Source organism: Schistocerca gregaria, chromosome 3 (assembly GCF_023897955.1).
Source record: "Schistocerca gregaria isolate iqSchGreg1 chromosome 3, iqSchGreg1.2, whole genome shotgun sequence".
Lineage (NCBI taxonomy): Eukaryota > Metazoa > Arthropoda > Insecta > Orthoptera > Acrididae > Schistocerca > Schistocerca gregaria.
The window spans coordinates 642,599,993-642,672,081 of record NC_064922.1 but is presented as its reverse complement, the minus strand read 5'-3'; the positions used below and the strand labels follow the sequence as shown (position 1 = coordinate 642,672,081).

Sequence of the window (72,089 nt, the reverse complement as noted above, 5' to 3'; positions counted from 1 at the left end):
CGAACTCGACAGGCAACCACCATCTCCAAACCGACAAATGGAAAGCCGTCGAATTAAAGGTAAAATATTGTCTCTTACGAGGAAACTTTTGGAGGGAGTCGTACTGCGATCGCGACGTCAAGACCGAGCGGAAGGAGAAACCCCGTCTATGCATCACGTCGTGCTCGACAGCCGCCGACGCCGACAGCAGCTGATCACAGACCTCGTATTGCCAGGTGGTAGGGTCGTAATGACTCAGGCGGCGGTTACAGAGGCCTTTGCAGATCACTATCACCGGTTTTACGACGAGGTGAATGCAGAGGACGAGGAAGCGGACGATCACGACATACTGATGCACTTGTCGCACACCCTCGACAATGCAGCAGCGGCGACACTGTTAGGTGGAATTACACGGGACGACATCGAGGACGCGCTTAACAAGGGAGCACTCAACAAATCTCCCGGGCCAGACGGACTGCCGCTCGAGTTTTATCGGACTTTCCGCGATCTAATGATGCCCCGATGGATCATCATGTACCAAGAATTGATGACCCCCGGTTCCCACGTTCCACCTACATTCGTGGAAGGTCTCCTTTTACCGATTCACAAGCCTTCCAGAGGTCGGACGGTCAAGGACTACAGGCCAATTACAATGCTCAACTCGGACTATAAAATCTTCGCCCGACTACTCGCCAGCCGCATAAAGAAGGTTCTGCTCCTACTCCTCTCAATGGAGCAAACGACACAGGGCGGAGTGACCAACATGCAAACGGCAACCAGCGAATGCAGGGATTTAATAGCCATAGCCACATCCTGTCGCCTTAGAGCTGCTCTGATCTCCATTGATTTCGACCACGTCTTCGACAGAGTTCAACACAAGTTCCTTCTGTCCGTTATGGCCCGCATGGGCTTCCCGCCTGACTTCCTCGACATCTTTCAGCGCGTTTTCCGTGGAGCAGCATCCCGTGTACTGGTGAATGGACGGATTGCGGGTCCCTTTCCGATCCGACGGTCAGTCCGCCAAGGATGTCCACTCTCCATGATCCTTTACTCGATCGCACTCGAACCACTTGTCGGAGGGTTGAAAAACTGGCTCTCGGGCATGTCATTGAGGGATCACACCTTTCACTGCAGGATATATGCAGATGACCTTCTATTACTTGTCCGATCTGGTGACGAGGTACGCTCGGTGATACAATGGATCAATCGCTATGGATTGGCAGCGGGCAGCCTCATGAATGTGGCCAAGTCGGCAGCGATGCCCATTGGGAGAGGTCTACAGGAGAGCGCTTTAGCTCCACTCCCACTAGTTAACAAGATCCGGTTCTTGGGCATAACATTTACACAGGATGTGCGCCGCATGGCTGCCATGAACTATGCACGATTACTACAGGCAATACGCACAGAAGTTTGCCGGAACTTACTTCAACGGATGGACCTCCTACAGCGTGTGGAATACCTCAACCTTCACGTGGCGACTAAGATGATCCACATGGCCCAGGTCCTACCGACATCGACAGCGATGGCACACAGACTGCAAGCAGCATTTGGATATTACCTTACCGCCGGACACCTATTCAAAGTCCGCTACGAAACACTCACCCTCCCTCCGCGTGATGGCGGACTGGGACTTATAAATGTACGAGCGAGAGCTACAGCGCTATACTTGTGCACAATGATGAAATTGTGGACCCACAAAGATGCTTCCCTTACGGGACGTCTATTAGAGGAATTGCTGCCGGCGTCTCTTCTGCCACCTGTCAGGTTTGCGCACATTACACCCTCACTCTCGCACCTCTTGGCATTTATTCTTGAGTATAGTTACGTGCACCCAGACCTTCCCAACACTCGCACTCCCAAGGCGAGAGACGTTTACAGACTGCTGCTAAGGTCCATCCCTCGCGATGTGATTGAGAGGAAGAGCCCTACGACCCTGTGGCTCGCAGTGTGGAGAGCGGTCCAGAAGCCGTTCCTCCACACGTGGGTACGAGCCGCGTGGTACCAGGTGGTGAACGGGAAGTTTGTAACACGACAAAGACTGCACGCTATTGGGATGACGCGTTGCCACCTCGTGGATACTGACGAACACCGTTTAACATGTGGATCGGCGTTAGAGGTATGGCTGCTAGTGCAGAGGATCCTCGCCCGCTACCTACGAATCGCGCCTCGCACAATTGAGCAACGGCTCCTCCTTTGTCCAGAGGATACTTATTTCCCACCTGCGAAGACTCACGCTCTCACATGGTTTAAAGGCATGCCCATATACTACCTCTTTCGAGATGATGAGAAGATGGTGCTTGATTACTGGCAATTTCTCCAGGACAGTCATAGCACACTTGAGTGTACACCCCGACAACTATTTGCGAACTATTTGTGTAGTGTCTTCGATAACCCCCCCTCACAGTTGGGGAGTCCCGGGCAGAGGATGACCGCCTTAATGGGGCTCCACACGCTGCGAAATGTTGTACCAATTGTGAACATGGAATCTGTACGCAGATGGGCCATGCACATGGAATGGCGTGCGGGATTTGGTTACATTTTTCTTTCTTCATTATCTATCATCACTCTTGTTCTGTTGTCGCTACGGATGTAAATTCAAATTTTGTTTGTCGTAACTGAAGGCCGCCTTTTTCCATAAAAAAACAAAAACGAAAAGGATGGCAGAGAAATTAATTTACAATTTAAAAAAAGTTGGTAGAAAAAATAATAAAAAAAAGTGTTTCTATGCGCAAAAAAAAGTGGTCAGCGTGACGGAATGTCAATCCAAAGGGCCCGGGTTCGATTCCCGGCTGGGTCGGAGATTTTCTCCGTTCAGGGACTGGGTGTTGCGTTGTCCCAATCATCATCATTTCATCCCCATCGACGCGCAAATCGCCGAAGTGGCGTCAAATCGAAAGACTTGCACCAGGCGTACGGTCTACCCGACGGAAGGCCCTCGTCACACGACATTTCCATTTCCATTTCGGCCCTCATATCCATATCCGCAAAACCTTCAAACTGCCTAAGAGCACTTCTATTTTTACGGCGGAGACAGTGGCAGTTTTGGAAGCACTTAAGTTTGTCTCTAGCACTTCCTTCCCCAAGATATTGGTAGTATCTGGGCTCGCAAAGCGTTCTTAAAAACATTCAGTACAGTCGATGGAACAAAACAACCAACAGTTATGTCTTGGATGTGATATCTGAATATATTCGCAGCACACGCACGGGCCGGACGATCCATTTGTTGCGGATACCATCCCACTCTGGTATCCTCTATAACGATGAAGTTGATGCATTAGCCAAACAAGCGGCAACCTTAGGCACCGTCCTGGATCTGCACCTTCCTTAAACAGACTACTTACGTGAAGTCAAGGATCAAGCAAGAAAACAATGGCAGAAAATGTGGAACGTTTCTCAACAGACAAAAGGCGGTTATTACGCAGTGCTACAACTTCGGATTCCTCCACAGCCGAGGTTCATGAGGACACATCTGGACCGATCCACGATTTCTACCATCATAAGACTCCTCTTCAATCATGCCTCTTTCCCACATCTCCATCGGATCAACGTTTATAGTTCACCAGCATGTGAGTGTGATCCTGAGTCGGAAGCTGATGTCAACCACGTCCTATTTATGTGGCCCAAATTTGACCGAAAACGGTTGGTCTTTCTGAAGACATTGCTGAATATGGGCTACCATCTTCCTCAATCAGCTTCTTCTCTTTTGTGTACTAAAGACGTTCGTCTATATAAAGTGATAGAAAACTGTAACAGTTGATCTTTTTATTCTTGTAAATATGCATTTCTGTATTTGTTTATTCAATTATGTGTACATTGTCACTATGTGTTGCCGATGGCTAAATTGAGTACACACTCAAAGGCCAAATAAACAAACAAAACAAAAAAGAGTGCTGCGCTAGTATATCACTTCAAATTTAACGCGTTTGTTGCGTCGATGGACGCTGGCACAGGCTGATTGTTAGTGCCGAATCGCAACTCGAGCCACTCACTAGCCTCCACGCGGTATTTTAGGTTTTCCGCGCACGGTTCAGTGAACACGTTGCGTCGATGATGTTGTGGTATTTTGTGGTTTGCTGAGCTGGTGCGGAGGGACGAGGATTACCAGGGACAAAGACTCCATTGAAACCATCCCTTCCACCACATTTTCCAGCCGATTTTGAAGTTTTTAAGTTAGGCTAGCGCTCGCACTTTGCAAAGCAGCCAACACACTCGGTTTCCGATGCACTGCACGTAATCACATCACCGCCTTCGCTCACGCAACCGGACTATCACTGCACGTTTAACACTTTTTATCTTCATCGTGAATGAAATTACCACTTACTTATAACAACTACCCATTGCTTCGTGTATGTGGCAGACTTTCAAAGCATTTTAAGCCTTCACTTATAGACTACTATGTACACAATTTTTTTACAGTTTATAATCAAATAGATTGTCTCACTTTGTAGCTTGCTAATTGAGAGATTCGATTATCATGTCCATTTCAATTTCTGTTGCTTTGTTGGTAACTACCTAACATTTCGCTTTACATTGTTCATCATCTTTCTCTAAGACTAATTATGCTTTTAGTTCACGGTCACAATACATTAGTTTCTCCGATCTGTTAGCAATTATTATTATTATTAATTCATTCGAATCCTTCTTTCTATTCATTAGATTTATTAAAGTTATCGCTGTCATTTCAACAAAAATTTCCTTTTTACTAGATGTGGGGATCCGTCAGTCACATTTGATCGCCCTCTCACATGAGAACAGAACACCATTCAAGAAAATATTCAAATTCCTTATCGCGATCTCGGTTTGCGTCTCGGATTGACTTTAAAAGGAAACATAAAGACATTTCAAAACTAGCTTTTCCAGATTTCGTCACACGTTTCCTCTAGAAAATCGTATGCCAAACCAGCCTTCCACGTCAACCGCATTCCTCAATCTGTGACGTCGAGTCTACGGGACGGGTTTAGGAGGGTTAGAATATTTATACAAATTCAGAAGAAAGGCCTAGATATAATAGTACATAGAAGAAGAAATCTACCAAACAACTCCTTGTTCCTTATGACTTAGAAATTAAGTTTCCTTTGCGCCGTACGTCTGCGTACGCGCTGCAATTAAGAACTAGCTGCTTTGTTTTGCCGCCGGTTTCATTGTCATTTTATTTTCGCCTTGACGCCTGCTTGCGCTACACTGTATTGACCTCTATATATGACCTTAAGTCATCATTGCTTTGTCCTTGTCACTTATGCTCTTATACTTGGGCGCTTTCGTGGTCATGTTGGTACTTATAAGTAACCCACATGCTTCGTAAACATTACGTTATTTTAATGCAGAGATGAACCTGTTCCAGATTTCTATGTACATTAGAACTTAATCTAGACATATCTGACTTAGAAACTAGTTACTTGTTTTCCTTTTTAGTGGGATCAGGAACCAATAATTGTCAAGCGACCCTTGTCCTTGACGAAAATAAATTTCGTTTCTCGATCATTGCTCCTTGAACTTAAAAAAAATTAATACATACTATGTTTTATTTTCACTTCTTTACAATTTCATATCGCAGAAGCCGGCTTGTTAGGCACATCCTAAGCTTCATATTTCATTTTTCTCTCTTACATATGATCCCTTAAAACTAAATCTTAAAACTAGAGTTCTTGGAGTTGATCACTTTCTTTGTTAAACAAGATTTTTTTTTATTTATCAGCTTGTCCGTACTTAATTTATGGCTCAAGATAACATGTTTTAAATTCTCTGTTGTATAGCAAGATAGACTCACTGTCGTGTAATTTGTTCCAAGCATTTCTTTTTTAACGAACTCAGATCAGTTGTCACTTAGTCACTAGCGGCTAACCTTCTCTTGCAATTACAAAGCTTTCCTTTTGACTTATTCTGTATGGTTAGCACACTGGACTCGCATTCGGGAGGACGACGGTTCAATCCCGTCTCCAGCCATCCTGATTTAGGTTTTCCGTAATTTCCCTAAAATCGCTCCAGGCAAATGCCGGGATGGTTCCTTTGAAAGGGCACGGCCGATTTCCTTCCCCATCCTTCCCTAACCCGAGCTTGTGCTCCGTCTCTAATGACCTCGTTGTCGCCGGGACGTTAAAAAACACTAACCTAACCTAACCTAACTTATTCTGTAGCATGATACTTTTTAAGAACAGAGTGATGGTATAACTCTTTTATTTTGCCATTTGCGGGGTCAGAAATTAGATAAGAGCCTGGGTGCGGTAAACGAAGGATCTCGTAAGGTCCCTCAAAAGCACTTTACCATTTTCGATTTTTGCATAAGAGCAACGATGGTTTAAAGTGTGTTTTCAGCAAGACCTTTTCGCCTACTTAGAATTTAACACCTGATTAATATGTTTGTCATACGCTTTCTTGGGTAAATTGGCTTGGGTGTTCAACGTTGTTAGAGTTTGTCTTATTCTGGCGTCTAAACGAGCGCTTATGTTGTTACACTTAGGAATTGAATTGACCCATCCATTTTTCTCTTGGTCAGAAGACATCAACTCACTCAGAGTGAAACCAGTAGATAGGTGTGGTAGATTATTCACAATTTCCTCCAAAGGTGACACAAAGTCAACCCAGCGAGACTACTGATTTGGTATATACGTACGAATAAAACGATTAAACTCCTTGATCACCTGCTCAGTCTGGTTCGACTGCGGTCTAAACTTGGAGATAAGGATTTGCCTAATTTGATGACTAGCAAGGAAAAGTCTCCATCTTTTGCAGACAAAGTTAGACCCATTGTCTGAGAGAATTGATTCAGGTATTCTGAATCTAGGAAAGTAGTCACGCTCTAAACAGTTGATGATTACGTGAGTGTTTGCAGATCTCATAGCGTACAAACTCAAATGTTTGGTACCAGCTACAAGTACTTTAGTCTTCCGCGACCTCGTGGGAGGGGTCCTGCCAAATCTATGCCTAGGATTTGTCTAGGTTTCTCTGTGATAATAAGATTCAAAGGCAGTATATTCGAAAGATTAAAGAGTTTTGCCTTTTGATAAATGATACAGTGTTTCAAGAGTTTGTGAATTCTGCTATGAAGGTTAGGGATGTAGCAGTACTTTGCTATTTTACGTTTTCTGGACCAAAGTGTCCCCACGAAATATGTGTATACCAGAGCAAGTGCTCTACATATGCCTGCGGAATGCACACTAGCCAATTTCCTGATGACAATGATGTTCGCTGGAAAACAACTTGATTATGCAATTTGTAATATTTGCACATGCGATGGGTAGGATTAGTTTCGAGGATCTGTTTCACACCTCTCCATTTTGGATCAGTTTTCTGCATTGGGACAACCTGGTTACACAGATCAAGAAAATATTTCCGATGTATTGGATCTTTCATCAAAAGAATTCTGTAATTTGACATTTGTTCCAAAAGTTCAGTACTGTCCGAAGAGCCTACAGGCATGCGAGGTAGAGCAACCGCAATAATGTTATCTTTGCCTTTTATATAGATTATTTCGAAGTCACATTCCTGTAAGAAAAGACACCACTTCGTTAAGCGAGGATGTAGAGTTTACACGTCAGAAGAAAACTAAGAGCCTGGTGATCAGAATAGACTTTGATTTTCTTGCCATCCCTTGAAAGCCCAAACTACTGCAAGAGCTTCCAATTCAGCAACAGAATCGGATCGTTCAGTTTCTGTGAGAACCCTACTAGCGAAACTAATTACTCTGATGTCTGGTTTTAAATTGGCTCCATGGATCTGGAAGAGACGTGTGCCTAACCCCTGAAAACTTGCGTCAGATGACACACAAAATTCCTTTTCCATATCTGGATGATAAAGAATGTTGCTATTTTACGAGCCTTCTTTGATATCGAGGAATGCCTTTTGACAGTCGTCAGTCCAATTCTACTGAGTATTTTTCTTTAACAATTTCAATAAATCAGGGTCGTTCATTACTTGCTCTGGTAAAAATTTTCTGAAGAATGAAGCGAGTCCAAGATAACTTTTAAGTTGTCGTTTTGAAGATGGGATAGGAAAAATTTTAATTGCTCTTAGCTTAGCCAGATCAGGACGGATTCCATCAGATGAAATGACGTGTACTAAGAATTTGATTTGGGCTCGGCCGAAGTGTGACTTTCGCAAGCTGGCAGTGATTCCGTATTCCAGAAATCGCTGAAACACTTTCTGTATTAGTTCAACGTGGCCATCCCAGGTTTTAGTGGCAATTAAAAGATCATCAACGTAGGGAGTGCCTTCATCAATAAGATCTGGCCAGAGATGAATACTCCAGAACTAACATTCAATCCAAAAGGCATGACCTGAAATTGATAGGATCTGCCGGCGAAGATAAATGCCGTATACTTTCGTGAGCTAGGATTTGGTCTCACTTGCCAAAATGACACTTACAAATCTATGCTACTCAAATATTTAATTTCATAAAATCTCGTTCGTACTGGCACAACAATTTTATTTATGTTTCGTGAGTCAAGTAAGAGTCGTACGGTGTTATCCTCTTTCAAAATCGTCAACAAGGGGCTACTACACTCCTGGAAATTGAAATAAGAACACCGTGAATTCATTGTCCCAGGAAGGGGAAACTTTATTGACACATTCCTGGGGTCAGATACATCACATGATCACACTGACAGAACCACAGGCACATAGACACAGGCAACAGAGCATGCACAATGTCGGCACTAGTACAGTGTATATCCACCTTTCGCAGCAATGCAGGCTGCTATTCTCCCATGGAGACGATCGTAGAGATGCTGGATGTAGTGCTGTGGAACGGCTTGCCATGCCATTTCCACCTGGCGCCTCAGTTGGACCAGCGTTCGTGCTGGACGTGCAGACCGCGCGAGACGACGCTTCATCCAGTACCAAACATGATCAATGGGGAACAGATCCCGAGATCTTGCTGGCCAGGGTAGTTGACTTACACCTTCTAGAGCACGTTGGGTGGCACGGGATACATGCGGACGTGGATTGTCCTGTTGGAACAGTAAGTTCCCTTGCCGGTCTAGGAATGGTAGAACGTTGGGTTCGATGACGGTTTGGATGTACCGTGCACTATTCAGTGTCCCCTCGACGATCACCAGAGGTGTACGGCCAGTGTAGGAGATTGCTCCCCACACCATGATGCCGGGTGTTGGCCCTGTGTGCCTTGGTCGTATGCAGTCCTGATTGTGGCGCTCACCTGCACGGCGCCAAACACGCATACGACCATCATTGGCACCAAGGCAGAAGCGACTCTCATCGCTGAAGACGACACGTCTCCATTCGTCCCTCCATTCACGCCTGTCGCGACACCACTGTAGGCGGGCTGCACGATGTTGGGGCGTGAGCGGAAGACGGCCTAACGGTGTGCGGGACCGTAGCCCAGCTTCATGGTTGCGAATGGTCCTCGCCGTTACCCCAGGAGCAACAGTGTCCCTAATTTGCTGGGAAGTGGCGGTGTGGTCCCCTACGGCACTGCGTAGGATCCTAAGGTCTTGGCGTGCATCCGTGCGTCGCTGCGGTCCGGTCCCAGGTCGACGGGCACGTGCACCTTCCGCCGACCACTGGCGACAACATCGATGTACTGTGGAGACCTCACGCCCCACGTGTTGAGCCATTCGGCGGTACGTCCACCCGGCCTCCCGCATGCACACTATACGCCCTCGCTCAAAGTAAGTCAACTGCACATACCGTTCACGTCCACGCTGTCGCGGCATGCTACCAGTGTTAAAGACTGCGATGGAGCTCCGTATGCCACGGCAAACTGGCTGACACTGACGGCGGCGGTGCACAAATGCTGCGCAGCTAGTGCCATTCGACGACCAACACCGCGGTTCGTGGTGTGTCCGCTGTGCCGTGCGTGTGATCATTGCTTGTACAGCCCTCTCGCAGTGTCCGGAGCAAGTATGGTGGGTCTGACACACCGGTGTCAATGTGTTCTTTTTTCCATTTCCAGGAGTGTATATGGCGAATCAGCATACTCTACGACTTTCCAGTTCAGCATTTTCTTAATTTCATTACGAACTGCTTCCCTTTTTGTATACGGTATGGGATATGTCGTGCGACAGAAATTTTGGTGCGGCACCACTACCATAGTATATTCATAGTCTTTTATAATACCATGTCGTTTTGAAAACACGTTGATATAGTGTGACAACAAATTGAATCATTCGTGTCGTTGAGGTTCTGATAACTCTGTTGTATCTGCAGTCTTATTGGTTATTTCCTGCTGAGAGGGTAAGTCACTGTCTGTTATTGTATCAGTAAATGTATCACAGTTACCATGGAACAAATTGAAATGATCACGACAAGGAGGTTTTCTGCTTATCCTTTGTAATCTAATGCTATTACAAATGCCAAAGTTTTTTACTCTTTCTTTCAGTAACTCCAGTGCAACTTCTGTCTGCTGTATTAACAGTGTGCAAATGCCAGTATAAAGATCTATTCGGGCTCCATATTGTCGTAGAAACTCCATTTCCAAGAGACATGGCACTGTCAAATTCTTGACAATTAGGAAAATACATTTGATGAATATTGATTGAATCTCCAGTGGTACCCAAGCTTGCATACTGACCTTTTGTGTCTGGGAGCCGATGGCTCCCTTTATTGAACACCCTTGGACGGGTAATGTTGGAATTTTAATTAATGTACTAATTTGCTTATAGAAACATAAGTACAAAGCATTGATATTTGCACCTGTATCTAGGATTACAGTCGTCAAAATTCTGGCTGTAGGAAGTTTTGTCATAGCTTTCACTTGGTCATCTATCGGTTCATCACCGTCAGTCGTCTCTTTCTCTTGTAATAATTCTTCTCTCAAGTCAATCCCGTCATTGTATCTCAGTACAAGTGTGTCATGATTAGTCTCTCCGTTGAAGTGGTCGCACCCATTCTGTCTCCCAGCATCACTTAGGGCTCTTTCAGATGCTGTACTTAGTTTTCCTATTTGTGTGGTTTTGATTGGCCTTCATCATTAGAAAGTTCGACCAATCTGACATTATGAGAACACTGAGGAACAAAATTACTGTTATGCACAAACCTTGTGTCAAAATGTTGTTGCGTTTGTTCTGGTGTCCAATGCGTGTTACTGTCTTCCGTGTTTGCGAAAAATACAGGGGCATTGTACCGCCTTCGCGGGGTCTGGTGATTTTTATTACTATTATGATTTCCGGAATTGGTACGGTGAAATCCACCTTCATACTGTGGCTTGCCGTTAAACTGTGTGTTTCTGCACATTCCCTGCGCTTGATTTTTACTAGGCGCGGAGTTGTGTTGGTATGAGTGGACGTTATCAGCTGTTTGTTGCTGCCTGGAATCTGTTTTGCCCGCGCGAGTACGGTATATTCCATGGCGATTCGCTCTGCTGTTGCCAACCTTTTTGACTGAAATCATTTACGAACTTCCGCTTGTACGGTTGATTGCCGTACTGGTTACCAGTCGTGTTATACACGGGATTGAATCGGTTGTGTTGATTATGTCTATTCCTTTTGTAGGGATACCCACTGCCTTTATTTCCCTTTTGCCAACCCTTTTTGTAACCGTTCTCTGGGCTTTTCATAGCCGTTACTCTCGTAATGTTGTGGCCAAGAACTGTGCGGAGTATTCCGCGGTTTGTTAGCTCTGATGTCCTCATAGACCAGGCCTAGGGAATCTAATATCGACATAAAGGTATCTGGATCATCATCTGGTATGGCTATCAACTTTTCACGAAGCAATATGGGTAATTTAGATTTGAGAATCATAATTACATTTTTATTATTTATAGGGGTATCCCAATACCTGATTTTGCCAAGATATTTTTCGAAGTACTTTCTCACGCTACTATTCCTGGGGTCAAATTGTTCTGCATTATAGACTTCTTTACAAAGGCGCTTCTGAACACTTTCGCTCCAAAATTTGCTGAGGAAACAGTGCTCAAACTCCTCATACGTTCGACACTTATCAACCATTTCGGTTCTCCATATTGCCGATTCGCCACCTGTATATCCGATACCAAGTTGGATACGCTGTCTATCAGTCCACAAATTTGGAAAAATGACAGAGAATCCACGAAGAAAAACAGTTGGGTGGGTATTTCGTTTTTCCGGATTAAAGGTTTGAAAAACTCGATGCCCTATCATGCTTTCTTCCTTCATCATTTGTACTACTGAGTCAGATTCTTGGTTTCGGTGACTAACTGGAATATGTGGTGGTGAAGTGTGTTCATTAGATACAACAGGTATTCGGAATTGCCGAAATAATTCATCTTCTTCCTCTGAGGCTATAGAATTAGAATAAATCGGTCTCTATATTCGGTAACTACTACTCACTTGTGCCTTCAGGTTATTTAGTTGTTCCGTTACCTCTTGCTTCCAATTTGGTAATTCTTGCCTTTGGGTACGTCTAATACTACCGAGTTCAGACATTACGGTATCTCCGGAGCTTCCAGGAGCTAACAAGATACCAAGAGTGGTTGCTTTCACAGTCTCTACTAGGTCTTTGTTAATTTTATTTTCGATAAATTTGTCTTTCCCAGTAATCCAGTTCTCATACTTTTCTCTAAATTCTCTCTCATAACTATCTAGCCTCTCCTTTACTTTCGTTTCAGATTCCAGAGTCAAGTTTGACATTACCTCTGTTAGTTTTTCTACCTGCGTAGTTACTCTGTCTACTCTGTGATTAACCGTGGTTACGGTGGAGTCAAGATTCTTGTTTGCGTTTCGGATGTCAGCTGTCTCGCTTTGCTTGGTAGCTTAAGTGTCACTCAGTTCGAAAATTATTCCACTTCCCATTTGAGAAACAGCATCCTTAACTTGCTTTGCTACTTCTTTGGCTACGTTTTCTCTAACGGTTTTTATTTCTTCGCTTACTGTAGAAAGTTTATTTTCGTCTTTCAAATCATTTTTAATGGGATTCACCATTTGGCGATTTCCGTCATGCATCATTTGACTTATTTGAGTCAGTAGCTGTTTGAATACATCGTCTGTCACTACCCCTGAATTGCTTTCACCTGCCTCCCTTGTAACCGATATATGGCTACGAGTACTAGTGGCAGAAACTATGTTGGCATTGTCTAGTTCAGTACCGGTAACATTATGGTGTGAGGCACCAAAGTCCATAAGATTTTCCACTTAACTTTCTATAATTGTTTCGATTGGTGTCTCAGCCCTCCTAATTATCCTGCGGGACCGTAAGCGACGCGACACTTCACTCGTTTCATTCTGTTCATTTGAATCTAGAGATTACATTTTATCGTCTGGCATAGCTCACTTATTTACCAACAGTAAGTCCATGAAGTTCGTCAGCTGTCGGCAGAGATGTAATTTATCGGTTGCGAGTCGGTTGTCACTGCTACGTCACAAGATCAGAATGTCGGGAGTTGCACGTCACGAGAACAAGAGACATTTCTGGACCGTAAAGAAGTATGGCTGCACACTGGTCAAAATAAGTGAAAACTAAGGCTGGTCAGCTCCGTGAACAGGCAACAATGGAATTTAAACAATACTCAAAGAAATTACCAATCTACTAAATGCAATATACTGAATTCAAAGCAAATTTTTACTTCAACTACTAAAGATCGTCACAAAATGATTAATGTCGGCTGAAATTAAGGGAGCTTGGCTCCGGCTAACGAAATATTAACTTACATTGCTGATGACTGCCCTGGGCGTTGCAACTAGATTTTCGCACAAATTTGGTTCCAAAAAAAAATCTCTCTTCCGTAATTTTCTCTGAATATCTCGTTTCTTTCGCGCAATGGAAATTTTATTGGATGGTGTTTGATGTCATGTAACAAATAAAAAGTACAATATTAGCTACAATTCTTTATGAATGTTTCCACATTGCTCATCTTATATAAATTTTTATTCCTGTAAGTTTTTTCTTTTTTTCTTTTCTTTTTTTTTTATTTATTCGCGTCCCTGTTCGGGCCCCAATTATAACGATGTGTTTACGTAATGTGTATACATACACATACAGTTATAAATGTCCCCGTTCGTAATCGCTAATTATAACAATATGTTTACTTTTGTGCTGTAACATATAGCTACAATCAGCGGTGGAATTATATTTGCGAACGCCGACCGTGTGCGGCTGTCTCTTGTTGAATCGTCTGATCAGTCGGAAGTTGCGTTGCAGAGGAGAGTAAACGTCTATTCAAAATATAATTGTTTTTGGATAGGTCAACATGAATTTCCTAAGGGACCGTAGTTTATCACGCATTTACCAGTAGAATATGGTGCGGAGAAAATATTTCGCCGCATGCAACTTCCGTTCAATCTCGAGGAAAGAATTCGTGACTGCGAACTCTCTATTTGGCAGAAACATAAAGGAAATTAAATAACTTCATGAAAGAGTGAGACATAGATTCTATAATAAATAAATAGTCCATACACCAGTTCCATTTAACTCTGAATTTATGGCAATTAATAGATGAACTTACACTGCAATGAAGGATTTAACATGGATGCCCTTTTGAATGGCACTTCTCTTCTCGTAATGAAAATAATTCCTTTGACGTTTCACATACACGTTCGCACAATAAATCTACTGCTATGCAGAATTGCACTTTTAGTATTGCACTTTTACTTTACACTAAAATACTATTATTTTTAACAATAATAATACGGCCGCAAAAATGCGCGTCCGACACAAGTTGCAAGAGACAAGAGAAAATGAGTCAGAGTAACTGTTCATCAAGAATATCTCGTACATCAAAAGAATGTGTAAAAGTGTTCTTCTTCTGTCAGTTTCTCGCACCGCGGTTTTCAAAGTCAGCAGCTCAGTGCATGTCTGACGGCGCTTTGACAATAAACACGTTACGTCACAGGTCGTTCACCTTGTACATTCTCACAACATTATTTGCTAACTGTAGCTGTTGCCGAGCGACTGCTCGATTAGTGAATGCTTTAAAATGATAAGGCAATCACATAATGTTACAGGGCTCAAAGTCAATGTTGTAATATGTAATGAATAACGTGTTTCACTGAATGGTACACTGTGATACATTTTTGAATAGATCTTTAGGAGAGAAAATAAATTACCGAAAAAGTAGTAATGCCATTTAAAAAAAAAATCATACTGCTGTTCATATCTTTGTAAAAAATAAAGGTACAACGAAAGTAATCGTGCTGATTGCTGTCCCCCTTACGGCTAAGGAACATTTTCTTGAAACATTTTGTAATTTGCATCTGGACAAACCTTTATTCAGGGTGGTCAAGATAAATGGGAGACCTCGTATACTGCAACAAGCTGCTCTATGAACGTATACCTTTGTATCGGGACAGTTGATACTTCTGCACAGTGGATAATCACGGTGATGTGATATATGTTAGCTAAAAAAAGTAGTGAAGGAAGCTGTCAGGATATGAACTCAGGATGAAGTAGTGCACTTAATTGATTTGTATGAGGAAGGGCCAGCTTTATGGAATGTGTAGTTACTGGACTACAGGAAACGAGGTAAGAAGCAAAATTTGTTAGCTGGATTGATCACAGTTTTTAATATACCCACAGAAGTAATTTACCACAATGTCCACAATTTAAAGAATAAGGCAAAGTAGCTTTATAATATGCATTAATTAACACAGAGAAACAAGAGAAGTTGTGTTCGAAAGGAATCCTTTTCGAACTCGGAAAATTACCATTTAACTTCAAGTAATACATCTTAAGCCGTTGTGCATTCCATACTGGGGCTGCTCTATTACAACGATAGCAGTCATTCACGGCGAATATCTATGACCGGTCGGTTGCTGGGTAACTAAAGGAAGTGTTCCCGCCAGGGGCATGGAGGAGGCGGAGCCAAGCTGTAGTTAATGGACGTGTACGGCATTCTAGGGAAGTCTTGTCTTGTCGGCAGAAGGGTCCATTGACGCCGGAAACATGTGGACAGTTCTGTGGGGTAAGGATGTGTGTTGCTGGCACCGAGAACCGACAGGAATTCCAGATGTTAGCCACTCAATTATTTCAAGGAAGTAAACTTGACTTGGGCAATCTGTCTCACTTCAGAAATGCGTCTGACCTCATGGCTGTGGACTTTATGTCTCCCTGCCTCCATTCTCTCCCCAGAGTCCTTTTCATTCCCCTCCTGTACCTTTTCCCACTCCCTCTCGCGTCTGCCCTGCCCCCGCGCCCCCAAATGAGTCATCTCCTTCCATCGGTACCCCCCCCCCCCCACTTCGTTTTTCCTTTCCTCCCCTCCTTTTTCCCCTCATCTGTCCAGCTCCCCCCCCCCCCTCCCCATCTCCTCTTGGCTGTGGTATATCATCTTCATGCCAACTTTTTAGTGCAGTGTTTCAAGTGAGTGTTAGGTGTTGTGCGTCTTTTCCGAAGTGTTGCGAACGGAAATCATGCTGTCGCTGGGCGTGATTTTTACATCTCATGCGAACAGAAACCAGACTGTCGCCGTGTTTTTTTAAATTGTCTGTCTACTATTTTACCTGTCTGCTTCCTGTGTGTTTTATTAGCATCGCTAATCCTTTGTTTTATGTTTTAACTTCCAGAATTTTTCGCCGTTTTACAGATTAAGTCACCGTTTTTACCGCCTGCTTTTATTGTTTATTCTCTTCTTCTTATGTTTCAAAAATTCTGTAGGCTGAAGAGCAGCGTACTAAGCTGCTGCTAGCCCGCCCCCTTCGGGGGGAATCGAAACTCAATAAAGGGAAAAAATGTTGAGCGCCCATTTCCACCTTCAGACAGCAATTTTTAACCTAATAAACAAGTGTTGTGGCCCTGGGCTTGCTGGTTACGTTTCTAATTTGGGAGTGATTTTCCTCCGGCTGGCCTGATATGCTGTGGGAAAATATGTGTTCGTTTGATTTTGTACTGGGTTACCTCCATCTGCTTTGAGGCGAACATAGCACTCCGTCTTCAGGCTACGAGTGGCCTACAGGGACCATCAGACCACTGTGTCATCCTCAGTGGAGGATGCGGATAGGAGGGGCGTGGGGTCAGCAAACCGCTCTCCCGGTCGTTATGATGGTATTCTTGACCGAAGCCGCTACTATTCGGTCGAGTAGCTTCTCAATTGGCATCACGAGGCTGAGTGCACGCCGAAAAATGGTCACCCACCCAAGTGCCGACCACGCCCGACAGTGCTTAATTTCGGTGATCTCACGGGAACCGGTATATCCACTGCGACAAGGCCGTTGCCAGGCGAGCATAGGATAATCATTAAATTTATTGTTGCTAGTTTTGGAAATCTGTTGTCATTCTGCTGAGTAGTGTGGCTTGGTAGTGTCTGTGCAAGCTCTGCGTTTTTATGTTCTCTGGGGAGCTGGACCTCGAGTAGTTGCTCTAAAATTTCCTTGGAGTTTGTATGTCTTGTGTTCACCAATCCCGCACCATTTATTTATACAAGTGTTTCCTTGTTTTAGGCTTTCTAGGGTTAATGCAGTTTCTATATTGCAGGGGAACTAATTGTCATTTCATAATTATTATTGTGATGAATTCAATACGGACCCCAGCAATGGGCCTTGCTGTATTGTCCTGTTTGCCTCCGAATGGATCTAAGTTCACAGCTGTAAAACAAAATAAAAAACCTAGAGGTATCTTTTGTCTTTTTGGTGAGATAATTTCATGTATGCGCTTTACTATAAACTGTTCACTATTCTACTGCTTTCGAGTGTGTTCTCCCGCCACGCTACCATCGCGTTGCATGTTTGTCTCCTCCGTGTTGCCCCAGTGGGATTAAGCAGATGTATTTGATGTTTGTATTACTGGCTATAGACAGCTGTTAACGGTTTTAACCGTTAATTCCTCCATTTGAACATTTAACTTAATTTAGTTGCCTTAAGGTGGTTCTGCTTTAATTTCACTCTCGTACCTACAGGTGATCGTTGTTGTATTGTCTAGTAGTGCTCATGGTTAATTTTATAATTTTTTAATAATTTGAATGACTCATACTATGATACGTGCGTTGATGACAAATCCTTTTGCTAAAGCTTTTTGTGAAAATCTTTGATAGTATCATCGGGAAGTGGTTTTTAGTATGTTACTGCATTGCATTACGTCAGAGTATTCAGTGCTCACTCTATGTTTAACGTTTTGAGAAGTTTCACTTCTTGCAAACATTCTGTTTGAAAAAAAATTGCAGCCTGTCCGCTCTTCCACCTTAACTGTTTTTCTTTGCTGTTAACAGAAGTTTTGCTTAAGAGATAATAACTTGTTATTTCGGAACAACGATTCAGTTTTCCGAGCACCTTACTACTCCCAGACCGGCTGCCTACCGATTCACAGCTTCTCAGCCAGCTGCTTCCCTCGCTTCTGTGTAGTAATTACGTAAAAAAATAATTCTATAAATATATGTTAGGCTTACTGAAAATTTAATGTATTAATAAGCCGTTTCTTTTTCTACGCAGTTCTGTCAAAGTTAGTTTGTTTTGGTGACTGTTAAATAGCTTTCTTTGACCTGTAACACCTTCTAAACTTCTACGCTAACTAAGGCTTCTAAAGCATGGTCTTTTCCGAAAGTGCTTCCGACCAAAATGCGATTTTGGTAACTGGAGTACCAGGTTTTTACCGATCACGCCTTTTGCGTTCTTGTGGTGATATTTTCTTGGAAACTTTTACTCCCTAACATAGATTTCTTTATATCTAATGGAGAAGTGAAAGACCAATTTTCATGGACTTACTTTTTTTAATGTAACAAAATATTATCTTAAGAAATTTCATACCCTGTTTCAGCCATTGGGGGTTAAATTTCCAAAAACAATGAAACTCGTATTATTTTATTTCTACCAAAGATAATAAATTTTCACAGATATAGCTTTGAAAATGCTTTCGCAACGAATAATTTCATAAAATTTTCGTTCCCTACTTCACTCCTTTGGCGGTTTAAATTTCCAAAGACACTAAAAGACTAATTATTTTTAAATTTATAACCGAGAGAGCAAATAAGTGAAATACCAGTTTTCATAGACGTGGTTTTAAAAAGGCTTAAATAGTATTTTTAATAATGATTTAGTTTAAAAATATTCACATAATATTTTGCCCTCATAATAGTTGAATCTCCAAAACTGTTGGAGCAGGTATTTTTTTGTTTGACGTATGAACCAAATACCGATATATTTAAAAAACGACTTTCGTCCACGTATTTCGCTCCGTTAAGTTTGGAATTCCGAACAATCCCTTCTTAAGCGATGCCTGTAGTATAAGAGCAACAGTTTCTTCAAATTTCAAATTTTTATCCTTAGCTGTATACTAGTATGATTACTTAGTGAGTCAGTGTGGCCCTGTTCCACCCCCTTCGGAACTGAATTTAAAAAAAGTGAAACAACTATTTTTTCATTTCCAGCCGAGAAACCAAGTACCAATTTCAAACGATTTAACTTTAAAAATACTCTCACAACGAAACTTTTTCATAAAACATTTCAGCTACTAATCCCGCCATCAAGAGGTGAAATTCATAAAATCACTGAAATGCATTTTTTTATTTCTAACAAAGAAGCAAGACATTTTTAATTCACGTAGCTTCAAAAAAGCTTACATAATTAAATATTTCCATAAAAACTGTCAGCCCTCTATTTCACCGCCATGGCGGCTGAATTTCCATAAACAGTGAACCGCTTATTTACTTATTTCTAATTCAGAAGCCAAACTCAAATTTTAATAGATTTAACTTTAAAAATGCTTTCATAATGAAATATTTTAATAAAACGTTTCATTCCTTATTTCACCCTATTAGGGGTTGAATTTCCGAAAACACTGAAACAAGTGTTTTTCTGTTTCTAACCGAGAAGTCAAATACCAGTATTCATGGATGAATACTTCAGTAGTTGAACAAGAATTTATTTTTACAAAATTCACTCACTATTTCACCCTCACGGGGGTTAAATTTCTGAAATTGCTGAAACACGTATTTCTTTATCTCTGACCGAAAAAACAAATAACAATTTTCGTAGGTCTAGCTTCAAAATTGTTTCAGTAGCGGCATATTTTCAAAGAACATCCATCCGTATTTCACCCTATTAGGGGTCGAATTTCAAAATACCCCATCTTAAACGACGCCCACAGTATAACATCAACACAATCTGCAAATTCAAGTTTATGTCCTTATTGGTTTGTGCTGGGCGGTGATGAGTCGGTGAGTCAGTTGGAACATTGCCTTTTATGTATAGATATTGGGTGTAGAACAGACCTTCTGGAATTTACGAATGGTTCCATTAGTCAATACAAGTAAGAATGTTCGAAAAAATGTATATCCGGAAATGCTTCATTTGTGAAACATGATCCCTCTTTGGGTATCAAGATGAAATGTGTTGTAATGTTTTTTCATATTAACTGTTATTTTACCTAACATTAAAGAGAATAACAAGTAAATGATGCTAGAAATCTTAGTGTGACAAGCAAGCTATCTTTAACGATGATGGATTTTCACATATTAGTGTTTTGATTTACACTTTTGGATCCAGTTATAAGGAGCATTTCTTCCATTTCGGTCGCTGTCATTCTCGTAAAATTTCGATATTGTTGTCTTCCTTCACAAGCTTTGCAACGAGATCCTTGCATGCTGAAACATGATTACACCACCTAATCAATTTCCTTATCCACCATTAATGTGGTAGTTTATGTTTTTATTTTGCAAGTAGAAGTATTAAAGGTACTGCTGCAGTTTGATGCTCTTCTAACATAAACTATTCCTTTACGCACGGAACTACGAGTGAAAATTATCGTCGAGAGTGATATCTCAGTTCTCACAGATACTATGACGCTTCCGGCAACTTGTTTCGGAAAACTCTGACACTTACAGAAAGTACACGCAATAAAAATCGGACAGCGACTGTCAGCGAATATTCGCCCTAATGTAAGCAATTCTTCTAGTAATACCAAAGTTCGAGATATCAAAAAGCTCTCGCAAGTATCCCACTCCAATGTTTATACGCTTCCGGCTATACTCCATTAAGGCGCAATCAATTGCAAACGCGACGGATGAAAAAAATTAGGAAACTGTTTATTATTTCAAAACTAATCACCATACTTGTTACTACATTTACCCCATTGTGAGGCAAGACGATCAGTGCCTACGTGAAAAAAAAAATGTTTGTGGTGGCCCACGGTACATTGTTTGTTCCAAAGCGTGCACCGTATCAAGTGAAGCAAATCGACAGTCACGTTTGGACTTGATGGCGCGCTTCAGATTTAACAAAGTGTTCACGCACCGTGTTCCAGAAAATCAACGAGGAACGGGCTGTTGTATTCAAAGGCAAAGGTCATCATGACTTTCCCGGAGGTGCTGGCGTGCCTGTTGTTTCGACTATGGTGTGGAAGTCTCACAGAGAAGCCGTTAAACATCCTCCGTGCAGTCCCCATCTCTCCTCAAATGATTTTCATATGTTTGGAGCCCTCAATAAGAAAGTTCGTGGCTGTTGATTTCACCTAGGTACAAGCACGGTTTCCTGAAAACCACAAACATTTTCCCACGAAGGCACTGACCGTCTATATCACTCCATTCTCCACTCCTAAGAGGGGAGCTGGCTGATCGAGATCCACCCTATTGAAAAGACGAAGACAAGCTGGTAGTGGGGCAGATGAGGGATTCCAATTGGGAATAATAAGAGTTCCAGTTCCACCATTCGCCTACATTCAAGTGACACATCCCTAAGACTTTGGCGGGAACCGGGAGATTGGTAACGTACTCGACGGTGAGAACGGTGTCCCAGTCAAATATTGATGGGTGTGTATGAACAATCTATTTATATTGTATGTGTATTTTCAATGACTCAGCCAAACATTAACTGATGTATGTGGGCAGTGTGTATGTGTTGTAGAGATGTGTGTACACTGTACAATGTGAAGTGTTGCATCTGTATAATTTTCATTTGATTGTTCTTTATATAATGGCAGAATTTTGTGTGTGTAAGGGTAAGGGTGTGTGACGGTGCGTGAGGGTGTGTGAGAGGGGGTGGGGTGGGGGAAGAGAAAGTTCTTTTATTGCAAATGTGTAACTGATGTACTACGGAATACTGTTAATTATTTTCTGAAGGAAATGCTAACCTTGTTATTCCGTATCTGTTCACTTCGCTTGGCGCGAATTCTGTTTTGCACACGATGCGACAATAAAGATGGAGGATGGGCAATAAAGTAGAGCTAATTTAGCTTACCCGTTGATGCACTGCAGTCGAGAAAGCCTTTGTTGTCATAACGATGCTGCTGTTTCTTGGAGACCACTGGACCACACAAAAATAGCTGTGAGTGTCACGTAAAGTAGCAAGTAAATTACAAAATTCAAATAATCTGCAAGTGGTTGTTCCAGGATGGCATTACGTGGCTAAAAACACTGCAGAAACTTGAAATGTTTCCAAATAGGATGCAGGAGGGATATTTCGGGTTAGTAAATATAGTAAATAAAGATATTACAGTTTCAACGATGATGTCTATACGATCATTTTCCAAATAGCAGATCGTCCGTTTATTAGCTCAGACAAAATGATCAAAATCTTAGGCCCTCACACTGTTTAGTCTTTCAAGACAGTTCATATTTCAGTGCACTGAATAATATCGGCCGTCCTCAACTGGTAATCAGTCAGCTACAAGACAACACTTGGGAGAGGAGCGTCGCTCCATGGACGACGGGCCCTCTGGTGCTGGCTTCGTGCCGGAGTGGATGCATCCCGAGTTGTCGGAGACATCGTCTGATCCTGGAGTGCACGTCTGGAAACGCGAATCACGGTCAGCAAGCTGACAATACAGGCGAGCGGCCTCGTGTGAACGGAGCGTGGGCCGGCCAGTGCAGTGTGGCGGTCCGACAGCTGGTCGGGCAGCAGCGGAGCTGACAAGGGATGTCTCCCGGCTCCAACGGGAATTTGTATTTCAGCACGTACCCACGTTACTCATACCCACAGACCCATATCACATTTCTAACCACACCTGCCATGGTGTGTGACTGTGTTGTACGCAACAGCGCTTGCAGTCGCGGTAGAGGGAGGGGGGGAGGGGAGGGGAGAACAGAAAGGGTTAACACATTAGTCAACCAGTTACCTCAGCATGTAGTTTGTCTGTTTAGTATACGCGTTTCATAGAGTCATACATGTATAGCAAAAATGACCAAATCCTCAATGTTAGGAACGTTTTAAATATTGTAACATCCACGTTAAGAAGGCTTGCGGAAGATGGTGTAGGACAGGATAATGACACTTACGAAATGTTTTTGATGGATCTGATTATTCAGATACGTAAATATTCATTTCAGTGCTCAAGTGAAGTTACAGTGGATAGATAGTGGATAAAGAAACGACTTTGTTGACGATAACGCGATTAGCAGCTTTTCAGATTGTAGTACTAGTGGCAATGACAAAAACAGTACACCTCAAAGAGGTGATGACTGTGAACTTTCAGCAGGAAAGAAATCTAATATTGTTAGTATGTTAACAAAATTTTCGTAGGAACGTCTTGAAAGTATTTAAGATGATTATCATGCATCTCCATGTAAGGTTTTGACCCACAGCTCGTTAATGAAGAGATATGCATCTATAAAAAGCATTCGAACATCAAAGCAATATTTGCGTGAAGAGAAAAAGACCTAAAGCACATGCATTTCAAGGAATCAAGGCAATCAAAGAACTATAGATAAAACAACATATTCTGTCCCAGTTAGACACAGTAAGGAATGAAAGAAAATGTGTTTCTGGCACCGGAAGTTACGCCCAACGCAAAAACCAAGAGAAATTGGGCACACAAAGTTTAAATGTTCTACAGCTTTCGCAGAACGTCTCAAGAAAGAATGCGCAATGCGCCATATTCTCACCACAGCTTTCAGATGTGTACTTGAAGACCAATATCTCCGTCAGTTTGGTGTCCATTTTCTCCAAGAAATAAAGCAGAAAACTGCAAGTTTCCTGATACAATTACTCTACAGAACACTGATCAAAGTGGATTTAATTACGAACTAGCGTTTGGTGTGACACTATCCAAAAAGCGGGAAAACTCAAGAGTTGGCTTGGTCCACTCTGCACACGATACAACTCAAAACTCATATAATAAATGTTTGGCTTTCAATGAATGGACAACTACCAAAAAACTATATTTCTCTTCAAGAAAAACGTTCGACACGAAAGCTAAAAAAGCTATTGAAGACAGTCTGTCATCAAACATGCATTTGGAGACTAGCACAAGTGGGAAAATGTCAAAAGACCATTTCAAATTTTTTTCGTGCATGTTGTTGATGATGTTTTATACTACTTTGTGATTCGCAGAGTCCACACAAGGGCACGACAATAGTAAATTATTGATTTGCCGTTAAAGGCATTTAATTCATGATCATTCCGGCAATATAAAATACGGGGCGTTTCAAAATGAATGCATGGGTTCTAAGCCTTTGTAGCATTTATTACACTCAACTTACAGTTATAAATAATACATCAAATGAAAGAGCAGCTGAAATAGTTTTTCTTGAAAGTGTTCACTCAGGTGAAATGTCAACTCATTGCCGAAGACGACGCGATCCAGAATATCTTCATCTCCGCCAGTAACGTTTCCTTTACAAAGCTGACACACAAACCGTACGCTGTAGGCTTTTTACAGCTTATAATAACTGCAGACGATGAGGACGTAGTTGTAAGCGCCTCCTGAGACATCACTGGAAATTCTAAAACACGACTATCCATCCTAACTGATTTCTTGGTGCTACACGTGAAAGGCTCTCACCTGTTCAGCACGTTCTTCAGTCACTCTTTGTCGTTCTAGTCTCTTCACTTTGCGTATAGGTATACAAACGAAACTGTTTGAGTTGCTCTTTTCATTTGATGTATTATTTATATTAGTGAGGTGAACGTAATAAATGCTACAAAGCTTTAAAACCCGTTTATTCATTTATAAACACCCTATACATGCAGGAAGGATGACGGAGTGTATAAGGACTCTCTCCAGTGACTCCGACACTAAATTAGGAAGCAGAGTTTTCATTATTAATATATGTTCTGTTATTCATAAGAAGCTGTCTGCTTCAATGTGTCAGTCTATGGCTGAATATTCCTGGCAAGCGGCTGGGTACAATACTCCCTCACATGTTGCAGAATTCAAGGATGTGATTTAAGTAGAATTTGATTGAAGAATGTGCTTCTGAGGATTCTTCAGATACAGCTTTCGCCTAATATGCCAATTGCGAGTCTACGCGTTGTTTCATGGATTTTATTGAGGAACCTTAAAGTGTAATAGTGGAGAAACTGAGAGTGACGCAACGGAATGCTTTCACCACCCTAATCACAGTGGTACAAACTTCTAAATACGAGTGGAACATTGAACGCCTGTTCGAGTCTAGAGACCTACCTTGTGAGAAGTGTAGCAGGGTGTGTGTCTGGGGACACGAGTGGCGGTTGGCTGCGGCCCCTTACTATGGAGGATGGGGAGGTGGCTGGAAGAGAGTCAGTCTGTTGAGGGATAATGTGAAAGGACTCTATAAGGCAGCAACCGAGACGGCAGTGTGAGCACTACGGGTGTACCTGGCCAGGAGTGGGGCAGTCAGGTGCCAAGTCAGGGCCACAGCTGGCAGACAGTGGCAATTTGTTATCAACACGCAGGCACAGCTCCAGGTCCGACTGGGCAGTCGGTATCTGGCGTCTCCACTGTAGACTGTACTGGTTGCAAACTGGTGAGTACTGCCCGTGGCGGTGTTCGAGAAGAGTGTCGTGGTGTTGGCGCTCGAGGAGAATATCGGTTGAGCAATCACGTGTGCTCTGACTGTGATTCACATTTAAGTTCTGCTAGCAGTTGTAGAGTTCAGTGTTTTCTTGGGCACTGCAAAGCGAAGTGGCTTTTGCCTCTAACAAGTTGTAGTCATGTAAGGCGCTATGTTGAATTAGATCTTGGTGGCGTGCTCTTATGTTATTGTTAGGCTATATTTAAATTGTTTAACTTTCCTCATAATTAGTCTGTGGCCTAATATTTCTGACTTCAGTGAAGTAGTCTACGTTTCCCCATATTTCAGTACAGTGTGGACGTTCTTTATGTGTTGTTTAGACTATTTCTTGCTACGTTTAGTTTTGGTTTGCAAAATTAGCCTCAGCTTTTGGATACTTTCTTTTGTTATTTGTGTTTATTTAGGTAACAGTGTCTTGAGCTTGTGCCCAGTTGTCTTCTTTTATTATTATTATTTCGCAACCGTTAGAGATTAGCTGTGTTTTGTTATTAATAAATAATGTTGGAGAGATGTCTACGGCCCCACAACACACAGCCAATCACCACCATCGATTCCTGCGCCACACCTTCAAGTCTCCCACTCCTAAATTAGCAGATACAGTAGAAGACGTACTCACAATGACGCCACGTTGAATACTGGCAGCTGAAGCACGCAACAGGCACCTAGCGGCGGAAGTTCGTACCGCTGATCGGGCACAACATTCACATTCTCTGAAATTTTAAGTAGCACCTCGTTCTTTGTAGTTAGGCTATACTGCCGGGAGTCCGGTGCAGATCTGTACTTGAAATGACGTTCAACAGCGCAAGAGAAGTATACTTTGAACGGAAGTAAGTAATAACGTGTTAATGGTTAGTGGCAGGACATTTTTCAACTCAGCCTCCCAGCTGCCCACCATTGTAGTAACATCAGAGCCTGTTTACTGCCCAAGAGTCAGACGATTCAGCCAATTAGCAGTGCAGAGTCTTCGGTTGGAGGTTTGGCTCGCGGGATCCAGTAGCGATACGCGAGCCCTTGACCACCCGTCCCGTTGCCGCTGGCTCTGCGGACAGCCTGTGGCGCTCCCGCGCGGCGCCTGCGGTGCTCGTGTGCGCGCTGTTCCGTGTTCCAGACCCGCCAACCGCCGCCGCCCGCGTGCGGCGACCACTCTTGAGGGTGGTAACTGCTGGCGCGCAGTGCGTACTCTTCGCTCCAGCCATGTCCCGGGTGCGCCTCGCCGCCGTAGTTGTCATGCTCCACGGCGTGCGGTGAGTGGTCGCTGACCCAGGACTCTGTGCAAGGAAACGAGCACTGAACTCCAGCATTTGGACAATGAAAGAAGTAAATTTATGGTTAAAACCTAGGTTTAAAAGTAGTAAGGAGCAAAAGCTTGTTTGAAATTCTACAAAAGCTACAATGCTGTTTTAAAAGGCGAAGGACTTGACAGGGAAGCGCAGGTTGACAAGAAACTGAAACGGGATTGTAGAATATCCCGAATGTCGTTCAGTCTGTACATTAAGTAAACAAGAAAGGAAACCAAAATTGGGAAACAGAGTTTCAGGGAGGAGAAATTAGAAGTCTGAGGTCTGTCGACGACATCGTAATTCAGACAGTGACGCCAAAGGACTCAGAAGACAGTGCCTTAAAAAGAGATAAGAAATGAACATCAACAAGGGGGTTATGAGCACTATGGGACTTAACATCTGATGTCATCAGTCCCCTAGAACTTAGAACTACTTAAAGCTAACTAACCGAAGGGCATTACACATCCATGCCCGGGGCAGGATTCGAACCTGCGACCGTAGAGCTCGCGCGCTTCCACAGTGAAGCACCTAGAACTGCTCGGCCACTCTGGCCGGGTGAACATCAACAAAAGCAAAACGAGTGTAAGTGTATTTAGTCGAATGAGGGAATCAGTCATTACAAGTAGTACATGAGTATTTGAGGAGCAAAATAATGCCCCAAGGAGAGAGGGTATAAAATGTGGACTGGCTGCGGCAGTACACCATTTCTTAAAAGGAGGAAATTGTTAGTACCTAAGACGCATGTAAGTGTCAGGAGTACATTTCTTAAAGTTTTTGTCTGGAGTGTAGCATGGCACGAAAATGAAACATAGGAGATAAGCACTTCGCAATATAAAAGAATGAAATCTTTTGAAATGTTGTGTTAAAGAAGGGTACTGAGGATGTGCAGATAGAATAACTAACGAAAGGGTATTGAGCTGATTTGTGAAACAAAAAATTGTGGGATAACTTGACTAAAATACGGGGTGCCTGAGAGGAGAAATCCCGAGACAGCAAGAAATACTCGGTTTGGTAGTGAAGGGATGTGTGGTGGGTGAAAGCTGTAGAGGGAGACTTAGGAATGAATAGAGTATGCAGATTTAAGGGGATGTACAGGCTGGTTATTATTCAACATTCGCTACTTGAGCCAATGTAAACGGTAAACTATTTATCGTATGGGAGGCTACTTTGTAGGAATGACGTTCGGACTGTCTGCTGGAAGTTTTGCGTAGTTAGTACTCTTAGTGTCATCAGTTGAGAGTTAGGCACAGCTACCTGTATCGCGACGTAGGGTTGAAACACAAGCACTAGTGTGGGTTAGATGGTTCAAATGGCTCTGAGCACTATGGAATTTAACTTCTGAGGTCATCAGTCCCCTAGAACCTAGAACTGCTTAAACCTAACTAACCTAAGGACATCACACACATCCATGCCCGAGGCAGGATTCGAACCTGCGACCGTAGCGGCCTCGAGGTTCCAGACTGTAGCGCCTACAACCGCTCGGCCACCCCGGCCGGCCCAGTGTGGGTTAGAGTTGAAAATAGTGAACCTGGTTCTGGACACGGTAAGCAGGGCTTTGTTCATAAAGATGTTTTATCAAAACTACAGCAAGAGTGTTGCTTCTCTTCGCGAGTATCGACGCATGAAGAAATACGGAGAGGTCTTCTTTCCATACCGGGGTTGAAAAACATGATTCGTAAGTTAGAATTAAGGGCCGATGTGGCAACTGCTCCTGGGAGAGACTGACGACTAAACGCACCATAAACTGTCGAAGAAGTTACTGTTTCTATGCCTGAGAATGCTGGCCGCGATGTGCGACCTTCAAGCAGTGCACGAGCTGACCATTCCCTGGTCCACTGTTCGAAAAGTGCTGCGAACAGGTGTGAAATGGTATTTCTAATGTGGTTCCAGGCTGTCTTGGATGCAGATGGTCGTCGTATTGAGCAACGTTTGTATCCTGGAACGTAAACACAGTTCGCGGTTAACTAATATTATTCTCGCACCTGGAAATTAAGATGTATTCGTTATTTCTCTTCCGTGTGTACTTAGAAATGTTTCTACAAAGTTTCCTTGTCCTATGATCACTCGTTTTTCATGGGGGCCTTCTTGAGTAGGGAAATTTTAATTGTAACTATCCTGTTGGTTGCACTATTTAAGCAGAGATGAAAGTACACAGGATAGACAAACGTGGAGAGCTGCATCAAACCTGTCTTAAGACTGAAGACACAACACCTACGTTTGAAAAGGTTATCGACATCTATTGAGTGCTTTTCGTTGTGGAAGGAAGATGGATAAGGTTTTAATTATTGCCTCGAGAAATTAAAATTAGGTAATTACTTTGTTTGCAGGTACAAGTGCAAAATATTGGTACACAAAAAGTCCTGCCGTCACAGTACCGTATGACGCCCCCACATCGGCCAAAACATAATGACACAGCCCATTAGAAGTGCGGAGAACTGTGCAGTACATATGTGTGTGAAATCTTATGGGACTTAACTGCTAAGGTTATCAGTCCCTAAGCTTACACACTACTTATCCTAAATTATCCTAAGGACAAACACACACACACACCCATGCCCGAGAGAGAACTCGAATCTCCGATGGGATCAGCCGCACAATCCATGAATGCAGCGCCTCAGACCGCTCGGCTAACTGTGCAGTGATTCAGTTTCTACACATAAGTAAGAACAGCGCTGCAACAGTGGGTGCTATGTTGGCGGGATGAGCCATCATAAGAAGAAAGGCTTAGGTGGTCACGAGCTTTCAGGGTGATCAAACAAGTCTCAATAACGAAGTGGAGATCTCCTTCCTGTAAAGAACCAGGAATCTCAAGAGAAGAGCAGTCCCTCAGACCAAAGTACCACACTCGACAGAGAGGAAAGTGAAAAATCAATCATGGATCTGCTTTTAACACTAGGACGCCCAACCTTACCGTGCCATCTCTAATATCCAGATGGGCCATTCTGACCCAGTGTTCTGAATTATCATTTCAAAATTGTGGACAGCTATTATATTTTAATGTTTTTATGTGATTTGTATGCAATTTAAGTTACAAAATTGTAAATAAAATGCAACAAATAACATCAGTTATTAAAAATATACCAAATTCACTGAAACTCGTAAGACCCAAACAATAGGAAGCAAGCGAGGAGGTTTAGTTAGTTTTAATGCATCAAAATGGAATTATTCTTTTTTTACAGCAATTTTAGCTAGACCATACTTCTACGCAATTGACAGTTTTGTAGTTTTTTGTTTATTTTCCATAAATCATCTACTTACGACCAGTGCACTTCGAAGTAGTTTTAGTATGCTTCCAGATTTTAAGGACTTGACATTTAAGACGTGCCTGTATTATTTCGTCTTCATTTATATTTACATCTTTTACTTAATTATCAGTGGTCTTATGAAGTTAGAGCCTCTTCAAATACCCAGGGTGTAATTCCTCTGCAAATCGGTGAACGACATGTTTTCTTTTGATCTTCTGCCAGCAACAGACCCGAATACTACACATGTATTAATTCCTGCTAAGTCAAGAGTATTGAAGTAGAAATGTATTTGCCATCTTGTTGTGGGGGCCTTGACTGAATACTGCCTGGCTGTTTTGTCTACTATGTTACAGTTTCTGGAGTTTTTTCCTCGTTTTTATTTATGGTTACATTAGGATGAAGGGGCTAATACATTTTTTACTATCTTTCCTTGATAAACTGTTAAGGAAATACAATCAGTTCACAATTTTTGAGCAGGATGTATTTCTATTCTTCTGTCAGCTTGCTGGCAAGGTTGAGGGAAGTAAATTAATAATTATAATGACGCTTCTGCCTTTGGATAGAAATGGTTACATAAGACGCATCACTGCATGATCAGAAACCTTTTCGTCTTGGGATCATGCGTTATCCTTAGCAACATAAGGGAAACCATTGAGAGTGTTCTTAATATCAACAACCACAGCTAATCAGAATTGTTTTAAACTTGTTGGGCTTCGAAGCCACGAAGTGTGTGAACGGAGACCTAGTCTTACTTGGGAGGAGTTGTTGGCCTGACGTTATGTCAGATCCAGGTTGTTAGTTTATATTGTAACAATATGATTAAAACTTAATTGTTATACCGTAAAATAAAATGGATTCAATAACGAATTGCATGAAAGAAACTGACTTTTGCAAGAGAATGAGAAACAAAGGTAAATTAATTGAGTCCATTGTTGTTCATTCATACCACAACAATACCAAAAAAGTTAACTATTCCATCACAAACGAAAATAGTTGAAGCTTGGGAGTGCATGAAATTAATGTAAGGCATTACGTCAAGACGAAATTTATTACGTTCTATTTTAATGAAAACATTCGGTCGTGATCGCAAATGACGTCTTATTGCTTTCAAAAATTATTAAACTGATCATTTACATTACGGTGGTGGTTTCAGTTGACACCATCTGGTAAAACTTGAATTTACACCGGATAGTAGTACAGACTGGTTGTCCTCGAAAGTGACAAATGTTCAAATTGAAGTTCTTCTCGCTAACGATTCATCAATGGATGAAAGGATATTTCACTTTGTAGATATGTGACGAAGCGTAGAATGCACGTGTCACTCTGCAGCGAATTTGGAATTTCCTGGCAGGTTGTGCGCCGGGCCGGGACTCGAACCTGGAATTTTGCCCTTGCTGTCTAAGCTACCAAGACGCGACTCGCGTTTTACCTGTAGCAGTACAATCCATTGGAAACAAGCACCTGGATCGAGGCTAAATTGCTTCCCGCAACATCCTTTCTTCTAGGAATGTTAGTCTTGCGTGGTAGTCAGGTGAAGGTTGAAAAATTGAAGATAATGACTGGTACAAGTAAAACTGCGAGCGTGGGGCGGGAGGGAGGGGGCACGGAAAGGGGGAGGGGAGGGAAGAAGTAGGTTGTCTTGAATGGCACGTGCCTAGTTTAGTCGGTAATAGCATTCCCATGGAAGGCAAGATTACAAAGAAATTTGCATGCTTGATGATGAAAAAAAATGATTCAAAGTGTGACAGAAAATAGTTTTGAGCGGCGTATTTAAGCCTTGTTGCCTGCAGGATGGCGGCTGCCCTCACCGTGGTGGTCCTTTGGGAGCTGCAGCACTACGACTTGCTTGTGGGTCGCCTCCGATCCTCTGCCTACGTCCCCTCCGCCGCTGCTGTGCCGGCCGCCTCTCCGACCCTCGGAATTTCTTTCCAGCAATTTCTGCGCCATCTCCAGCACTTTCATCGCCAGAGAAAGTAATGACTGAAGAAGTTCAGAAGCAGACTTCAGTAACATCATTGGCATCAGCATGACCATCTTCCCCATCACCAACGTGCCCATCATCATCATCAGGGCGTTGTGTACTCCCTTCTCACTCGCGCCGCTGTCTCCGTCTTTCTCGCTGCTCCCATGACTGGAGAGCAAATTGCTTAGGTGGCCGCCTCCTGAAACACATAGCACATCGTTCGTTGAGTTTCCACGAGTACATTGGTGAACTGAGGTGAACATTGCGGAGTGTATGAAGACATGGTTGCTTAAATGGCAACGAAGATGGGTATATAAGAGTATATACAGGGTGAGTCAGCGGCCGCTATCTATAGGTTTTATGCAATCCGCAACATCCTCTAATACCACAAGCAAGATTTTCATATGCTCTCAGTCACTATGCGCAAATTATTAAACCTATAGAAAAAAAATCAACATAGCCATTGGCAGGAAATTTAATGTAGTTTAATTTTGTACTGAGATACATCTTCGCTAGAGGCCGTATTTTTCGAATTATTCAAGGAAAACGCACAAAAGTGTCCTTCAAACGCTTTTCCTAGAATAACTCGAAAAGTGTGGCTGCAGCAAAAATGCATCCCAGTACCCTGTTCATCTTTTCTGTTGGACTGATAGTTCGCATGTAGCGACAAAGAGAATATGAAAATCTCTCATGTGGTGTTTGAAGACGTTGCTGGTAGCATAAAAGCCTTAGGTAAGGGGGCCGGATTACCCTTTTTACCAGGCGTCCCTCCTAAGGGTCGTCAGGTGTACTTTCTCCGATGTCTCGGCAGATATTAGCAATTTTCGTCTGGCAGTGGGTAGCTGGAGTCAGGCCAAACAAATACTGCCCTTCACGTCTTTCATGCGACGCCCAGCGTCGATAAAAAGAGTCAATTTGTATCATATTACAATCAAAGTAATTTTTAAGACGGAATTTTACGTGCTCGTTCCATAGAGTGGTCTAAAATTAGTCTAGTGCGATGCTTGTGTTCTCTGTATGTATCAACAGGAAGAGTAAAACACGAAAAATTACAATTCCTACAACGACCGCTGCCGCCATGCTGCAGCGCTGTTTAATTGCTCTTCGAGTGTACATCGTTCCTCGTGTTTTATCGTCTCTGTTAATACATACAGAGAAAACAAATATTGCTGTAGACTAATATGGTAATTTTTCTTTGTCTAGGGTGACAGCCTTGTAAAATTTTCGAAATGATATTTCCGCCTTATGATTTGACTATATAAACCGTATTTTACGGACTATAAGACACTCTTCTTTTTTTTCGAAAATTTTTCTTCGAAACTGAGGTGAGTCTTACATTCGAAATTAATATAAAAATGTCCTGCGTTTGATTTAAAATTCGCTCCAACCTTAAAAATGGCCATATATTCGACGCTGCGGGCAACATATCTCTATCTGGGAACACTGGATTCAACTTGCAGCAGCAGTGCACCGATGCGACGAATGTGAGTAGCGGGGATTCACAAGCTTGTTAACAATGTCTCCCTCCCGCCTTGCCATCACGAAGGCAGAGCACTGTGTAGCCTGTGATGTATCAGTGCAGTGTAGGGTGCTGGTGACCTTGAATGGAAAGCGATTTGTGCTTTCAGTAACAGTAAATTATTTTTGTTGGTAGCTAGTTATGATGCGGGTTATAAATTTAAAGTAATAGCATTTGCAGAAGAACGTGGACAGAGAGCAACTGAGCTGTATTTGGGCCCTATACCAACAGAAAAAAACCATTCGCAATTGGCAGGGTAGTAAAGAAGAACTGAAAAAGATGAAGACTAAATACAGGACTGAATGCAAAATGACCAAAATTAGAAGCTGATGTATTGAAATGGATTTGAGGACACCGTCAAAATGGCATTGGATTGAATACCAAAATGATTCAAATAGGTGCTCGTGCGGTAGCACTACAATGGAACTTACCACACTAAGCGTCATGGACTTAGCAAGCGAACGAAAACCAAAATGTCTCAGAAAATACCAAAAGAGTATGAAGAGAAAATATATCTTTCCATCGCTTTATTATTCAACATCAAAAGAAAGCCAGTGTAGAACTAAGCCGAACAGCGAATGTCGACGAAACACCTCTGACATTTGATGTTCCCAGTAGCCGAACTGTTGCCATGAAAGATAGTAAAAATGTAACTATAAAAACAAGTGAACCCGAAAAAATGCTCTCCACTGTTGTTCTTTCTTTTTGTGCTGATGATATTAAACTTAATCCAGTGATCATTGTCAAGAGCGTAACACTTTCAAAACCTTCTGAAATACCGTCAGTTGTTGTTCACGCACAGGAGAAGTGCTGGATCGAGGACGCTGCTATGGAATTATGGGTAAACAGAGGGGGGGGGGGGGGGAAGAAAAGAAACAGTTTTCTTCTTGTGCTAGATCAGTTTAGTAGTCATTTGAAAAATTCCGTGAAAGAGAAACTGAGAAGTGAATTACGAAGCTTTCTGTTATTCCGGGAGGACTTGCTTCACAACTGCAACCTCTTTATGTCTAGATAAATATATCATTTAAAATGTATATGAGGGAGGAATGGAACTGATGGGTGATGGGTCAAACCCAACACGAATTCACAGCGTAGGATCATTAAAAAGACCCACAGTCAAAAAAGTGTGTCAATGGATAACGAAGTAATGGTCTGGAATGAGAGAAGACGTTATCGTTAAACCTTTCAACAAGTGGATATGATTAACGCTCTCGATGACAGTGAAGACCATATTATACAGGGTGTTACAAAAAGGTACGGCCAAACTTTCAAGAAACATTCCTCACACACAAATAAAGAAAAGATGTTATGTGGACATGTGTCCGGAAACGCTTAATTTCCATGTTAGAGCTCATTTTGGTTTCTTCAGTATGTAATGAACTTCCTCGATTCACCGCAGTTGGCCCAATTGAAAGAAGGTAATTTTGACTTCGGTGCTTGTGTTGACATGCGACTCATTGCTCTACAGTACTAGCATCAAGCACATCAGCACGTAGTATCAACAGGTTAGTGTTCATCACGAACGTGGTTTTGCAGTCAGTGCAATGTTTACAAATGCAGAGTTGGCAGATGCCCATTTGATGTAGGGATTGGCACGGGGCAATAGCCGTGGTGCGGTACGTTTGTATCGAGACAGATTTCCAGAACGAAGGTGGCCCGACAGGAAGACGTTCGAAGCAACTGATCGGCGTCTTAGGGAGCACGGAACATTCCACCCTATGACTCGCGACTGGGATATACCTAGAACGAAGAGGACACCTGCAATGGACGAGGCAATTCTTCCTGCAGTTGACGATAACCCTAATGTCAGCGTTAGAGAAGTTGCTGCTGTAGAAGGTAACGTTGACCACGTCACTGTATGGAGAGTGCTACGGGAGAACCAGTTGTTTCCGCACCATGTACAGCATGTGCAGGCACTATCAGCAGCTGTTTGCCCAACACAGATACACTCTGCCAATGGTTCATCCAACAATGTGTCAATCCTCATTTCAGTGCAAATGTTGTTACGGATGAGGCTTCATTCCAACGTGATCAAACAGTAAATTTTCACAATCAACGTGTGTGGGCTGACGAAAATCCGCACGCAACTGTGCAATCACGTCATCAACACAGATTTTCTGTGAACGTTTGAGCAGGCATTGTTGGTGATGTTTTGTCAGTATGTACTGTACTTCCTCGATTCACTTCCATGATTTCGTACGGCATACCTGTGCTGCTAGAACATGTGCCTTTACAAGTATGACACAACATGTTGTTCATGCACGATGGAGCTCCTGCACATTTCAGTCGAAGTGTTCGTACGCTTCTCAACAACAGATTCGGTGACCGATAGATTGGTAGAGACGGACCAATTCCATGGCCTCCACGCTCTCCTGACCTCAACCCTGACGGCTGTGATACAATACGCCATTCTCCAGGGCTGCATCAGCAGATCAGGGATTCCATGCGACGGAGGGTGGATGCATGTATCCTCGCAAACGGAGGACATTTTGAACGCTTCCTGTAACAAAGTGTTTGAAGTCACGCTGGTACGTTCTGTTGCTGTGTGTTTCTATGCCATGATTAATGTGATTTGAAGAGAAGTAATAAAATGAGCTCTAACATGGAAAGTAAGCGTTTCCGGACACATGTCCACATAACATATTTTCTTTCTTTGTGTGTGAGGAATGTTTCCTGAAAGTTTGGCCGTACCTTTTTGTAACATCCTGCTAATAAAGAGGACAACGATGGCGTCCAAGAGCAAGAAGAAGAAGGAAGTTTAGATGACTATTTTTAGGTATCCAGAATGAGATTTTCACTCTGCAGCGGAGTGTGCGCTGATATGAAACTTCCTAGCAGATTAAAACTGTGTGCCCGACAGAGACTCGAACTCGGGACCTTTGCCTTTCGCGAGCAAGTGCTCTGCCATCTGAGCTACCGAAGCACGGCTCACGCTCGGTCCTCACAGCTTTACTTCTGGAGTATCTTGTCTCCTACCTTCCAAACATTACAGAAGCCCTCCTGCGAACAGGTACTTTAAAGGCCGATGCAGTTTTATAAAGTAAGAATTTTTTTTAGTCTGGCTTTGCAATCTAACAATAAAAATAGCAAAAATATTTTTTTTAAATTGTTTGAAAATAAAGATGCGTCTTACCGTCTGTACAGTCTTATAGTTCGTAAAATACGTGTATTTATTTGACCATGTACATTTCGGCAATAGCCTATTTTCAACTGTTACAGCGTCAGAAATCGACCAACTTGCGTAAAATACATTTTTCGTCGGTGACTTGTGCTCCACATAAGTCGGACGATTTTTGACGCAGTAGCACTTGAGATGGCCTGAGGACGAAATCTAGATGGTGAAATAAACACATTGTATACAGTCAAGTGACGGAAATATGTTTTCGAATACTAATTTGGGACCGCTCTACAGAATGGGAACATAAAGATCCGCTTTAAAAGTAATTTTGTTTATAATGGGAAACAAACGAATGTTTTTCGTCGACGCTGGACGTCGCATGAAAGATGTGATACGCCTATTTGTTTTGGATGGCTCCAGCTACACAATGTAAAACGAAATTGCAAACATCTGCCAAAACACAAGGCAAAATGCTCCCGATGACTCTTAGGGGGACATTCTATAGTAGACCTAATGGATCTTGATGATACAGACTGTCTGATGAAAAGTCTCCTGACACCCGTATTTGGATCACTTAGATGTCACGGGAGGTGGGCCCGTCAGTACGACAGCAAACAGGAGGAAGTGTAGAGAAGCAGTTTCAGCGGGAGGGATCGGCCAGGAGGGCTTAGTGACTTCGCATCTGGACTAGTTATTGGATGTCTGCTGAATACAAAATACAACAGGAACGTTTCAACCCTTCAAAAGGTGAGCAAGTTGACTATTGGTAAAGTGTCTATGTTGTGGAAACGCGAATGAACTGGTTCCGCAAGTACTAGACACATCAAAAGAAATTTGCATCTCCCTGGTTCCCAGAACTCATGTAGATAGGCGTTGATTGAGGTTATTGTGTAACAGACACAATCCCTTTGACTACTCAGAGATCTCACTAAACCCGCCCAAAGATGTAAACAACCATACATGAGCAGCGCCTATTAAACGGAGGGGATCCGACAGCCGATCGGTTCCAGTCATTCCACCAGGAGGGAGTACATGGCTCGTGTTGTCTGTAGTCCAACTATGCCTAGACAGTCAGTACCGCGGTTCGATCGCGTCCGCGTTGTTACTTTGTGACAGAAAGGGCTCTCAACGAGAGAAGTGGCCAGGTATCTCAAATGTTTCAAATGGCTCTGAGCACTATGGGACTTAACTTCTGAGGTCATCAGTACCCTAGAACTTAGAACTACTTAAACCTAACTAACCTAAGGACATCACACATGTCCATGCCCGAGGCAGGATTCAGACCTGCGACCGTAACGGTCGCACGGTTACAGACTGTAGCGTCTAGCGCCGGCGGCTCAGTCTAGACATCATGTGAGCAGTGAAATGAAATGAAAAATATTTCTGGCCAGACAGCAGCAGAAAACAGTATAACTGGAGAAGGATGTGTCATGAATAGGAAGGTAGGACAGAGTGTGTGTTGCTGCGAACACTCCAGTGATTTTTGCCCTCATGAGATTCGACAGCAAACCAACGCCGACAAATATAGTTCAGTTATACATGCCCACATCGAACCAGAAGATGAAGTGGTAGAGAAACTAAAAGTATGTGAGGATACTGAACGGGTAATTCAGTAAGCAAAGGGAGGTGAAAATCTAATAATTTTGGGAATCGGAACGCAGTTGTAGGGGAAAGACTAGAAGAAAAATTACCGGAGGGAAAAGGCTAGACACTAGGAATGAGAGAAAAGGAAGACTTAAAAGAGTTTCTGCAATAAATTTCAGATGTTACAGCGAATGCTCTGTCCAAGAATCACAAGAGGTGGAAGTATAACTGTAAAAGACTCGGAAACGCGGGAAGATTCCAACTGGATTACGTCATGGGCGGACAGAGATTCTGGAATCAGATATTGTATTGTAAGACATACCAGGAGCAGATATAGACTCAGATCACAGTATATAAATGATGAAGAACACAGCAAATTTTTAGAGAATCATAAGAAGGAAACACTGTAGAAGTGGGTGGGATACTGTAGTACTTAGGAATGGTGAGACGTGTTTGTAGGTCGCTAACGATATAGATACTGAGATAAGAGATGTCGCAGTAGTCAGCTCAGTTGAAGAGGAGTAGACATCTATAAAAAGTGAAATCACAGCTGTTGGACAAACAAACGTTGGTACAAGGACGCTAATTGGGAAGAAACGTCGGGTGGCAGATGAAACACTTAAACTGATCAACGAAAGAACAAACCACAAAAATGTTTTGGGAGAGAAAGGAATACGTAAATGCGAGTCACATAGGAATGGAATAACTGGGAAGTGCAGAGAACCTAAGGCGAAATGGCTGCATGAAAAATGTAAAGAAATCGAAAAAGACATGATCGTCCAGTGGACTGACTCGGCATACAGGTAAGACAAAACAACCCTCGGTGAAATTAAAAACAGTGTTGGTCATGGGAATTCCACTGTTAAACGCTAACGGGAGAGTGGTTAAATGGGAAGAATACTCTGAGAGCGTCTATGAGGCAGAGGAGTCGTCTCATGCTTGATCCGAGAAGAAACAGGAGTAGATCTGGAACAAAGAGGATATCCAGTATTAGAGTCAGGCTTTCGAAAAGCTTTCCTGAGATCAGATAAGGCAAAAGGCAATGACAACATTCCATCGGAATTTCCGTAATCATTTGGCGGGTGGCAACCAAACGACTTGTCATGTTGGTGTGTAGAATATGTGAGACTGGCGACCTAACGTCAGACTTTGGGGAAAATATCATCGACGCACTTGTGAGCATCTCAAGAGCAGATAAGAGTGAAAAGAATCACACAATCAGCTTAACAGCTCCAGCATCCAAACAGCTAACGAGAGTGCAGAAGAAACGAAAAGAGGATTGAGGATCTGTTACATGAGATCATTTTGGTTTCGGGGAAAGTTAAGGCACAAAAGAGGCGGTTTTTGACATTGCCCTTTATAATGGTAGCAAAACTGAAGAAGAATCAAGATTTGTCGAGGTAGAGATAGCGTTAGACAATATGCAGTAGTGCAGGATTTTCATAATCGCCGAAAAATAGGGGTTAGGAACAACGAAAGACGGGTGATATACAATATGTACAAGTTCCAAGAGAGAACAATAAGGTTGGAAGAACGAGAACAAAGTGCTCGGATTAAAAAGTGTGCAATACAAGGATCCAACCTTAAATTCCTAGTGTTCAACCAATTTACCAAAGAAGAAATGACGGAAATAAAAGAACCGTTCTGAGTGCTATTAAAATGCATAGTGAAGGGATGTTAATGATAAGATTTGCTTATAACGCCGCTGTCCTCAGTGAATGTGAAGACGATTTACAGGATCTTTGAATGTAATGAACAGTCTAATCTCTGATGAATTGAGAGTAACCCGAAAAACGACAACAGGAATGAGTAGTAGCAGTAACACGAACAGCAAAAAATTTAAGAACGAAATTGGAGGTCACGAAGTTGACGAAGTTAATGAATTCTGCTACCTTCGAAGCAAAATCACCCATGACGAACGAAGCAAGGAGGACATAAAAAGCAGACTAGCACAACCAAAAACGCATTTCTGGTCACGAGAAGTCTACTGGCGTCATACATAGGCCTTAATTTGAGGAAGAAATGTCTGAGAATGTACGTCTGGAGTACAGCATTGAGCGGTAATGAATACTTGACAGTGGAAAACCGGAACATAAGAAAATCAAAAGCGTCTGAGATGTCGTGCTACGGAAGAATGTCGAAAATTAGCTGGAATGATAAAATAAGGAACGAGGAGATTTTCAGCGGAATCTGCGAGGAAAAGAACATATGGAGAAGACTGACGAGAGGAAGGTATAGGGTGATGGGACACCTGTTAAGCCATCAGGGAATAACTCCCATTGCACTACACGGAGCTGTAGGGGATAAAAACTGCAGGAGAAGAAAGAGCCTGGAATACAATGAACAAATATTTGCCGGCCGGAGTGGCCGTGCAGTTCTAGGCAATGCAGTCTGGAACCGAGCGACCGACACAGTCGTAGGTTTGAATCCTGCCTCGTGCATGGATGTGTGTGATGTCCTTAGGTTAGTTAGGTTGAATTAGTTAAGTCGCATAGTGCTCAGAGCCATTTGAGCCAACAAATAATTGACGTAAGGTGCAAGTGCTCCTCTGAAATGAAGAGATTGGTGCAAGAGAGTAGTTCATGGCGGACCGGAAAACAAAATGTTTCACAGCTTTCGTGGTATCTTTGATTAGTACCACAGGTATTATGGAAGGGCAGGTTAATGTACGCCATCGCTTACTTCTGCGCACGCTTGCCCACATCCATGGCACATTGGATGTTTCGAGTAGCCGTTCGCCTCGATCACCGTGTACCCGTACACGGCCTTGAACCTTGTTAAAAATAAACGACAGGTTTCTATCGATCCACACTCCATTCTGGATTATCCAGTACCGCTGCAATCTTAATTGACTATGTTGGACCAACGTGATAACATGTAAGGGTTGTCTGCCACGGAGCCGCATGTTCCACAAAGAACATTGGATGACCTAGCTCAAAACACTTGTCTCTGCTCCATCATTGCACTCTGTCGTCAGATCTGCCAAAGATAGCCACCTACTATACAGAGCGGTCAAGCGTCTGACCTCCACATTATGAGCGGACGGGTGGATAGCCTATTTGCTGTTTCATCACCCCCCTAGTCACTTTTGTTGAAGCTCAGGGCAATATCACGCGAACAGGCGATAGGCTTCGCCGTTTCCGCGAAGCTGTTTCCCAGCTGCAGGGTCATAACAATCTGACCTTATCAAAGTCACTTATGTCAGGATATTTCCCCATTTGCGGCCCGTATTGTCACTAGAACGATTCCCGATTAATCTCTGCTCCGCTTATACAGAGTGTTCGGAAATGCCCGTAACAAAGGTCTAGAACTTTTAGAGGGGAGTGTGTACGTAATGATTTGAATAGGAACCCATGTCTGTAAACGTGCCGTTTCCGTGCTAAATCCGTTTGGAAACACGTATGCTAGATAGATTTTCAACTGGGCAGTCATTGCAAGGGGAGGGGGGGGGGCAGGGGTAGTTACTTTGGCTCAGCTGATTTAATTTCACGTCTTTCCTGACTCTCTGACCTGGTTCGAGCCTCATTCACGCGTTTGTGAGTGTTAGAGCAAGATGGTTAAGTACACGTTTGTAACATACAGCGACATGATGCGTCTAAATGGCGAAGCTCATGGTAATGGTGGAGCTGCTCGTCACCTTTATCGAGATAGTTCTCCACAATGTCCGACTCCATTGCATATCCTTATGGCTACAATTACGCAACGGCCTCGAGGAAGTTTATATTCACCACCAGCAAGCGTGACTGTGGAGCTCCAAGCATACTCCACACAACCGAATTGGAAGAAGCCGTACTGCGTCACGCTGAAGAGAACCGTCAGCGAGTATACCAACAATTTCTTTGAGTGTTAATGAGTGAAATTGTAAAACAAGTGACATGCTGGGTCACGGCTAAACAATTACTAGGAAATGTGGTCGTGTTACCAACATGTTTTCAATTGGTTGTAGCACGGAAATAGTACGTTTCCGAGAATGGGTTCCAATCAAAATGCTATTTACTCACTCTACTCTACAAGTTCTAGGAGGTAATAAGCGGAATTTCGGAACACTGTATACATTCTTTACCGTATCATGTTCCGCAACTCCACCATGCGGCAGTGGTCTTAGTGTTTGGTCTCATCAGTGTATATATAGGTTGCATTTGCCAGACAAGAAGAGGCATGCACAGGATTCACTAGCGTGGAGAGATGCATCGTTACAATTTTCTATCTGAAAACCACAACAGCATTAAAAACAAACAGAATTAAACAAAAATGGATGTTAAGAACAAAGCATGGGCTTATAAAAAGTCTTAGAAGAAAGAGGAGGCAAGGGAGGAAGAGATTTTAGCTCCTAGATGAGGTGATGGATGGCAGCACATACAATGGAACCAACGGATCGCATGAGATGGAGACGCAAAGGACATGATAATGTAGCAGAAAACTGATGATGATGATGAAATTAATGTTCAGTAAAAATAAAACGTTCAAACAGCAAATATAATTTCCATTTTTACTACCTTAATTGTTTACAGTCAAATTAAAGAAAACGAAAAAATCGTGAAACACTATGGAAAAAATTGTAGGAGATCAGAGAAATAATATTGAAAACAAGTGAGAGTTTTATCCTAATTAAAGTAATAAGCACAGAAGTTAAGCACAGAATAACAACGGCGAAAGGGACATTGTGTGAGAAAAGGAGAATTTTTTGCAGCAATATGGATATTGATTTAAGGAAAAGCCCTTTAAAATGCTTTGCTTCGTGCTGAAACGTGGACACTTAGGAAGAAAGATAATGGATCGAAGCTTTTGAAATGTGGTCGTGACAGAGGATGGAAAGAATAAGTTGAATGGATGCAATGAAAAATGAAGAGGTACTGAGAAGTGTGGGAGGGAAACGACAGTTAGTGGATGAAACAAACAGAATTAAACAAAACTTGATGTTAAGAACGAAGCATGGGCTTATAAAAAGTCTTAGAAGAAAGAGGAGGCAAGGGAGGAAGAGATTTTAGCTCCTAGATGAGGTGATGGAGGGCAGCACATACACTGGAACCAACGGATCGCATGAGAAGGAGACGCAAAGGACATGATAATGTAGGAGAAAACTGATGATGATGATGAAATTAATGAGAGACGCAACAGATCTCCAGTGGCAGACGCAGCAGATGGCACTGTTGCCAAAGTAACGAAAGAAATCATTCCAGATTCAAAAGACCATAAAATATCCTAGTTTTTTTAATGATTTGTATGTGCTCGAGGCTTAATACGGACCTCGATGACAGACGGTATTAACAGTCCCCGCAACGAATCTTCGCCTCGAAATTTTGTTGAAGATTCGAAACGGCTTCTAGTCGTAAGTAAAATGTAGCAGCCAGAAGCTATAATCAATACCTTCACAATGTGATAGTATTGACCATGGTACCGACGAGAGCGCTAGTAAAGCGGAGTCACTACACACGGTTTTCCTTAGTTGTGTCATCAAGGAAGATAAAGTAAATACTTCAGGAATCGAGTCAAGAATAACATGAGTCGGCAAGAAGTTTGTGTCCTTTGGTGTAGAGAATGAACTTACGCCACTTAGTGAAGGTAAGTCTTTCATAAATGACACCATCCTTGTTGAAACCCATATTCTCAGTTGTTATAATGACTGAAAAATACCGTCTGGATCACCATTTATTAGTGATGACTAATTTTGATATGAATAGCAGATCATTGTCAGATATGGTACAGCAAGATGCATTGTAAGTAGAGATTGCAGTACTGACAAATTGCACCTAGAGCCACCAAATTTGAAGGTGATCTGTTAATGTGATTAAAACTGGTTGAAAAAAGAAGTACTGAGTCAGTCGGTGATCTTTATTCATTAGAAAGAAAATCCTTCTGCTCCAAATTGCATAGCAACTATATTCCTTTCAGAGTATGCTGATGTAGTAGCTCAGTACTTAGCAACCATATCGATCGCTGACTCGACGAGGGATCCGCACTTAAAGACGGGAAAGTGGCGCTGCTCGCATCAATACATAGGATATGAAATAGAAGTAATCCTCTGAGATAGAGACACATATAATTGTCATTGATGTCTTATAGGATTTGGAACGCAGACTGTGTTCCAACATTATGAAATACCTCCAGCAAAATCATCTACTCACTTGTAATTAACACGGGTACTGAAAATTATGTACTAGAGAAACACAAGTCGCTTTTGATTCGCACGAAATGTGCTATCGACCGTTCATTTCACATTTCTACGTATTATGACGGGTTTTGACACTGTTACTCAAAAGCGGCTTATACTCAAATTGCATGACTACAGTCATAAGAAGATCAATGATATCTAAAAGTGGCAATTGACTCTGAACAACAAAACAACGTCTGTTACACATGCACCAAAATAATCTGCTACATTTCGGTTGCACGATACACAGACTTAAACGTTGTCAATTCAATTAAACGTTTAGGGATTTCATTGACGAACAACTTAAACTGAAGCAGTCACATAGAAAATGTTTTGCTAAATGCGAACTGAATATTACGTTTTATCGGCATAACAATCGGAAGGTGCAACAAATCTGCGAAAAAGACTGGTTACACTTACATAGATTATCCGTCTTGTTATGGAACATTCGTGCTCGATATGAGATCGTTACGATGTAGATTCTCGGAAAAGCTGAAAGCAGGGAATGTCGTTTTGTAATACCACGAAATAGCGGAGACAGTTTCACAGGTATATTAAGGGAGTTGATTACCAGTCATTAAACCTAAGATGTATTTCGTTAAGACGACGATGATGAGCAGGTTACTGGTTGACATTTCACTAGAAATTACTTACCAAACGGAAAAATGAACGAAAAAAATCACCATTACTGCTACTCTTCATACATAAACTTGGATATCATCTTCACAATCATACTAGTAAATAACACGCTCTGGGGACGTTGTCTTGGGACGAAGATTCTGAAAGTATGTTTATGGCGCGTTCTGTAGGACGTAATTACATGCAGTAACATGAAAACATGAAGGAGGGAGGGAGAAAGTGTATATATGTTTAGTTCATACAATCCACACACAAAAATTCTCTATTTAGATTTGTGTTAATAAAAATAGGCCCATTATGGCAGCTTTTTTACCCTAGAAGGTAACGTTACACCGTCTTCTTGCTAAGACTTCTTTGTTCTACTCTGTTCATTATAAGAATAAATCTCACGTAACTATTAACTTTGTATTCTTCCGCTTCTGCTGGAACCTCATTGTATTTCGTTTTACGTGAAGTGAAGTGATACATCGATTCGGTGATGATACAGGGAAACCGCTTCTACCGGCGCATTTAACTTGCAGAACACTAGCAGGCACGTGATACAACTAAACTGCATTGCAGTGATGTGAACAGTTGCAGTAATGACGTAAAAAGAGACGAGCGGAGAACAATATAGCTTTGAATAACATTTAATTTTAAAACGGAAAGAAGTAATACACGGCAAAACACAGGGGATATACTTCTTAGGTGACCGGTCGGAAAACATAACAAGCTCTCGATCTTAGCCGGCATAGTGTTGTAATTAAAAACAACAGTGATGGAAATTCCTGTCTTTAACAAGGGTAATTTTTCTGCATAAGCTATGTGGAGCGTAAAACCGCCCTACTGATTTCCCATGTAATCAGTCGTCTGGTAATCTCTGAACTCCTTCTACATTGGACCCCGAGGAATACATTTCAATACTGCTACGTTGATAATGAGGCGATCAGCAAAAGAATCCCAAGTCACCAAACAATCTGACATTTCCTCCTCTTTTACGACGGGCTGTTCTGCAGCTGGCCATCGCTTGGCCGTGACGTTTCACAAAACTTCGTGCATTAGTTCCATTACGTTTGGTAGCTTAAATGTTATTTCTCGTGAACTTGGCTTCAGATCAGTTCTAAAAAAATGTTTCAAATGGTTCTGAACACTATGTGACTTAACATCTGAGGTAATCAGTCCCCTAGACTTAGAACTACTTAAACCTAAGGACATCACACACTTCCATGCCCGAGGCAGGATTCGAACCTGCGACCGTAGCACTCGCGTGGTTCCGGACTGAAGCGCCTAGAACCGCACGGCCACCGCGGCCGGCCAGATCAGTTCTACTGGGTTCAGATTGCAGTGGTACGGTGGCAACTATAAAAATGCGGCATTTGTACAGTGCCCGACGCCGTGAAAATTATTGCTTTCCATGTTCCTACGACAACAAAGAACTGCTGAACAAGTCTGTAGACACCTACGACAGTTACAAATCAATTTTGATGTAAATGAAGGAGGCAATAAAAAGACTGAAAAATGGGAAGGGTCCAGGCATAATCAGTAGAGCCTATCAAGGAAGGGGGAGATAAAGAAGGTGTGGAAGAAATAAATAATGTTAGACGATTGGAAAACTGCTGCTGTATGTCCCATGTACATGAAGGAAGACAAAATGTTGACACAGAACTATAGAGAGATATCTGTGCTACGCACATGTTATAAAATAACACCAAGTACTATACTGGACAGGATCAATCATTCATTAAAGATATATTAGACACAATACAAGCGGAGTTCAGAAAGGGTAAGTCAAAATCGACCAAATATTCACATTAAGAAGATACACTGTAAGAAGTGGGAGCACAATCGGGTTACCTTCTGTATGTTTATAGACTTCAACAAACCATATGATAGCATAGTGGGAGAGGAGCTGTGGAGAATAATGGTAGAGTGTGGGATACCGTACGAGCTGATAGAGCTAACTAAAACGCGTGTCATGGAATCAAAGTGTAGAGTGAAAGTTTAGGGGGAGTTCTCAGAAACGTTTGAAGTAACAACATGAGTGAGACAGAGATATACTATATCACCAACCATGTTGCAATTTGGCATCCAACACACTGAGGAAAGTAACACAATAATGTGCAGGAGTAACCATAGAGAAAAAGATGAATGCTCTGACTTTCGTGTATGATATTGTGGTGACAGGAAAGAGCATGGAAGACGTGGAGAAAATTGGAACTGTGGTGATGGAAGAAGCTAAGAGAGTAGGTTTAACTATAAACAAAAGTAAAACAAAGTTCATGGTAATAGGAAGAAGAGCTCAGTTAGGACCAAACCATCTAACAATCAGGAATCTAATAATACAGAGGACATACACATTCACGTACCTCAGTGTTAACATCAAGCAACAAAACCTTATACAACAAGATATCGTAACGAGAATCCAAGCCGGAATAAAATGCCTAGGAGCTATACATAACATCATAAGATCTAAGTTGAGATCCAGGCAAGCAAAAATGAGAATGTATCAGACCAACGTCAAACCATTAGAGTGCTACGCAAGCGAGACATTGAACCTGCAGAAAAAAAAAGATGGACAGTAGAGAATAATGAAAAACAGTGAACTCAGGAAGTTGTACACACTATCTGACATCGTAGCGAGTGTGAAAACTAAATGTCTGAGGTGATACGGACATATGAGCAGGAGAGGGTAATAAACGCAGTAATAGATGGAGAAGCCGAAGGAAGGGGACCACTATGAGGGCAGAGAACGAGATGGATAATACCATGGGAGACATGCAGATAATGGGTCTGGAAGATGAAGATGCAGTTGACACGAAGGTGTGGAAGGCAGGCCTGAGTGAGGCCAAAGATCGTCTGCGCCTTCTGTGGCCAGCAGAATTAATTATAAGTAAGTAATTCCAAGTAAAGCAGATGCTGACACATGTGAATATTAGCGAACTATCAGTTTAACAAGTCTTGGTTGCAAAATACTGACACGAATTGTTCGTACAAGAATGGAGAAATTGATAGAAGTCGACCTCGGGGGTGATCGCTGTAGATTCCGGAGAATTGCAGGAACACGCCAGGCCATACTGAACTAAGACTTATCTTAGAAGATAGGTTAAGGAAAGACAAACCTATGTTTTGTAGTTTTTGCGGACTTATTGACGATATCGACTGGAATACTCTCTTTGATATTCTGAAGGTAGCAGGGGTGAAACAGAGGGAGCGAAATACTATTTACAACTTGTACAGAAGCCAGAAGGCAATTGTAAGAGTCGAGGGACATGAAAGGGAAGCAGTCGTTGCAAAGGGAGTGAATCAATGCTATTCAATCGGTACACTGAAGAAAGAGAACTTTGGGTAACAATTAAAGTCCAGGGAGAAGAAACAAAAAGCTTGAGGTTTTTCGATGCCATTGTAATTCTGTCAGAGATAGCAAAGGTCTTCGAAAAGCAGTTGAAGGGAATGTACAGCACTTGAAAGAAGTCTATAAGATGAACTTCAATGAAAGAAAAACACGGATGTCGGAATGTAGTCGAATTAAATCACATGATGCTGCAATTAGTTTAGGAAACAAGACACTAAAAGTAGTAGATGATTTTTGCTATTTCGGCATCAAAGCAGCGATAATGACCGAAGCAGAGAGGATCTAAATTGTAGACTGACAATGGTAAGAAAAGTGTTTCTGAAGAAGAAAAATTTGTTAACATCGAATATAGGCTTACGTGTAAGGAAGGCTTTTCTGAAGCTATTTGTCTAGAATGTAGTGATGTACTTTAATGTAATAGGGACGATAAGTATTTTAGACAAGAAGAAAATATAGGCTTTTGAAATGTGAGGGTAAAGAAGAATGCTGAAGATAAGGAAAGTAGATCATGTACATAATGAGGAGATACCGAATAGAATTGGGTCAGGCACGAAATTTTTGGCACAGCTTGTATAGAAAAGAGGAGGGGTCAGTTGATTAGACACATACTGAAATATCAAGGTATCGCCAATTTAATGATGGAGGGCAGCGTTGGGGTGTAAAAATCGTAGAGTGAGACCAAGGGGTGAGTATAGTAAGTAAATTCAGAAGGATGCAAGTTGTAGTAATTAACAGAGATGAAGTGGTTTGCAGAGGATAGAGTAGCATGGAGGGCTGCATCAAACCAGTCTACGGAGTTTGGTCAGTTGCCACGTTGCGACACGAAGAAATCAGATGTATGAAACTTACGACGACGTACGCCAATGACCAAAACCAGTTACCCTAATACATCGTACCAAGTGACCTAGACGGTGTCTTCGGCAACATCGTGCCTCTAGTTATAAAATCGATAATTCGAGAGCGTTAGATTACAATTTCTGGAATTCCCCACTTGCTTGGCTACATTTTCGTGATATAAGAGTGTCCTTTGGAAACAGCAAGAATGATTCAAATGTATGCAGTTCAGGATTATCTCACAATAGATACTGTGATCCACATCACCTTGAGATTCTTTAAATCTGTTTATGAACATCTTCATTGTTCATCTAACAAATGTCAGTTAAGTGAGTAGTATTAGCTGTTAGTTTTGTTGCCTCCATGACACGGGATGATGCGCGTTTCACGTCAACTTTCCACTCGCATGTTTCTTTTGAAATCGATTTCGAACCTTTTTATGGCTTCTAATTCAGGCGCTTAAGGACCGTTACCGATGCATCCGCTGGTATATCTTGTTGGTGGAGCCACAGCATGCTCTAATGTAGTTATTACGAGGTGAACGTGTCTTATATTTACTACATGTTGTGGTAGAACAACAAAGTGTACTTGCTTGTGTATTTAATTTAGATAACTGTCTCTCATATCTGAAGATGACGTCATAAAGCTTTGAAATCGACTGCAAATAAAGTAAAGTAAACGACAAACACAGCTGTGGAAAACTAATATGAAAATAGCCAATGTGAGCCAGTAGCATCATTGCAAATCGCGCGACGCCTGCTTAATGCCCGGTACAAACCTCGTCTGGAGGTTTCCATCGCCGTTGATACGGGGACGAGGTTCTGCGAAGTGATGTCATTCCCTTGCGGTGCAGTGGTCAGCGGTGAGACGTCACCCCATACGTTGTCTATCAGCTTAGCGCCACCTGCAACAGCTGCGGCACCTCTCACCCTATGAGAAGTGGTGGAGTTGCTATTACCTTTGATGCCTTCGATTTTGCCTAAATTGGGCGCCAATTCTCGTTCTCGAACTATCGCACCGCGGAAAGCACCAGTTGCCAACGTGGCAGCACTAAGAAGCGTGGAGGGCTCCCGCCGAATGAAATAATGGGTAACGTCATCGTGGGTAACTCCCGGTGTGGTAGACGTGTGGGTGGTGTTGGCCGTCTCCGACAGCAGAAGGCACAAAAACAGAATCAGACGAAGAAGCATTGTGCCGCGGCTAGGCATGTGAAACTGACAGCTCCAGCACACTGCAGCCGTCTGTGTGTCGCCCATTGGTGTACTGAGAGGTCGCGCGTCGCACGTCGAAGCTTTTATCCGGCTGACAGCCGCTGCATCGCGCAGGCCGCGTTGGTGGGAACGCAGCGTGAGTCGGCACCTTTATCGCCGTATGCTCCTTCCGTCTGACTGCAAGGTATGGAGAGGAGTAGGCAGGCGGAGAGACAAGAAATTTGCTGGCCCGTGAAGAAAACACAGAGCACGAGCCTCACATTGCCTAATTTCTCGCCAGATCTTCTCTCGCACGTCCTACATCTATCGGAGACCGGGAGGGGTAATTACGTGACCTCTGGCTGCGGTCCTGATGTTGCGATGTTTTCCGGCTTCTTCGCGAGGGAAAGCGCCCGTTTTGTCCAAGCAACCTACCTGCCAGAGACAACATAGTCTTCCTTACCTGCTAATGACGTAATTCTGCCTCCGGAAACTGACAGTGAAGTTACAAGATGTGAATAAACTGTACCTTGTTCATTTTTGAGCACCCACTGATTGTAACACCCTTCAATGTTTTAGGACATACCTGACATTGTCGGAATAGGAGAAAGTGATCGTAAGAAGATAATCAATTGTGAAATTTTGAAAATTTCAAAAACGTTCTATAAAACTTTCAAATTTTTTATAGATTGTCTCAATTACATTTAACATCAAAAATTATTTCGAAAGTAGTGACCAGTTTCGGTAGCTTCATTATCATCTTCAGGACACATTTAGTATTATAAATGCCCTCGCAATCTACAAGACTGTTGCATCGTCTATAACATTGTTATTTTAAATCTCCAGGTAAAATGTGCCATGTACAGCCACGATATCTATGACACAAAAAGCGCCTTGTAAAAAAAATTATACATTGAAGCGTACACGTAATTATTTCCGTGACATAAAATAACGAGTTTTATATATATGTTATGCCTTACTATTGACTGCAGGTACATCTTATCTGCCAAATCTCTGCTTGCAGTTACTGACTGTAACGGAAATAATTACATGGACGCTTCAATGTGTTAAAAACCAGCATTTAAGAAGTTGTGAAGGCTTCTTGTACCAACCGCTGTCATAGATATCGTGGTTATACAGAGCACATTTTGGCTGGAGACTTAAAGTAAGAATGTTGTGGAAGATGCAACGGGTTTGTACACTGCGAGCGCAATTATAATACCACATATGATCTGAAGATGGTAGTTAAGATACGGAAACTGATAATTACGTTGAAAATAACTTTTTTTGATTTTAAATGCGGTTTAGACACATTTTGAAAAAATTTTGAAATTTAAAAGTCTTACAGAATGTTTTTTTAAAATTTTTATAATTTTACAATTGGTTATCTGTCACTATTTTAGTTGTAACGGGGTCCACAGCGAAAAGCAATGTCTTGAATGACAATAATCTTCCACCATGGTTCTCATAGAATTAGAATATCCTTAGCTATGTAACCACTTTCAAATTTTTTGTCTGACTCTCTGATGTACATATTTGCTCTCAGTGAAATCTGATTTATATTATATATTGTTAACATGCAGATGGGTGATGCAAATGACGGATTATACCACACACAGAATATGTGCAGGTACTGTACTATAGTGAAAAAGACAGAGTTGAAAGATATTCTCCTAATCCAAGCTACTAATGTGTGTGTTTGGGATTATTTCATGTAATATGTACCGTACGGCCATAATGGTGGAAAGTATAGTTGTCGTGATGCGAACGAAGAAGCACCTATTAGTAAAGTAGCTTTCCTAATTCAAGCAATATTCCCCTAAGTTTGGAAAACAGTTGAAATTAATACGTTTATCTACTGCAGAGGAAAGGGCCTACACCAAGCCAGTGTGCAACGTGAGGTTATTATATCCTGTTTAAAAATATTCAGAAAAGTATTATGACACTAGTGAATTTTTTTTCATTCTATTTGTACCATTATATATGCTGTAAAAAACTTCAGTACCGGTCTCAGTATTCAGATATTTTCCGACAAGTAGCTCCGACCAAAAGCAGCATGCGTCGTCTGGGCTTCCATTTCGTTACCTGTACGCTACAGATGACGCAGTTTTCCAATTCTTTGACTGTACGCGACATTTATTAATTCTTGTTACCATTTTGATTCTTTTTTCTCTTTATTTAAAAATCTAGATTTTCCTAGTTATCTGCTGTGACTAATCGTTCATTTTCTCGGTCTTTTATTCCAAATCGACCACTATATTTTATTAATTTTCCAACATGAATAGATAAAGACTGTAGGATCCTAATTCATAATGTTTTCTTTGCTGAAGCCTAAAGGAAGAAGGTATACTCAGTACAAAAGTCATGACTGACAGTTAAATAGGCATAGTTAATGAGTCCAGAACAAATGTTTTGAGAATAGTTTACAACAGAGGATACGGGACGAAATTTATAAGACTCAAATGGCGAAATGAAATGTAATCCATTCCATGATAAGTTCATATCACTATTTGAAAATAGCTTTCCGCATAAGTTAATCAGAGAGGGCAACAAACAACCATGTAAAAACTTAGGGATCATTACAGGGATTAAAGTATCTTATGAAAGGAAAAGGAAAATGTACCTGTTGGCTAGAACAAGTAGAGATCCTGAAGCAGTAGCGCACTACAGAAACTACTCAAAATTACAACGAAAAGTTATTAAAAATTCAAGAAACATGCACATAAAATTGCAGTTACGAGAACAGACTGAAGGCTGTACTGAATGTAGTGAAACGAGAGAAAGGACAACAAACTACAGGAAAGGATAACATCACTAATGAACTGAAAGGAACGGCTGTAATTGATGAGTCAGAAGTAACAAATATATTTCAAAATCATTTCTTGAGTATAGTACAAAGTACAGGGACAAACAGTTCAGGAGGGAAATCACAGTGATATGTTGAAAAGCAACTCTCATAGAATTCAGTCATGTGAATGTAACTTCAACTTATCCTTCTGAAATTAATAGAGTTGTATATTTTCTGTAAAATAAAAGGTCATCCGGATTAGATGATGTTACCAAAAGTGAACTACAGATTCGTCCCCATATAGTAAGCCCTGTCTTATCTGAAATATGTAATGCATCACTAACTCACGGCATTTTTCCAGAGAGACTGAAACATGTCATTGTTAAACCCCGTCTTAAGAATGGTGACAGTAGAGATGTCAATAACTGCATACGCGTCTCGCTACTGATACCGAGAAGGACATGTATCCCGGAACAGTATCTCACCTCAGCAACAATAACATCCTCAGTAAATTACACTTCGAATTTCAAAAGAGTTTCCACTACTGAGAATGGCATTTACACTTTCACTCACAAAATTTTGAAAGAGTTAAAGAACAAAATAGCGCTCCTTCACAATCCCAGCGAAGAATAATCCTATTTCAGAGATTTAAAGACCCTGTCTACGCTCTTGGTTTGTCCTACCTCCATATGGAGGATATACCAGATCTTCATATTTTCCTCTATAGTTTCAACTGACAGGGAAAAGCAACAAGAAACCATCCCAATGTTTTTGTTACCAAGAAAACCCGTCATGGATTTGCCTGCTGTCAAACAGTGCGGGTCATAAACAGTCCTCCAGTCGCTTCTCTGGAGGGGACAGCTGAAAGTAAAAGTATGAACATCCAAAGGAATATACACAAGACTGCGATTTGGAACTGGTTGATCAGATACACTATCAATGGTCTTGCCTTATTACAACACAAGGGATGGAATGCTGCAGTGACTGAATACTAGGTTGTTAGTGACCGAATAATACGAGTTAAATTCAGCGCTAGTCCTTCAAGCTAGATGTAATACACCAACTTCAACAGCTGATGATGAAGAGTTAGAAGAATTCTATGACTGTTTCCAGCTGCATACAGTCAGTACCTAAGAACGAAGTTACTGTAGCACAAGGGGATTTTAATGCTAAGGTAAGGAAGTGGGACTCATTAAACTAACTACTTGGCTGTCATGGTTTGGACAAAAAAAAAAAAAAAAAAAGATCGTGGGCACCGACTGACTCAGTTCTGTGAGGAAAATAAGTTTGTTATAACCAATACCTACTTCGATCACTATCCACGAAGACTTCGCACCTGGAGCACACCAGGTGGAACATACTGTTCCACCTGCAGCGCACTAGGTGGGACATACTGTTCAAAAAATGGTTCAAATGGCTCTGAGCGCTATGGGACGTAACATCTGAGGTCATCAGTCTCCTAAAATTTAGAACTTCTTAAACCTAACTAACCTAAGGACATCACACATATCCATGCCCGAGGCAGGATTCGAACCTGCGACCGTATCAGTGCCGCGGTTCCGGACTGAGTCGCCTAGAACATACTGTAATCTGGTAGATTGTTCACTGGTTGGCTTAAGAGGAGGTAGTCCGTTAAAAACATTAAGACTCTTCCTGGTACCGATTGTGGTTTTGACCATCAGCTTCTATGTGTTGAACTGAGAATGAAACCGTCAAAATGTAAAGGATTTCGGTCAAAAGCAAGAAGGTCAGAGCAGAAGGATGAAATTGATATTTTTAGGAATCGAGTCCAGGAAACGCTTTCGATACATCAGTCAGATAACATGACATATGCAGAGAAATGGAATTTGAGGAAGGAGACATTAGTGAATCTGCTGAGTAAGTCTTCAAAGATAGCAAAAAGGTGAAGAATAAAAATAACTGGCTTACTAACTAAACCATACAAATCATTGAGGACAGGAAAGTGCTGAAGATGAGAGGGTTGCAGGGAACTCAGTAGTGTCGCAAGTTATCGGCGTTAATACAGAGATGCTGCCGAAGAGACAAAAATAATTAAAAGAATGAAACATATAAGAGCATTGCAAAACTCCAGGATTGCACTGAGAGCAGAGACACCACTCCTCAAGTGAAGGACATGGTTATGGAAGACGAAAATGGCGCACCCCTAACTAAAACGGTACTAACTGCTCATCAGTGCAGAACATATTGCAACAAGTCGTTGTGGATAAAAACGGAAAGCTTGGTCGTGCAAACATTCCAGCGGAGGAAGAAGTTTATATCTTGAAATAAGAAGTCCGAAAAGCTATAGCTAAATTGAAAATAACAAAGCATTTGGACCTTACCTTATTAATGCCGAAACGATCAAAGCATCTGGAGATTTTTGTTTGAAAATTATGCGTCAAATATGTAACAGCATATAGAGTCACAGAACGTGGATGGAACACTGGACAATGTTGATAATGATTCCGTTTCATAAGAAATGGAGTGCTCAGCGTTGTGAAAACTACAGGACCGTTCCATTACTTTAACGTTCCAGCAAGATTCTTCTAATTGTCATGCATGAACTCCTGCGAGTTTACTTAGAAGAAGAAATTCTACCAGAGCAAGATGGGTTTGAGCACAACAGAGGAACATGAGAAAAGATTCTCAATGTCAGACAGCTAATTGAAAAATGTAGGGAATTATGTACTCCATTAGTTCTTTGATTCGTGGACTACACCAAGACTTTCGACTATGCTCGATGCGAAGAACTGTGGAACCCACTAGCAGAAATGGACGTTCCATCTTATTACACTTATCAGAAATCTCTACTATGTAGGCATTATTAGAAAAGAATTTGTGATATGATTACAAAAGGAATCGTTTCACATCATTACGATTTATTGTGCGAATGTGCCATGGAGCATGGAAGTAACTAACTTAGTAAATCAAATGACAAATTCGGAAGAGCAGAATTACTGCGCGTTTATCAGATATCCTTGTCAGTTTGAATTATTACGACTTTTTTCTGGTGTTCAAAGTCAACAGTAAAGAGGTGAATAGATAAAACATGTTTCCGATGCTAGTGTTTGGTTCCAACGACTCTTCTCTTCACTTGTATGTAATAAGAATATTTCCAGTCTTGGAAGCGACGTGCTACCGAAATGACTCTTCACATACGATTTTTCACGAGGAGGATCGGCAACGACTGCAAGTTCCCAAAGAAGAAACGTTATTATGAATCAGTTCTTGTCACAACCTAAGATTCACAATAGTGCATCGGCTTAATGTTGCACGTCTACGTAGAAAATGTGAAATGTAGTAATGTATTTTATATGATCTTCAGTAAACCAAATGAACACGGAAGTAAAAGAAGTACACCGTTACCACGATTTCTGCGTTCATACCGACACTTAACGTACATAAAGCTGTCATTAGAAAAATAAAATCTACTTCTTCCGTAAAATGTTTACAATTAGTTTAGAAACTGTCGCGGTATGTTGGATTTTCTTCCTCTTATAAGTGGAAACAGGCTATACAGTCTGCGTGATACCTGGTTTAGTAGGCTGTTAACGAACTGCTGAAGAAGTGCCGGACACAGGGACGAGGTGATCTTCATTACAGTACAAATTGATTGGTTAATGTTTCGAGAACACTTGAAACGGAATGTAGGAACAGTCTTAGGCGTTCTTTGTGAGATGTATATTGTGAGGAGCATGCACGTGTCAGTACTTGTAAGAACCGAACTTCGTCGTCCCGGCGGCATGGGACACAATACGCCAACACATGGATGGCCCATCGCGAGAGCACGAGCCATCTTGTCTGTCGATAAATCGCGCTTTTGTTCTCGAGCGTCATCAATGGACGGTACGGAGATGTTTCAGCGATTCATTAAAGATGAAAAGTTTTGTTAAACGAAAATCCGAAGCCAATGGGTTAAAGCTTGAAGCACAAAGTGACGATACATCACTAAGACAGAAAGCATTGTCAACAAACAATGGCTCTCATTCAAAGGCCTAGCTCGTTTCAGCCTCAGTGGTTACGCCTGCGTTGCTGCACCGTTCCTGAGCAGATGCTGACGACGTGGTCGGATTCGTAAAGGAAAGGCAGTGCTTTTCTGATTTCATTCATCTCGAAATGCGCCACCAGTTACATACAAACTTTTGGCGAGAAATTGAAGATATCAAGACCGAAGTTAAGAATCGCACGAAATCACGCACACGCACAGACACACATACACGCACGCACACACACACATACACGCACACACACACACGCACACGCACACACACATACACACACACACACACACACACACACACACACACACACACACACACACACACTCATGCGTTTGCATCAGTCGCCTGACTGGTTTGATGAGCGCGGCCACGAATTTCTCTACTGTGTCAACCTCTTCATCTCAGAGTAGCACCTACACCTATCATTTAATTATTTTTGGTATATATTCGTTACAGTTTTTACTGGCCAGGTAAACACGCGCTTGCTGGACGCTTCTGGAATTCGTTGAGGCACGCCGGCGTTGGCACGAATTCGCCCGGCCGATTAACGACGAGGGCCGGTGTGCCAGTCCCGCAGCCTGGACGTGATTTTTGAACGGTTTTCAACATCCTACAGGTGCCTATGTCCCATATTACACGATTCTCAAACCCTACGAAAACAGTATTTCACATTGGATGACATTAGATGCAGACTGATGGGTGTACGAATTCCGTGGCATGGGAAAGGGGTGTCAACAGGAAGGGCATTTGGCTAGCCTCTGCCACAACATTGCCAAATACAGATTAACATTTCGATCACTTGACGATACGCGACAAGGCCACCCCTAGGAAACTTTCTAGTAGACTGGGAGGCTATTGCCTGATGTCTGAATACGTGTCCTATCATTCTCTCCCTTTTTCTAATAGCATTTTCCGTAATATACTTGCACCGCCGATTCAGCATAGAGGCTCCTACATTCTTATTAATCCACTTCAGCCGCGCGGGATTAGCCGTGCGGTCCGGGGCGCTGCAGTCATGGACTGTGCGGCTGGGGCCGGCCAGAGTGGCCGAGCGGTTCTAGGCGCTACAGTCTGGAACCGCAGGTTCGAATTCTGCCTCGGGCATGGCTGTGTGTGATGTCCTAGGTTTAGTTAAGTTCTAGGGGACTGATGACCATAGCTAAGTCCTGTAGTGCTCAGAGCCATTTGAACCATTTGTGCGGCTGGTCCCGGCGGAGGTTCGCGTCCTCCCTCGGGCATGGGTGTGTGTGTGTTTGTGTGTGTGTTTGTCCTTAGGATAATTTAGGTTAAGTTGTGTGTAAGCTTGACACTGATGACCTTGGCAGTTAAGTCCCATAAGAAAATAAAAGTCCAGTTCATAGTCAGCATCCATCTATAACACCACATCTTAAACGCTTAGATTCTATATGTTGCCAGTTTCCTCACAGTCCATGACTGATTTCCATTGCAGTGCTGCCCTCCAGACGTACATTTTCAGCAGTTTCTTCCTAAGTTTGATATTAATTGACTTATAACGAGTAATGCCCTTACTGACTCTCGTAGTCTACTTCTTTGTGTATAATTTCCTTTTTCCGTTGTCTATTGTTCTGCTTCAAATGAAATCTAGTTATTCGATTCACCTTCTATGTACATGCTACCAAATTTTCAATTACGTTTAACGCCCTCATTTCTGATATTTGCCATTGCTTTCGCCTTTATCTGGCGTACTCTCAATCCAAATTCCGACCTCATTTGCATGTTAATTCCAGTGAACAACTTCTGTAAGTCTTTTTCACTTCCACAGAGGATAGAAATGGCATTAACGAACCTTGTCGTTGATATTCATTCACCCTAAATATAATCCGCACTCTTCATCTTTTATTTCTGTGATTACCTGTACGATACACGAGGTGACCAGTAGAGGCGAAGACAGCGTCCCTCTCTTGCGGCCTGTCTAACACCTCTTCCACAGTCTTACTGTTTGTTTTTGTTTCATTTTTGTTTCATATATATATATATATATATATATATACTCCTGGAAATTGAAAAAAGAACACATTGACACCGGTGTGTCAGACCCACCATACTTCCTCCGGACACTGCGAGAGGGCTGTACAAGCAATGATCACACGCACGGCACAGCGGACACACCAGGAACCGCGGTGTTGGCCGTCGAATGGCGCTAGCTGCGCAGCATTTGTGCACAGCCGCCGTCAGTGTCAGCCAGTGTGCCGTGGCATACGGAGCTCCATCGCAGTCTTTAACACTGGTAGCATGCCGCGACAGCATGGACGTGAACCGTATGTGCAGTTGACGGACTTTGAGCGAGGGCGTATAGTGGGCATGCGGGAGGCCGGGTGGACGTAACGCCGAATTGCTCAACACGTGGGGCGTGAGGTCTCCACAGTACATCGATGTTGTCGCCAGTGGTCGGCGGAAGGTGCACGTGTCCGTCGATCTGGGACCGGACCGCAGCGACGCACGGATGCACGGATGCACGCCAAGACCGTAGGATCCTACGCAGTGCCGTAGGGGACCGCACCGCCACTTCCCAGCAAATTAGGGACACTGTTGCTCCTGGGGTATCGGTGAGGGCCATTCGCAACCGTCTCCATGAAGCTGGGCTACCGTCCCGCACACCCTTAGGCCGTCTTCCGCTCACGCCCCAACATCGTGCAGCCCGCCTCCAGTGGTGTCGCGACAGGCGTGAATGGAGGGACGAATGGAGACGTGTCGTCTTCAGCGATGAGAGTCGCTTCTGCCTTGGTGCCAATGATGCTCGTATGCGTGTTTGGCGCCGTGCAGGTGAGCGCCACAATCAGGACTGCATACGACCAAGGCACACAGGGCCTACACCCGGCATCATGGTGTGGGGAGCAATCTCCTACACTGGCCGTACACCTCTGGTCATCGTCGAGGGGACACTGAATAGTGCACGGTACATCTAAACCGTCATCGAACCCATCATTCTACCATTCCTAGACCGGCAAGGGAACTTGCTGTTCCAACAGGACAATGCACGTCCGCATGTATCCCGTGCCACCCAACGTGCTCTAGAAGGTGTAAGTCAACTACCCTGGCCAGCAAGATCTCCGGATCTGTCCCCGATTGATCATGTTTGGGACTGGATGAAGCGTCGTCTCACGCGGTCTGCACGTCCAGCACGAACGCTGGTCCAACTGAGGCGCCAGGTGGAAATGGCATGGCAAGCCGTTCCACAGGACTACATCCAGCATCTTTACGATCGTCTCCATGGGGCGCCAGGTGGAAATGGCATGGCAAGCCGTTCCACAGGACTACATCCAGCATCTCTACGATCGTCTCCATGCGAGAATAGCAGCCTGCATTGCTGCGAAAGGTGGATATACACTGTACTAGTGCCGACATTGTGCATGTTCTGTTGCCTGTGTCTATGTGCCTGTGGTTCTGTCAGTGTGATCATGTGATGTATCTGGCTCCAGGAATGTGTTTCCCCTTCCTGGGACAATGAATTCACGGTGTTCTTATTTCAATTTCCAGGAGTGTATATATGAGTTATGGAGTCTAAGATGACGAAGAGTCTAAGATGACGAATATTTAATGCAATGGGAATGCCGAGAGAGAGCAGCACATGAAAGACTTGTCTTGTTAGATAGCAGCGCTCCACTCGTGGTACAATAGGAACTAAAGGTAACCGCCACCATTTAGCTGTGAGACACCATCATTTGTATTTATACTCATGTTCGTTGCAGTATTTCAGTGCATCGAAATAACATCTGGACTACACGTGATAAGTTTTTCCATCCTTCTTTCATTTTTCGTAAACTATGAACTATGCCGTTCCTTTAATGTAAATAGTAATCACCTAAGAGAATTTAGTGAACTGTTGTTTTTACATTTAGATTATAAATAGTCGCTTCGGTTAAGTTGACGAATGTACTTGGCGGACCAGATGACGAATTCGACATCAGAACATTTCCAAAATATTTTAATAAGATTTTAAATTTCATTTGCAGTATTCAGCATGGCTAACAAATATAACACAAATACCCACAGACAGCTATGGCCACAGGAATCTCTGACTCTAGCTGTGCAGGAGGTAAAGAACGGTGCGGCAGTGTATACAACTGCGGAAAAGTACAATCTTGCAGAAGCTACATTGCGGCGTCACGCCAAAGAATACACGAAAGAAGTAAGTATTTTTAAATGTACTACCTCGTGTTTAAGTTGGAGGCATCACAGGAGCTAAATATAATGGCCTTTAATTAATGTATTACGTTTGGAAAATTGAAATTTTATTCATTTTTTAGGCTACGCCGACCAGCGCCGGACGGCTTCGATGCACATTCACTGATGAGCAGATACGAAAGCTCAGGAGTATATCCAGGACTTGCACAGAAGAGCTTTCGGATTAACAAGGGAACGGTATGCAAATCTACGCTGAAGCACTGCAGATTCCACACCGTTTCAACAAAGAAAAAGAGAAAGTGGGTGAAGACTTCATCCAGAGCTTTAAGCGCAAATTCAACTTTTCGCTCGGAAAACCAAGAGCTACAATTGCTGCCGGATTGGTAGTTTTTAACAAAACCAGCGTTGAAGCGCTCTTTAGTCTCTACACACAGATGGTAACTGAGAAAAAGTATGGGCCTCATCAAATTTATAGTGTAGATGAGACTGGCTGCTGAACTGTTCCCACTAAAAATTTGAGTGTCTTAAATTGGAAATTTTGTGGTAAGGTCTATGGGACCAAATTGCTGAGATCATCGGTCCCTAGGCTTACACACTAGTTAAGCTAACTTGCGCTAAGGACAACACACACACCCATGCCCGAAGGAGGACTCGAACCTCCGACGAGGAGAGCCGCGCGAACCGTGACAAGTCGCGTAAGACCTTGTGGCTACCCCGCGCGGCAGAATGTCTTAAACCCAACAGGAAATCGCAGGGTTATCAAATTGTGTTCTTCTGAAAAGTGTTTACCATCATGTTTCAATGCTATTGGTCACTGTGTCTCACCTTTCTTCATATTTCCCAGGGTGCGGATGCAGTAGCACTTCAGCAACAATTCAACGCCCGGTTCTATAGGTGTTAGTAATGAATCTGGGTGGATGAGCGCTGCAACCTTTATCCTGTGGTTAGAACATTTCATACACAGCGTAAGGCCAAGTGAGGAAAACCCAGTTCAGTTGTTCATGGATAACCGCAAACCACATGTTACATAAAATGCTGTCAATTTATGTAAAAAAAATCATATTAGTTTACCGGGTTCCCCCCCCCCCCCCCCCCCCCCCGTATACTAGCCGTCGTATGCAACCGCTGGATGCGGCTTTCTATGGCCCATTTAAAACTGCCTACAGCCGGGCTTTTGATAATACCTTAAAGGGACAATCAGAACAAGTAACAACTATTAAAGACGTTGCTGGGTTATTTAAAGTAGCATACCGCAAGGTTGCTACGATAAGCAACGTCGTAAACGGCTTCTAAACAGATGGCTTGGTACCAATGAATTCTCAAATATTCAGTGATTCAGATTTTGAGCCAATAGAGACCACACAATGTCTCAATGGTTATGCTGGGTGAAGTATCTCGACCATTATATGCCTTTGCAGTAACGTAGATGACGCCGCAGTGGGCCTAGCTGAACCGACTTGTGCTCCTGAAGTTGTTGTTGTTGTTGTCGTGGTCTTCAGCCCTGAGACTGGTTTGATGCAGATCTCCATGCTACTCTATCCTGTGCAAGCTTCTTCATCTCCCAGTACTTATTGCAACCTACATCCTTCTGAATCTGCTTAGTGTATTCATCTCTTGGTCTCCCTCTACGATTTTTACCCTCCACGCTGCCCTCCAGTACTAAATTGGTGATCCCTTGATGCCTCAGAACATGTCCTACCAACCGATCCCTTCTTCTCGTCAAGTTGTGCTACAAACTTCTCTTCTCCCCAAACCTATTCAACACTTCCTCATTAGTTATGTGATCCACCCATCTAATCTTCAGCATTCTTCTGTATCACCACATCCGAAAGCTTCTATTCTCTTCTTGTCCAAACTATTTATCGTCCATGTTTCACTTCCATACATGGCTACACTCCATACAAATACTTTTAGACACTTAAAATCCATACTCCATGTTAACAGATTTCCCTTGTTCAGAAACGCTTTCCTTGCCATCGTCAGTCTACATTTTATATCCTCTCTACTTCGACCATCATGAGTTATTTTGTTCCCCAAATAGCAAAACTCCTTTACTACTTTAAGTGTCTCATTTCCTATCCTAATTCCCTCAGCATCATCCGACTTAATTCGACTACATTCCATTATCCTCGTTTTGATTTTGTTGATGTTCATCTTATACCCTCCTTTCAACACACTGTCCATGCCTTTCAACTGCTCTTCCAAGCCCTTTGCTGTCTCTGACAGAATTACAATGTCATCGGCGAACCTCAAAGTTTTTATTTCTTCTCCATTGATTTTAATGCCTACTCCGAATTTTTCTTTTGTTTCCTTTACTGCTTGCTCAATGTACAGATTGAATAACATCGGGGAGAAGCTACAACCCTGTCTCACTCCCTTCCCAACCACTGCTTCCCTATCATGTCCCTCGACTCTTGTAACTGCCATCTGCTTTCTGTACAAATTGTAAATAGCCTTTCGCACCCTGTATTTTACCCCTGCCACCTTTAGAATTTCAACGAGAGTATTCCAGTCAACATTGTAAAAAGCTTTCTCTAAGTCTACAAATGCTAGAAACGTAGGGTTACCTTTCCTTAATCTTTCTTCTAAGATACGTCGTAAGGTCAGTATTGCCTCACGTGTTCCAACATTTCTACGGAATCCACACTGATCTTTCCCGAGGTGGGACTCCACTAGTTTTTCCATTCGTCTGTACCGAATTCGTGTTAGTATTTTGCAGCTGTGGCATATTAAACTGATAGTTCGGTAATTTTCACATCTGTCAACACCTGCTTTCTTTGGGATTGGAATTATTATATTCTGCTTGAAGTCTGAGGGCATTTCGCCAGTTTCATACATTTTGCTCACCAGATGGTAGAGTTTTGTCAGGACTGGCTCTCCCAAAGCCGTCAGTAGTTCCAATGGAATGTTGTCTACTCCGGGGGCCTTGTTTCGACTCAGGTCACTCATGAAACTGCAAAGCCTGGACCATCTTGTGTTCAATCACCCTACTTTACCCCGCTTCTTTTCCCTAATGCTGTCAGCAAAGAAAGGAAACTGAGGAAAGAATTGTCCTCATTCCACATCAAAAGCAGCCCTGTCAAAAGAGCTGTACAAAATAAAGAATCTGAGAAGAAAGCCAAAATAAGAAACAAGGAAATCAAAAGAAAAGAGATGAAAAACAGAATGCTAAAAGGTGGTCAAGAGTAAAAGAAAAAAAGTAAATGTGATAAGGAGCACTTTATGGAAGACTCCTCAGTTTCCTCGATATGAATCACAATGAAGATTACGACGACATTGATCCCGTCGGAGAAAAACGTAGTGCCATCTGCAATAAATATGAAAAATCAGACTTGCTATGGTTGTTCTTGCTGCCACAAATGGGCCCATGCTGCTTGTACTGGGATCACTGCTGCGGAAGCAAAGCGTAAAAGCATAATTATGAGACTTACCAGAGGAATTTCCAAAGCTTGCTGTCGTCACCTTACCCTCCCTTCCCCTATTCGTCTTCCACAACAGTCTACAACTCTTATCTGAGAATGTTAGACGTTGTTAGACGTTTTTTCTAGCTTGTCAAATCGTATGAAAGTATCTTGGTTGTTGTTAAGTCTTGCTTTCCTTGTGAAACGTAACATTAAATCTGCCTTTCCGATACATTTGTCATTCTTAAAGTAAAACTGACCGATTAAGCAAATGATATTCCTCCGAAAGTCCTGCGGTATGTCTGCTTTTTCACATATCCTGCACACTAGCTTGAACAATCATTTGGTTGCCGCTTCTCACAACGATTTCTGAACTTTTTGAGGAACGTTATCTACCTCTCCTCAAGCAAGCTTTCCAAAGTTGTCTCTAACTTCGCATCTAATCACTGGCGCCTTCCAATACCGGTACCTATTCGTTCTTCTACCTCGTCAGCAGGCAGTTCCTTCCCATCACAGACGCCCTCATTGCATCCCTGTCACCTATCCACCTACTCGACGTTCCTCTGTACGCCCAGTTTACAATTGTGACCCCAGCAATAAATTTACTTTGCGCATTCAAGGGCCGCACCTCACGAGCTGCACAAATCGCGAACTTACGTTCGGCGTCTCGTTCACAGCTGGAGTGTACACAAAGCGTCACGCTGCAACCAACCGATCAGCGGAACATAAAGCCGGAATTGTCATGGCTAAAGCGTATACACAGCATTCCTTGGACTGGTGATGCAAAGGCCATTTCCACAGAGTGGATGGTACAAGATGAGCCGAGCGTAGACATGAGTAGGGTCGCTGTGGAGGTACGAGACTGGTGATTTATGACACTTATGTAAACCAATCGCAGCTGTCACCCATCCCACCTACCGCCTACCGCCGCTTTCCCTTCCTGCTCCACCCCCCCCCCCCCCCCCCTCACACACACACAGCTAGTTGGTCGGTTGGGCTGTTATCCTGCCTCCAATTACGATCTAATTTATGACCTTGTAAAGTTATCCTAATGGTTTTAGGGCTGACGTTGGTGTTTATTTAGCATTTAATTTATTTCTCATTTTAATATACTTAGTAGAAGAAGAATGGGTAGCTCTGAGGGATATAGTAGTGAAGGCAGCAGAGGATAAAGTAGGTACAAAGACGAGAGCTGCTAGAAATCCTTGGGTAACAGAAGAAATATTGAATTTAATTGATGAAAGGAGAAAATATAAAAATGCAGTAAATGAAGCAGGCAAAAAGGAATACAAACGTCTCAAAAATGAGATCGACAGGAAGTGCAAAATGGCTAAACAGGGATGGTTAGAGGACAAATGTAAGGATGTAGAAGCTTATCTCACTAGGGTTAAGATAGATACTGCATACAGGAAAATTAAAGAGACCTTTGGAGAGAAGAGAACCACGTGTATGAATATCAAGAGCTCAGATGGCAGCCCAGTTCTAAGCAAAGAAGGGAAGGCAGAAAGGTGGAAGGAGTATATAGAAGGTTTATACAAGGGCGATGTACTTGAGGACAATATTATGGAAATAGAAGAGGATGTAGATGAAGACGAAATGGGAGATACGATACTGCGTGAAGAGTTTGACAGAGCACTGAAAGACCTGAGTCGAAACAGGGCCCCCGGAGTAGACAACATTCCATTAGAACTACTGACGGCCTTGGGAGAGCCAGTCATGACAAAACTCTACCAGCTGGTGAGCAAGATGTATGAGACAGGCGAAATACCCTCAGACTTCAAGAAGAATATAATAATTCCAATCCCAAAGAAAGCAGGTGCTGACAGATGTGAAAATTACCGAACTATCAGTTTAATAAGCCACGGCTGCAAAATACTAACACGAATTCTTTATAGACGAATGGAAAAACTGGTAGATGCAGACCTCGGGGAGGATCAGTTTGGATTCCGTCGAAATGTTGGAACACGTGAGGCAATACTGACGTTACGACTTATCTTAGAAGAAAGATTAAGAAAAGGCAAACCTACGTTTCTAGCATTTGTAGACTTAGAGAAAGCTTTTGACAATGTTGACTGGAATACTCTTTTTCAAATTCTAAAGGTGGCAGGGGTAAAATACAGGGAGCGAAAGGCTATTTATAATTTGTACAGAAACCAGATGGCAGTAATAAGAGTCGAGGGGCATGAAAGGGAAGCAGTGGTTGGGAAAGGAGTGAGACAGGGTTGTAGCCTCTCCCCGATGTTGTTCAATCTGTATATTGAGCAAGCAGTAAAGGAAACAAAAGAAAAATTTGGAGTAGGTATTAAAATTCATGGAGACGAAGTAAAAACTTTGAGGTTCGCCGATGACATTGTAATTCTGTCAGAGACAGCAAAGGACTTGGAAGAGCAGTTGAACGGAATGGACAGTGTCTTGAAAGGAGGATATAAGATGAACATTAACAAAAGCAAAACGAGGATAATGGAATGTAGTCGAATTAAGTCGGGTGATGCTGAGGGAATTAGATTAGGAAATGAGACACTTAAAGTAGTAAAGGAGTTTTGCTATTTAGGAAGTAAAATAACTGATGATGGTCGAAGTAGAGAGGATATAAAATGTAGACTGGCAATGGCAAGGAAAGCGTTTCTGAAGAAGAGAAATTTGTTAACATCGAATATAGATCTATGTATCAGGAAGTCGTTTCTGAAAGTATTTGTTTGGAGTGTAGCCATGTATGGAAGTGAAACATGGACGATAACTAGTTAGGACAAGAAGAGAATAGAAGCTTTCGAAATGTGGTGCTACAGAAGAATACTGAAGATAAGGTGGATAGATCACGTAACTAATGAGGAGGTATTGAATAGGATTGGGGAGAAGAGAAGTTTGTGGCACAACTTGACTAGAAGAAGGGATCGGTTGGTAGGACATGTTTTGAGGCATCAAGGGATCACAAATTTAGCATTGGAGGGCAGCGTGGAGGGTAAAAATCGTAGAGGGAGACCGAGAGATGAGTACACTAAGCAGATTCAGAAGGATGTAGGTTGCAGTAGGTACTGGGAGATGAAGCAGCTTGCACAGAATAGAGTAGCATGGAGAGCTGCATCAAACCAGTCTCAGGACTGAAGACAACAACAACAACAACCAGTACCAACATGGTACCTCTATGTTTGTATCACCCTTATCTTAATTAACATAATTTAATACCCAATGTCTATCAGAGATATTTTCCCATCACCACCCATCACAAAAAAAAAAAATAGTGGTTCCACTTTCGGAGGTGCTGCAGTAACATACCATCACCACTTCACTCCACTGGCATCTGGGCATGCTAGGAAAGGTCGACCATCCCGATCATCATGAAGCACTGGCAGACATCTACCACCTCCAGACGAAATAAGATAAAGTAGAGAAACCACATACACACACACACACACACACACACACACACACACACACACACACACACAGTCATTTACTATTATTTGGCGGTCGGAGTGGCCGAGCAATTCTAGGCACTACAGTCTGGAACCACGCGACCGCTATGGTCGCAGCTTCGAATCCTGCCTAGGGCATGGGTGTGATGTCCTTAGGTTAGTTAGGTTTAACTAGTTCAAGGGGACCTCAGAAGTTAAGTCCCATAGCGCCCAGAGCCAATTGAACTATTTCACTGTTATTTATCCCACAGCACCATGGTACCTGATGCAACGAAGCAGAAATCAACACTATGTTATAGTGGGTGGAACAAATAAAAGTGGCCTGGAGAACAGAGTTCCAGGGTACATATAAAAACAGCATACGAAAGCAATGACAGTACTAACCTAGCTATAGCTGACGGTTAAAGTGATTAACCACATTTCTTGGTAATTTTGGGACCTGGTTAGAAAGTTGCTGAAGGCAGGTCAGAGCAGAACTACTGGAATTCCTGGAGGCTCACCCAAAATATTCTGCTGCAGTTCTTGAAAACTATGAGAGTTGTTGGAATACACCTTAAGTTTGAGGGTTCATCACATAAGGTGATAGCCACTGACAGATCGGGTGCCATGGGTGACCAGCTAGGGTCACAACCAGACTGACCTTTGCTGACAACTCTGTCAGGAGTGAAGATTCTGTAAATATGCTCCAAGATTTGGTGGCTGTATGGGCAGTTGCTCCATCCTGTTGGAAGTAACTGAATGTGTTTTCTCCTCCAATAATGCTGCCACAAATGGTATCCACTTGCATGGAACATTTTTATTTGCTCCACCCCACATGTCTGAGCAGGAGACACAACTGCACCCAGACACTGAGTTTCCATTGTCTGGCCTACACTCAATGAGCCAAAGCTAAGTGTATCCAGTAACTGCTCTTCGCCATTACTTATCAGATGACTGCCAGTATATCAAAATATGTAAATATAGGCGTAGCACTAGATAGTGACTGTGAAGTACTAATAGGGATTGAGAACATTCACCGTGATGCTTAAGTGCTGTTTAAAAATGTCAAGGTATGATGAATACAAAGTACGACCTGTTTCACCCTCCTTCATCTATTTACAGCATTAGCAAGAATGTGTACAGCATCAAGGTGTACAGAACTGTAACACAAAAGTTAACACCTGTAGGCACTTCACAGTGCAATTATTTACATTGTTAAAGCATTGTGAATGTGTGTGGTCTAAACTATGCATTATGGATTGTGAAAGACAGGATAAGCAGGAGTTTGTTAAATTTTTAAGTATGTGTATTCAAACTGTACCAAAGTCTACTAAACCTCTCTATAGGTATTATAGCCTTACAAGCAGAATTTGCACATGGATGAAAACAATTATTCACAAAACATTGCAGTGGATGATGAATACATATAAATAATTATATCAAAACACACACACACACACACACACACACACACACACACACACACATTGTGTATATATATTTGTAATGTAATTTTGTAATAATTATATCAAAACACATGCACATACATTTGTGATTTTGTTGTTTATAAAGCTATGCAATCATTATAGCTGAGTCAGTAAGCTAATTGCAATGGTATATAAGTATATAAGGTAGGTTAGTTCCATTGCTTTCCTACCCCAAACTGACTAAGCTATAATTAGTGTACATTATTTGTAAGGACATTTTAAGAAATAAAGAAATTCATTACACCAAAAAAATAGTATTTGTTCACTTTTATAGCCCTGACAGTGCAGTTTAACAGGGGGCACTCCATAAATTTGACTTTCTACATGCAAAGGAAAATTCTTATAACAGAAATCATACTACAGATATGTACATTAATCTGAGACACTTATGGAAACTTGTGAATTTTGTGCGAAATATTACATAAAAAGAGCATCAGCTGTCTAGAAAACAAATAATACTCAATTAAATTCAAACTATGGTGCTTTCCTGTAAGTTTTTATAAATTTCAAGAATCAATGTTTACACAGATTTAGTCTAAGCCACTTGAATAAGCCTTAACACACACACTCTCTCTCAACGAATCAAGTGAATCAACAGTTTACAGTTACAGGACCATGACGTATTCAGGAATAATTTCTTCCAGAATATTTGGTACGACTGGGTTTAGTAGGTGTCGTGGGAAAAAAAAGAAAAAAAGTATTGTACTCTTCACATTCTGTTAACAACGACTTAATGGATGAGTTCAAAGTACTGAAAGATGCTTCAGTGTTCAGAACTTATAGTATACACTCGTTACCATTATTTAAATTAACGAGTTATAGTGTCACTTAAATTATCACATTTGGCGTCAAGAATCATAGCCTTATTCATTTTCTCCACAGTATCTATGGTGATGGTATGAGTGGTAGAGATGAATTGGTTGTTTCTTTTATACCCAAAGCAGAGGGGATATCGCTACATATTATTTGCGTCTTAAAGTTCCATACGCTTCTGTGAGTGTTATATGTTAACACCATCTAAAAATGTTTCCTCTAAGTTGCATAAGAACCGTCAAAGAGTGAACATGTCAAAACGTGTTACAGCATAGCAGCTTCTCTTCTCAGTGCAGCCTTCATTTAAGTACTAATGACAATGATGATGACGGTAGTAGAATGTAGTTGTATGTAATTATGTATGACACACTATCGATATTTTCTTTTTGTGCACATGAAGCAAAGCCATCACGACCACATAATGTGAAAATAATCCTGTTTAATTCAACATACTGTTAAAATGTGACAGTAAACCGCGTTAGTGTGGACGTGATATCAGGTCGTTATTTCTACCCAGGGGTGGCTTTCGAAAATCCTTGATATAGTGATACGAAACTCCTATTATCACTGGATGAGTGACTTCATGTATGCAATACTTCAGTACAAATTGTTACCATGTTCAGCAATCGTGCTCAAACTTCATCAGTGATATTAGATGATGACACAATCTCTGCAGAGGACTTCCTACAAACTGTTAAACTATTTGATATGAGACTGCAACCATCTTAAAGAGCAAACGCTTAAAAATTCGATGTATGTTGGTTACAGAATCCAGCATTCTCTAGACAAGCGACTAAACTGCAACCATTTGCTTACACATTCTACAATAAACTGTGGACCATTTTATGGAATGAACGTGCAAACTCTGCAGTCTCGAAGAAATGTGTGTGAACCATCTACGCCAGATGTTGGCGCGGATCTACGTCAGTTGGACAAAAATATGGACCCACTGTGTGAAATGTATGCTTAAACATAAACACAGATTCTAGCCAAGCATGCAAGCTAAAGACGCTGTGCAATGTATTCAATACGCTACAAGTGTCAGTCAGGGTAAGAACATGTCCTGTGTAGCGGTGAGTGCATTATGATGGAGTTGGGGGAATTCGAACATAGGCAAATATTTTACGTTAGTATGGTTGGTGCTTCGGTGACCAAGGTAGATGAAGTGGTATTTCAAGAAGCACTGTATGGTTCAATGTTTCTGAGCACTATGGGACTTAACATCTGAGGTCATCAGTCCCCTAGACTTTGAACTACTTAAATCTAACTAACCTAAGGACATCACACACATGCATGCCTGAAGCAGGATTCTAAGCTGCGACCTTAGCAGCAGCGCGGTTCAGGACTGAAGCTCCTAGAATCGCTCGGCCACAGCGGACGTCAGAGGCACTGTATCAAAGATTTATTACACTTATAGGGAATGTGGGAAAACATTGTCAATTAAGTAACAACGTGGATGAAGTTCTGTTTTTACAGATGGTCATTGCATAGATTTATGACGAAAAATAAGAGAACGACAGTTGGAAAAGTCACTGCAGAACTGAAGTCTCACACGTGAACCTGTCAGTGTCAAAAGCAACACACAGGCAGCTCAATAGGCAGCGGCGAGCAGGAATTCCAAAATCACTCAATAGTGATGCAATTCTATGTCCCAAGACTAAAACAAAGTG

General features: G+C 42.2%; 1 protein-coding gene across 1 annotated transcript; it reads right to left on the bottom strand.

The window, feature by feature from the left end:
• Positions 1-22,276: 22,276 nt before the first annotated feature.
• Positions 22,277-50,465, bottom strand: LOC126354475 (uncharacterized). Its single transcript, XM_050004179.1, has 3 exons — positions 49,980-50,465; positions 31,871-32,224; positions 22,277-26,805 (listed from the first exon to the last, which is right to left on the bottom strand). The coding sequence occupies exons 1-3, from the start codon at positions 50,455-50,457 to the stop codon at positions 26,477-26,479; spliced, it is 1,161 nt and encodes a 386-aa protein (XP_049860136.1). The 5' UTR covers positions 50,458-50,465; the 3' UTR covers positions 22,277-26,476.
• Between the last annotated feature and the right edge of the window lie 21,624 nt (positions 50,466-72,089).

Excerpts from the sequence above, each read along its gene's own strand:
- LOC126354475 (XM_050004179.1), bottom strand. The coding sequence starts at position 50,457 with ATGGGCGACACACAGACGGCTGCAGTGTGCTGGAGCTGTCAGTTTCAC. Across the intron at positions 32,225-49,979 it reads GATGGAAACCTCCAGACGAG|GAGGCGGCCACCTAAGCAAT; the intron begins GTTTGTACCGGG and ends TATGTGTTTCAG. Across the intron at positions 26,806-31,870 it reads GCTCCCAAAGGACCACCACG|AGTCCTGGGTCAGCGACCAC; the intron begins GTGAGGGCAGCC and ends TTCCTTGCACAG.